General features: G+C 35.3%; 4 protein-coding genes across 4 annotated transcripts in view; 2 read left to right on the forward strand and 2 right to left on the reverse strand.

Annotated features, from left to right (window-relative positions):
* Positions 1–539: 539 nt before the first annotated feature.
* LOC143912557 (uncharacterized) lies at positions 540–4,716 on the forward strand. Its single transcript, XM_077431843.1, has 11 exons — positions 540–545; positions 644–761; positions 833–886; positions 1,526–1,669; positions 2,420–2,599; positions 2,683–2,793; positions 2,867–3,008; positions 3,817–3,935; positions 4,012–4,153; positions 4,242–4,438; positions 4,517–4,716. The coding sequence occupies exons 1-11, from the start codon at positions 540–542 to the stop codon at positions 4,633–4,635; spliced, it is 1,332 nt and encodes a 443-aa protein (XP_077287969.1). The 3' UTR covers positions 4,636–4,716.
* A 1,722-nt stretch (positions 4,717–6,438) lies between these two features.
* Bap55 (Brahma associated protein 55kD) lies at positions 6,439–10,217 on the forward strand. Its single transcript, XM_077433925.1, has 8 exons — positions 6,439–6,786; positions 8,401–8,540; positions 8,609–8,768; positions 8,833–9,017; positions 9,085–9,216; positions 9,282–9,435; positions 9,507–9,707; positions 9,780–10,217. Exons 1-8 carry the CDS (start codon positions 6,576–6,578, stop codon positions 9,881–9,883), a joined length of 1,287 nt encoding a protein of 428 aa, XP_077290051.1. The 5' UTR covers positions 6,439–6,575; the 3' UTR covers positions 9,884–10,217.
* A 628-nt stretch (positions 10,218–10,845) lies between these two features.
* LOC143913881 (uncharacterized) lies at positions 10,846–22,389 on the reverse strand. The gene is made up of 28 exons (XM_077433924.1): positions 22,148–22,389; positions 20,543–20,627; positions 19,024–19,971; positions 18,814–18,945; positions 18,067–18,199; positions 17,893–17,986; positions 17,738–17,811; positions 17,575–17,664; positions 17,346–17,496; positions 17,128–17,264; positions 16,950–17,055; positions 16,723–16,882; positions 16,029–16,148; positions 15,796–15,955; positions 15,485–15,616; positions 14,936–15,141; positions 14,751–14,860; positions 14,625–14,674; positions 13,987–14,549; positions 13,703–13,903; positions 13,508–13,629; positions 13,344–13,437; positions 13,150–13,252; positions 11,749–13,073; positions 11,590–11,675; positions 11,176–11,521; positions 11,011–11,089; positions 10,846–10,927 (listed from the first exon to the last, which is right to left on the reverse strand). Exons 1-28 carry the CDS (start codon positions 22,234–22,236, stop codon positions 10,860–10,862), a joined length of 5,964 nt encoding a protein of 1,987 aa, XP_077290050.1. The 5' UTR covers positions 22,237–22,389; the 3' UTR covers positions 10,846–10,859.
* Positions 22,390–64,789: 42,400 nt separating this feature from the next.
* LOC143912558 (uncharacterized) overlaps positions 64,790–72,089 on the reverse strand; it is a 17,262-nt gene continuing 9,962 nt past the window's right edge. The window contains exons 3-8 of the mRNA XM_077431844.1: positions 69,399–69,553; positions 67,555–67,705; positions 67,339–67,476; positions 66,564–66,624; positions 66,016–66,067; positions 64,790–64,819 (exon numbers count right to left, since the gene is read on the reverse strand). Of these exons, the coding sequence (XP_077287970.1) occupies positions 64,790–64,819; positions 66,016–66,067; positions 66,564–66,624; positions 67,339–67,476; positions 67,555–67,705; positions 69,399–69,553 (587 nt within the window). The remainder of the gene's footprint in view (positions 64,820–66,015; positions 66,068–66,563; positions 66,625–67,338; positions 67,477–67,554; positions 67,706–69,398; positions 69,554–72,089) is intronic.

Below are 72,089 nucleotides of genomic sequence, written 5' to 3' on the forward strand. Positions count from 1 at the left end.
TTCATTCCATGATAATTTCAAACCCCAATAAAGAAACATTATGAACTACTAGTTATAAATCTTTGCCCGTAGTGATATTTTGTAGTGCAAATTAGCTCAACGATTATTTGCATATTTCATACAAATATTGAACTCCAATAACTTAACATTTGACTGCTTTTAAGTGTACATCTATTTACATTCATGCCGTTGAAACCTTTCCTAAGTATATACATTCATAATTATTGCTATTATTAATTTGTTTTTACTCATTTATTGCATTTTTATATTCGGCCATTGTGATGCAATAGTAATGCATTAATGGTCCGAACGTATTACAATAAATAAACAAAAATGAGTGAAATATTTTGGTGTTCTTTATTTGAAAACGTTATTTTGATATGATTTTCTTTTGCCCAGTATAAAAAACCTGATTCTGTGGTTGGACTTATTGCACAATAGTTGCATTTACATTTCGGTCCATCGATGTTGTAATGCTTGATCTTGATCTTGATCAATAAATCTTACCTATGTATGTTGGATTTCGACATAATCCAGTCATGCTGGTGGGCGAGATTTGAGGTAGATGCCCTCTTTTAAATGCTTCGTATAAAAGGGCTTCCGGTCGTTAAAATGAAACCATTTCTTTATTGAATTTTGGAAGTGCAACTGCTATTTGCATCAATTGAATACAATGTTATTCAATATTTTTGTTTTTTCTATATTTATAATTGGAATTAATGGTTTTGATCCGATTTTTGGTGAAGAAAGACTCCTTAAAGGTAATTAAAACAAGTTTTGCATTAAAAATATGAATAATTTAAGTAAATTTTTTATATAATATATATTATAGAAGAAACAGCAAAAGATTTCAATCCTTTAGAATCAGAAAGAGATGGAAAACAAGGTATGTAAAGGAGTTTTTTTAATATTTGCATAAAATTACAGTCTTTCTCAAGCTTTTATTTAACCCTTTGCCCGCGGCAATAAATATAGCGAACAAGCCCTGTACGCGGCACCTTTTTCGCCAATTTGGCAATCGAGTTTTCGACCTTAAATATAGATTTGAATATTTACTCAAGTAACCAGATATGTTAATTAACACATAAAGTATTATTTTAAACAATAAAATACATAGTATATCTCGAAGTTTTGGATTAATTGTCAAATAATCATTCTTCATAATTGTATGAAGACATGACGTCACATAAAGGAGGTTTCAGTATGGTTCCACAAAAAAGTAATTTTTGACTGGTATATATTCATTTTAAGCAAATCGAATAGATGGCATTCAACTCTCGGTAATATATTCAACCAATTTTGAACCTTAAAACAGTTGAAATAGGCGCATATAAGCCTCAAAATCCCGTGCAAAGTTCAGAAATTCTATGGAAGACAGCCGCGCTACAGACTTGTCGCCCAAAGCTTCCATAGAAGACGGCCACGGGCAAACGGTTAAACATAAGAGCAATTGATATATATTTGATTGAAATCTATATGCGTTTTAATAAATTGTTAATAAATTTGCGTGTGTTATGTTATGAAGGTATTTTCAATCTGGGTTTATCCGGAGATGCTTGCATTAGTCCCGATGGAATAGAACAAGGTATCTGTCTCTCCCGTCAACAGTGTTCATCGCAAGGAGGCCGAGTCGTCGGAAGCTGTGGGGTTTTCAACTCGTGTTGTGCACGTAAGCTAAAAAACATCCCAATTTTAACCTGAATACAATCAGGACCGCGCTTACCATGTGTACAAATGTGTGTAACGCACACAGGCGGCCGAAAGAAATGAGAGTCGAACAAATTATAGGTTGTGGCTATTTGCAGGTACTATATCTGCGAATTATTAGCTATTTGCAGGTACTATATCTGCGACAGGCGCAATGCCTTCTGCGCATGCGCGTGAACTGTCACTGTCAACGTGTTAACTGTTAAAATTTTGTTTTAAACCTCTTAAAATTTAGTTCGAACTAGTCAAGTGACGTAGAGTAAAAAATATAATCCAAATTAGTTAATATTATTAATTGTTAGAAAATTATTATCATATACAACGTATAATACCTACATACAAGTACAAGCCGCGAACTAGCCAAATGATAAAAAATCTATTATAATAACGTGCGAAATTTATTTGCCTCATGTATAATGAACGATTGATTAAACGAGTGTAGCATAGATTAAATGTAAGAAATTATAATCGGATTATAAGTTCACGCACATGCGCAGAAGGCTTTGCGCCTGTCGCAGATATAGTACCTGCAAATAGCCAATAATTAGCAGATATAGTATGTGCAAATATCCAATAATTCGCAGATATAGTACCTGCAATTATCCACAACCAATATTATATTCCTTAAAAAATACGAAACAAGCATCGTACTTACTAAAATGTCCTGAATATAATAGATATTTTGCTAAATTCGCATTTATTTTGTTTAAAGTGACCGCTTGCGATATCAGGACCAGTGCCAAAAATTCTGTCTTCATCAATCCATCTTATCATACCTCACAACCATACAACGGATTGGAATGTGCATATACGGTTGATATTCACAACGACAACGTCTGCCAAATGAGGATCGATCTGGAAACCTTTTCTCTGGCACAACCTACATTAGTGGGTCAAAAATAAGTACGCTTCGTTAAGAACTACATTATTTATTCATATATATCGTGCATCTCATTTTTTAGAACCCATCTACAGGCTTGATGGATCCTGCCTACTCTTGCATAGATGATGTCTTTCAGGTGTCCAATCTTCAGGCTCACAGCGAAATTATTCCTCCGTTGTGTGGTGAAAATAGCGGACAGCATCGTTAGTTTCTTAATTTCTTCCATAATATATTTTATTAATATGTGTGTATTAACATGCTCAACTATTTTAATAGTTTATATAAGAGTGAATGCATCGCTGAACAGTAGATCGATTAGGTTAAGTTTCAAATTGGCAGACCGATCCTTGAATACAGATTTGACGCAGGCAGTTTGGAGAGTTAAAGTGACTCAATTAGAGTGCTATAATACAATGGGGTTAGAACTTACATATATCTAATTATCACTGAGCAACAAAAAATCACGTTTTAGAATTACCAGAGCGGAGACTAACCAATCTTTACTAACTTTGACCCACTGAATTCGAATATGATAATATGATATTCGAATATGGGTGCAAGCGAGACGGCATGTAATCCACCTCACAGAGTACAGCGGTCGGACTACATGCCATCTCGCTTGCACCCAACACATTTCGCGTTACAACCATTGAAGTATACTACTACTACTTCTACATACTACTTCAATGGTTACAACCGTATACACAACGAAAGCATTGAAATTTCAATTACCGCTTGAGTTAGTGCGTTTAGATAAAAACGAAAAATACTGAGATAGAAAACCAATCCTTATAAACGTGGTGAAATAAAAAAAAATTGACAAATAAATGAAAAATAGCACGGAAAAAAAATCAGTAAAAAAATATATTTTTGACTTTTAAAATTCGCTAAAAAAATTATTATAAGTATTTTAAAGCAATGAAATATCACAATCAATAGAAAAAACATCTGACTATTGATTCCAATACTCACTTTGAGCACAGCAATACTAGATTTTGAGTTAAAGACCGCAAAAGCCAAAAAACTGTAAAAATCGCGCATTTTTTTAAACGCTCATATCTGGTAAATGATCACCAACCAACAAAAATCAGTATCATATTCGTATTCAGTGGGTCAAAGTTAGTAAAGATTGGTTAGTCTCCACTCTGATATTTTTTTTTTTTTTGCTCAGTGTTATTACGCAAGCTATTGTGCGTATTATTCATAAATAAAAATAAAATTTACAGATTATACAAGGAGCCAAGTTTATTTTCTTTAAATGAGAGAACGGTAAACGGAACAAGTGATTTTGGTGCAAGGGAAGCTAGAAGTCCAGCTACAGCAGCGAGAGATCATTATCTTGTTGGTACGTTATATTTACATATGTAATTCATCAGATACGTTTGAATGTACATACATACATGTAATAATTTCGATTTCAGCACCTGATGGGTGTCTTCAGTATTATCCGGATAGGTTTGGAACTTTTGAATCTTTTAATTACAACCGAGGCTTCGGTCCCTATACGGGTAACCTTCATTATTCAACTTGTTTCAGACGACCGATAGACGTGTGTGGTGTCAAGTGAGTAAATATTTGTTCGAAAACAACACCGATTGACTGAGAGGAAATTCTTGTTAAATCATGTGATTTTATTTGTATTCGTTTGCAGGCTGCAGTCTATTAAATTTCAATTAGGTTTTGAAGAGTCAGACAATTATTATTTGGATACTGACTGTGAAGCAAATCCTTACGTTCCCGGGAATGTAACAAGTCAAGATTATCTATATATACAAGAAGGGGAGTCTGTTGATGGTCTACGTGGAAGTAAATGGTGTGGCATTAGCGCTGAATCTCAAATTATACACAGTGAGATTTTATTTCTTTTTGATTTAAAATTTAAAAACCATTTTGTTATATTGAATTCATTTTATTTATTTTTTACAGGTGCTCCTCCAGGACATCTCTATGTAGTTTTCAATACTGATAATATCTGTATGGATACAGATATAGAACAAGGATATAGATTTAATTACAATGTTCTTAATAATTGCCAACGAATTTAATCTTACACATTAATTAAGTACTATCATAACAATACATATTTTTATATTTGCACCATATTAATAAACGTATTTTTACATTTTTTTATTGTTTTATTTTATGAGCTTTATTACTAAGTATCGTTTTTGTCTTTGTTGATGTTCCTGTGCTCTACTAGCTGATAGCAACGGTTAATTGATGTTAATGTACTATTTTAATGCGACTGGTTAGTGATTACATGTCCAGCAATTGTAGTTTTCCCCTATTTTCCTTAGAAGTATAATTCAGTGGTTAATATACTGCTACCGACTGGGAGGTCCCAAGTTTGAACCCAGGTTAGATCTCGATTGGAAAAACATCATAAATTGTATGATTTTAAGTATTTTTTGGTGCTGCTGGCCAAATTTAAATAATTTTACTTCCAGAGTTTGTCAATTAAAAATGAAATTTAAAAATCTATGTCGTTCACAAACACAGTAATGACAAATTATTAAGCTGGCATTCCTACTTCTACCCCGGGGACTTCGCCTCCGGGTCCTTCGCCTCCCGGGCCTTCGAATCCTTTGAATCGAAAAAAAATCGAATTTGTTGTTTCCAACAAACCAACTAATGTTACATATATGCATATATACATATATACATACAAAGTCTCTTTCAAAATTATATATCAGATCGTATTTTCGTAGATCGTAAAATCGTATTTTAATTTATTTTTTTGTTTATGTCACAATGTTTTAATGCACAAGTATGTGCACACAGGCCACTAGTAGCATTATAAGGTTCGGTGATTATTTAGCAAAAAGCGACTTCGCGCAAGTCACTAAAATCTCAATCACGGAACATCTGGCACCCAAAAACTCCATCAATCACGAAATATTGTACTAACGAGAACTCGAGTGGCAGATTTTCCGTGATCGATATTTTATTGAACTGCACGAGATCGCTTTTTGCGGAATAAAGGTCTGTTCATACCTTGTCGGCACGTACCGACTTCAGCAGGTATCCGGCCGTACGAAAAGTATTCCTTGGTACATTTTGTATGGGTAAGTTCATTTCAACCGTCACGTTTACGCCACGGCAGGCTTACAGCAGTACCCGACATTTCCTGTTCATTTCCTGACAACCTTACAGCAACATCCGTCATCGTATCGTATCCGTTTTTTTGGCCTTCGTGGAAATATACACGTGAATTACGTGCCATGAGTCTGCCGCTTTGCTGTTTTGGACCAATTATCGATAGTGACAGTTGACAGCTATTCAATCTTTCGACATGGTTTTGGCGCAAATATTTAAAAAAAATTTAGTCCATCATCCACAAGCTCCTTATACAGTGTCCAAAACTCTCCTTCGGTTTTTCTATTTTTTAACATGGGATGCACATCAAAACGTCTCCGTGCTTTTTTATTGCCTTCTTGAGCTTCTTCTTCCAACAACAACGCGATTATACATAATTTTTCGTTCGATAAACGCCGAAACATTTTTGCTGACTTGTATTCTGACGCGTAGCTACGAATGCACGTGTATGCATTCATATTGTAAGTACTCGACAATTCGACGTAAGAAATATTGCGCCGCATCGTCATGGCCTGTAATGTATAAGTAAGCCGATTTTGCCTTGCACTCGGCCAAAGTGCTGTGACCGTGACGTGACCGCGACGTGTAGAGATATGAATAGAAATGTAATAGAATGACATATTTTAAACGGAGTCGTGCAGTGCTGTTAAGCATGAACAGACCTTTATTCGCTTACCGCATTATAAAAATGTATAGCGTGAAATAAAACGCAAAGGCTATGATAGGTAGCGCCAAGTTGCCGTCGTGTGTTTATTTGCAGTTGGTAGCGTAGTTGTCAGTGGGGTAGTGAGCGAACGCCGAACAGTAGTGAGAGAGAGAGAAAGAGGGACGGGTGTAGGCTTGTTGTTTGTGCGCTTGTGCGTGTGCGCGATCGGTGTCGGTGTCGGAGATGAGTGGGGTGGGCGGTGTGGGCGGCTCGCTGTCGGTGGGGGGCGGCGCGATGCTGTACGGCGGGGACGAGATCGGCGCCCTGGTGCTGGATCCCGGCCACCACTCGCTGCGCGTCGGCTACGCCCAGGAAGACTCGCCCAAAGCCGAGCTTCCCGCCGTCGTCGGGGTCGCTCCGGAAGCGCGTCCCGACAACAACATCACCCAGACAGGTTCGATCCTTTGCATTTGCATTTGCATTGCTGCCAATTGCCAATTGCCAATTGCCAATCGCCCCACGCTTCGTCAAACTCCCTCGTCGCGCTCAATCTCTTGTCATCTTGCGTTTGAGGTTATGTTTTTATGGCGGCAAGCGGCCACCGCGGCGCTAGTGTCGCCGCTCAAATGTCACTTGCAAATATTGAATTTGTGCAAACAATTAACTGATACATTTTATTGTTTATATTTTAAACGCTATCGACTTAATTATTACATATTAACTTGTAATAATTAAGTCGAGTAAGTTGAATAATAGCAATTTCGAACCAATTTTTATATAAAACATTTTTGACAGTTTTGGTCCTAATTTGAGCTTTAATGGATCGCTTTAATTTTTTTTTTTTGTAAATTACTATGCTTTTATCTGGCAGTTATAATTTTAATTTCAGTGATAATTCTGAAATATCTTACGTTTTTTCATATTCTTAAAAAATGCAATCATAAATACAGATCTTATTTGCTCAGTGCTAAGCGTCATTGTCGTTGATATCTGAAATTCGGTGGACTGATCTGTATCTGCCTCTATTTCTCCGGGTCCTGTTCCTAGTTGAAAGCATTGTTTTAGATGATCCAGTCAGTACTCTAATTTGGTCTGACCATCTTATTGGAGACTGGTCTCTTGCTCGCCTTACCTCTAGTATTCCAGCGACTACAGGCTTCTCTAAACTCTCCACATTCTTCCTGGCAATATGGTCAAAGTAGGAGAGAATCCTCTTCCTACATGTTGTGGAGTCTTTCTGAAACTACTGATTTGATCGTGCGTTTTACAATCCATGGAATGCTCAGCATTCGCCCCCAACACTATATTTCGAAAACATCTGACATCTCATTTTACATACCTCCTTTGCATTTCACATAGTTTTTAAGCGCCCAAATTAATATATTTATGGATCTACTATTTCATAGATAGATAATACAAATATATTAATGAGTTAATTGAATCTCATTCAACTGATTAATTTACAAGTCGTAAATAAGTTACAAAATGAAAACCATAAGAAAACTATCATATACCTTGGAAATAAAGGAAAAATATATTTACATCGACTGTTCTATATATATAAATACTATAGAAATATAACATCTATTTATCCATAAAACGATTGAAAGAGTCGCACGATTGTGTCATCGCGTTCTTGTACGCGTTGAACTTGCTTGAAATATTTTTTCACACAAGGGCTAAGACACAATTCGACTCACTCTACATAAACAACCTCGAGCCTGTAGGAATCTCCGAGGGTATGATCTCATCAGTCAAACTACGCATTGCACAACTCACTAACATATAAACCAATGCACCAGTCCCAGAAGCCAATGAGCCTCTGGAGTTCTGCCAGCCCACTCCTCCAAAGTCGAGCAACTACCTCCTTTGCAGTACATACAATAATACTTGTATGCTGAACATAAATAAAGATCCTCTTAAAAACTCAACTAAGCTTCCATAAGTTGGGAAACGGTCGAAACATAACCTCCCGTCCCATACATTGTATTATATTGAAATGATTTGAATCCATTATTTTTACTATGTAAATGAAAAAAAATTGTCAATATTCTTTATTATTTTATAGCTACACAATATCGCCACTATGTCGATACAACATTCCTCAACGTTCCGAGACCTGGTATGGAAGTCGTCTCATACATGAAAGACGGAAGTGTCGACAATTGGGATCTCTTTGAAAAAGTGTTGGACTATGCATACTCGAAGGTAAATATAATTTGAAATAATGATAAAATAATCATTTAAATTTTATTCAAAGCCTTATTGAATTTCAGGTAATAAAATCTTCGAGCGAATACCATCCGACGTTATTCTCAGAAGCACCATGGGCGCCTCGTTCAGCTAGGGAAAAATTAGCCGAGCTCATGTTCGAAAAGTACAACGTACCAGCCTTTTTCTTAGTGAAGAACGCCGTATTGTCTGCTTTTGCCAATGGTATTCATATTTAACAGCCGTCGAATTATCAACTGGAATATTTGCTAATTAGGTTGAATTTTAGGCAAATCCACTGCTTTGGTGGTCGATTCGGGAGCAACTCACACATCTGCAGTTCCTGTATTGGATGGTTACGCTCTCGGAGCAGCGGTAGTTCGTTCATCACTCGGTGGAGATCATTTAGCACAGCAAGCACGAATGTTACTAACCTCAATCGGAGCACCTCTAGTACCAGCAACTCACATACAGGTAAAATTCTTACGATGAATGCAATTGCTCAATTATTTCAGACTGTATTGATTTAATCATCTTTCAGACTAAAGACATAGTTCGAGAAAAGGAAAAACCAAGATTTACAATAAAACCAATGCCTGAAGGCTTGACGGCATCGTGGCAAGAATATATGACCAGACAAGTCCTTAACGATTTCACACAAACCGTAGTTCAGGTAAGTTCGTGTTGGTTGATTCAATTCGAATACGATTTTAAATAATTAACAATGATCAAATGCAGGTATCGGAATCACCGTATGATGAACGAGTAGCTGCTAGTATTCCCGCCGTACATTACGAACTACCTTGTGGATACCATCAAGACTTCGGCCCTGAAAGATTCCGACTGGCGGAAACTCTCTTTGAACATCAGCTAGTCGGTGCCTCACAACTTGGTTTGTTTGCTTTTTTATTGTGTTGCATACTGTCTCGAGTTTGGATTGTTACGTTGAATTTTATCTTGCAGTACAAACGGCGGTCGGAATGTGCGATATTGACATGAAACCTGCCATGTGGGGATCCGTAGTCGTAACTGGTGGCGGAACTTTAGCCAACGGTTGGGCTGAAAGATTAGCTCGTGATCTTGCCGCTAGAACTCCATCTTCGGTACGATTGAAGACTATAGCGGCGAACGGCTCTGCAGAACGACGCTTTGGAGCATGGATAGGTGTTTATTATTTTCAATTCAGTGTTGATTGTATTGTATTAGATTTATTTTAAATTGAATTTTTGTTTGTAGGCGGGTCTATATTGGCATCGATAGGCTCTTTTCAACAGATGTGGATATCCTCGCAGGAGTATGACGAAGCCGGCAAAGGTCAAGTTGAGAGGAAGTGTCCGTAGTGCGGTTCGATAGACAGTACGATTCGAGACTTTCTGTTCAGAAATAATTGTATTATTGTAAATCCAAATATGATAGACGTGTCGTTGCAAGTGTCAGAGACTATGTGAACTTAGTGTTAATTGTCTAGGTTAAGTTGAATGATGTCATATTTTGCTCGGTGAGAGTCGAGGCAGTGATCCTTTCTTTTATTTCTGAAGATTTGTAATCTGTAATTGATATTAAAAGTATATAATTTAAATATTTTTACTATTCGTATTTGGAGCCGGTTGGATAGGGAGTGAAAATTTGAAATAAAGAAATTAATCCAAATAAATTTTATTTCTATAAATCTTGAAATAAAAACTCTCCATTTTGATTTTTCAAGTGCGCTCGTACACGTCTAATCATCTCGGCGATGAAACGTCTCAGTATGAACTTTTAATCTATCGCAATGCGACTTGCGTGTGTGAATATAGACGTGTACGAGAGCGTACATACATGCATACCAAGTTGGCGATTATTTTTTTGTCTTCATATAAATATTTTTATTTTTATATATATATTACATATATATGCTCTCTATAGAATACTTTGCGTACAGTAAGTGTACAATATATTTTCGTAAAAACAAATGTGTATTTTTTTTTTATTCTTTTCAATAATCTGCTTCTGGAGATACACGTTTAAAATAATTCTATTAATTATAAATATACTTCTTTTACGATAATAACAGTCAATAAAATAAAATTTAACAAATGGAAGAGATAAACAAAATAATATCACAATTCGACTGCATACCGTGCCGACTTGCTTCTTCGGCACGACGCAACACAACGGAAGATAAACGAGCGTTGTCCAAATGTTTCAATACGACTCTCGGGGAAAGTGCAAATGTTACACGAAGCGTAAACAGAGACGACCTTTGTTGTAAACAATATTATACATACACATAATACATACGGCGAGATGATTTTACATTAAATAAAATAAAACCATTCAGTGGTAGAAATGGCGATTGTGCGATTGATGAGGGCGAGGCGGTCTCGCACGTATTTGTCCAGATACTAAAAAAAATCAAACAATTTCGGTAAATAATTAAAATAAATATATACAAACATAATCTACATATGATGATGAGGATACTTACGAGGTGGAGCTGGTCCGAATAAGGCTGGCGTAGCGGGCCGTCTGAACAGAGCACCAGGTACCTGGTAAATGTTACCGAACTATTGAGAAATTTTGACGAAATGATTAATTTCATACAATTAATAAGTCTAGACTACACCGACACAACGAAAGCAAATATAGAAACCTGTCTGAGTAAATATCCTGGATGCGGGGGTGTCGGCATCAGTCCGAGTCCTCCGCTGGCGGCAGCCAAGTTCTGCAAGGCCTGTGTCCTCTGATAGAAAGCGGCACCTTGAGTTAGCGGTATGCTGACGATGTTGGCGTCTAGGAATCTCGGTTGGGTTGCGACGCATATCTCATGCTGTTTGTTCTGGTTGGATTTCGGGTTGGCCGACGGTGTGTTCGGTGTCGACGAAGCCAGACTGTCTTGCGACAGTCTTCGGAGATGATGTTGCTGCATCAGTGACGGCGGCGGCTGGTTCAAGTTCGTCGATGGGAATACGTGGGCCGGACTTCCGCTGGTGCTCGTGCTATGAAAATATCGGTGTTTAGTTTCAGATTGTTATTTTGCCGTGTGGTATTTTGAAGGTGTGGTTACTTTTGAGCGTTGTATAAGTTGGACGGCGTCTGTGGTGCGTGTGGGTTCCAAGGGGTCGAAGGTGAATTTAGCAGTGTCGGAGTGAGCTGAAATATGAAGACGAAACTAAATTGCTTTAGTCATATATGATACTGAAAGTCTTGTATTTTATGTAATTACCTGAAGCGGAGATTGTGTCGCGTCGAAACTAGGTTGTGACTTGACTCTTTGATTGACGTTATTCTGAATAGAGAACCTTTCCCTAAATTGATGATTCCTCTGCGCGTTCTTGTCACGCTCAAACTGCCCACCGTTTTGCGCCGTGTTTCTGTGATTCTGTCGATTCAGATTTTTGGGGAAGTTGTGATAGTCCTTCTGCACGAAACTTTGATTCTTCCTCCACGATGATCTCGAGTCTGGCTGGGCATCGTTGCCGCTCAAATGCGCGGCCTCATCGCCGTGCTGTATGCTGATCTCTTTAGCATTCCACGCGTTTTGATTCTTCGGTATGAAAGTTTTGGCATCGTTGCTCAGATTACTCGCTAGTGTCTGATAGTGCGACTTTCTAGTATTGTCGTGTCTGTTGTTTCTATCGTATGCCTGTTTGTTCTGGTTCAATTGCATGTGGTAGTTTCTTGCGAGTATTATTTTTTCCTGTTCGAAGTTTACGTCCAAGTCGTTAGAGCCTAAGGAATTGGAAGGTTTTAGTGGTTTTCTTTTATCTTTGTTCCTATTAAAATTCTTCAGATCTAAAGCTGCAACATTTCCAACGTTCTTCAAATAAGTATTTTCATTTGTCTTTTCTGATTGGTTTACAATTTGCTTTTGAGGATAACCGTCCAAGCTGTGCGAGCTCTGATAATTTTTCACTAATGGTGAGTTATGTTTTGAAATATTCTTAGATGGAGTAAACTTTTCCGTCTCCTTAAAAACTTGTTTGTTATATTTTATAAAATTCTGATTATCGACGACATTTTGTCTGTTTTGATTTTCGCAATTGAACTCCGTCGGATTCGCATAAGGATACGAGATCGGAATATAATTAATAGCAGGATGTATGAAATGGATATTATTCATACTAATTTGATCAATATTAGGAAAATTGACTTCGCCCTGAACGGGAATATTGCTCGTCAACGGAGTCGTACGAGACGATCCCGAGTTAGAATCAGCTCTTGAATTCGTCTTTGGAGAATTCACGTGTGCTCTGCTCCTGTTTTCTTGGTAGACATTATCAGACGGCTTGGGAAAGTTGAAATGTTGTTCAAAGTTTTGGAAACTGGGCGTGGAGCATCCTTCTTGACTCAACACGGAACTTCTCCCTGGATTATATTGTTGGTAGACGGGGAATTGGTGTTGAATAATCGGTGCAGGATGAGAATACGGCGGAAAGTATTGGTTTGGTTGCGGCTGAATGAAATTTGGATGCGGATAGAACGCTTGAGGTAACGCCGGTACGCTGGGAGCATTCAGTGGGCTTTCAGGATGTTGCGGAATGAAAGCACCTGCAAAATTACAATATTTAACAAATATAAAATAAAAGATATCAAAACTATAATTGTATTAGGTATGCTTTCATGCCTGCATGCTGTTGAAATTTGTGCATAGCGTCTTCGGAGGGTGGCTGTGGTTGATGGTACAACGCCACTTGAGGCCAACATCCCCAACCTGATGCACCTTGTATCTGTAATTTAATGTCATAGTAAGTTACATATGCAATAGCAATTAGATACAAGAGATTCAATAAAAACACAGTATATGTATAATAAAATTACCTGATATCCCAAGGTAGGATGAGGAGCAGGCACACCTACCATCGGTGGAGCCGTTATCACTCGTTCAACTTGCGGATGATAACCCAAAGGAAAACTAAACGAACAAATGAAAATCAATCAATACATAAAGACACAATTAAACATACTAACAACCAAAAGCAGACCTTGCAAGCTGTTGAGGCGCCATTTCATGCTCGGCCAACTTGTTACTCAATGCGACCATAACAGACTGCTGATGCTGTTCACTGGCAGATAACATATGATACGGAGGTTGAGGTTCTTGCTCCTAAATTAAAAAAAATTCCACAATAAATAACATCAAAACCAATTAAACAAACAACATATTAATAAATACACACATGAAGTCTATAAGCTGGTGGCGGAATCATAACTTGAGCCGGCGATGTCGGATAACATAATTCACCGCTCGATGGAAACCCAATATTGCTATCGGCCTGCGGTGCGAAGATCAAATGTGGATGAGTCAACTGATGCTGAGGAACCGGAGTGTCGTTCTGTCTGACGGCGTAGTTCAACGGTTGCGCTTGAGCTGGGTATACCTAAAAATATAATAATAATAAGCATCGTTGACACATTTACTTGACGATAATGCGATATGTATATATGTGGAAGAAATGTGTACTTCTTGAGGACTTCCATCGTAGATGTGACCCTGAGCGAAGTATTGCTGTGGATGTCCTTGAATTAGCGCGCCGTAATAGTGAGGATCTTGCTCATCGGGGTACGGCGGGGCGAATTCTTCAAATTGCCGCTCGATGATGTTCGATTCGAACTCGGTGCAGGTCATAATCTTTCCAAAGTGTTCTTCGAGTCTTTCGAAGTGATCCAATTGTATGGGGCTCATGTTGGCCACCTTTGGATCCGTTTTTACGGTCGCATTGCAAGTGTCGATCACCGCTTTGATCTGTTGTGATGGAGTCGTTGCCGATGGGTTTTGTGCTGGTTCGTTCGAGCGGTTGTTGTTTATAGATGAGTGGCATTCGTTGTTGTCGTTGAAGTCTACATTGTTCGGTTTGCCTATTTGAGTATTTTTGACAGTGACGAGGAGAGGTTTTTGGTTAGACGTCGGAATCGGTGAGCGTGGCGCTTCCGACGTTGAAGATTTGCCTTCTTGTGCGTCTACATTTATAGTAGAATTATTCGGATTATCACTATTGTCTGAATTGTGCGTTTCAGATTTAGAACCTGAAAGTAAACATACCCAATAATTAATAAGATTCAATGATATCTATTTAACGATTTGAAAGTACATATACAAACTTTTATTTTCGTCAGTATGTGCAGTTTGATCATAAGTTTTAGTTTCAACCCTAAAAAAACATATATTGATTAATTTTTCATTTCATCAACAATACATATTTATGTACATAATGGTATGTAGCTCACATTGGATTTAGATGGGTTTCCGTTCCTGGGCTGAGAGTAGCTCGTTGTTTCTCTAAACGGCAACGTCGTCTTTCGAAATTATTTGCTTCTCGAACATTTTCAGGTGGTATCTGATAATATAAGACGATATAATTACAATACGATCCAAAAGAAGACTCCTTGGGTGGTGATTCTTTGATATTAACCTGTGATTGTAAGGCAGAGTGTGGTGGTTTTTCCGGGTCGTAGTGATAAAGAGTACCGTCATTGTTCGTTAAAGCTTGCCCCGTTTGAGGATGGATTATTACGGCGCCCGTCGGAACAGTAGACATGTCGGTGATAGCCCAAAGTACTCCTCCGACGACGTTCGGAGCATTGTTATCGGGAGGTTTTAAGTCTGGGTTGCGGTTACCTTTAAACATCAAAAGGGAGAAATTAATTTGAGTTTTCTATGTGGAATTTTCCACGAGGTTTTCCTATTAAGATTAAATTCGTTTCCTTAGAGTGCAGGGGTGATAACACCACAATTAGGCATTTTTGAGCAAACAATACAGCAAGTTATAATTTCAAGTATCAAAACCACTCGTTTAAATGTGCAAAATACTTATAGAAAACAAAGCTAAAGGAACTTACAATTGAATGACAATTAACAATTATGAAGAATTATAATTTTTACTCATTTCAATTGGTGCTATGGATGAACAATTAGGTGTTATGGAGTTGTCACCTTTGCGCTTTAAAACGCGATATTATACCTGTGGCAGATTCAACTGTTGTAGTATTTGGTGTGGAAGTCGGTGACGGTGTAACAGAATCGCTACGACCGCTAAGTGTTTTATATCCTGAGCTGCTTGGAGACAATCGCCAACAAGTACTGGCCAATTCACCTGAAAGTTAATCAAAACAAATATTATATTATATATCAATATTTGACATTACTGATATCCAATTTTGTATTTACTTTGAATGAAAACAATCAATTTTATATTCCTATAATATATATTCCCTAAAAATACGCATTTAGAGTCCAGATAGCCTCAAATTTAACTTGTTTATTTGACATTACCTTGACGACTGAGTATTCTGTGTGGTGGAGCACTGCTGGTAGACGTTATAGAATCACCACGTTGCACTCCTTGTCGTCCACCGTAGCCCCCGAAAGAATGGGCTTTGGATACGACTCCTCGAATGCTCGTAGGAACGGTTTCATGCTCCAATGATTGAACCTACAAAATTATAAAATTAATACAAAACAAGATCACACTTTACAATAAAATGCATGAAACAAAAATTTGATACCTTGAGCAAACGTCCCGATTTAGAACTAGAATCTGGAACTAATATTCTAGGCGTACACATTTCGGGCTCATCAATATGCTCCCTATTTTCTTCCCAATCCCAAGCTATTTCAGATTCCTCCTAAAACAAAAATAAGTTGCATATAAAAAAGTGTATTTTCGAGACACGCACACTAACACGTCATTACTACATACAAATGGGTCAAAATCTCATGATCGAATTTCCTCACGATTACAAAACTTCATCTATTGATATTTCATATTTTTATTACATACATACATCGTATGTGCCATGACAAGAATTATCCCAAAGCGATACACATGGTTAGAATACAATAGAGACATCTTTGGACAATCAATAAATTGATACACAGCAAATTTGCGAGAAATACCTTATGTAGGTAGCATTTTATAAGATTTAACAAATTCGAGCTGTTAATAGCTCAAATTGCGAAAAATTGAGGGAGAGGATACCGATTTATTGGATCCATCACAACAATTAAGCTACAAAAATCGGAAAATTTTAAGTCAGTCTGTGTTTTAATAACCACAAGATCTAGCAGCAGCAGCTTATTTGGCTAGGACTTGACCCACAACCTCTCTACTGGTATGCAAAAGCACTACAAATGCACTATGCTGTGGTATATGTAAGTAGACAAAGTGGTAAAGTATAACATAAAAATTGCTTTATTTACCTGTCCCGGGGAGCTGAATATTCTTCTTCTGGCTTTAACATATTCTTCTTCTCTCTGTTCAAAACTTTTGGATCTCGGCGTTTGAACCAGTTTAGGCGGAGCTGGAGCCGGCAAAACAGATTCTTCGTCTAATGATTGCGTGTCTCTTTTAAGGATAGATCTAAAATTGATAATAGTAATAAGTTTCTAACAGACATAAACATAATTTTATAACGAAGAGCACGCACTTGGCTTGAGGAATTGTTTCACAAAATGCGACTGGACTCGGTGCAAAATCTGTAGTACACCATTGTTGGAACGGACATATCAATGGTAGTCGATACGATACGCCAACTAAAAATAGCATCGATGAATAATATAAATTCAAAGAACAAAATCAGAAAGCATTATATAGTAAAAGCATACCGATAGGTAACTTCACAACGTGTACGATGTGACGTGTGGCCGGATCTACTCCATGCCGAAGACCGAATAGATCAGCGCAACGGTGGACGAGCAAACGTCCGTACGACGAAGTGGACGGAAATCGGTGCTCCCGTCGACTGTAATTCGACACAATCACATTAAAGAACTTACTTATATATTTGAATATATTTTTGTTCAATGAATATAATAATATGTACGTTGGATCTCTGATGAATGTGATCATATCGTGTTCTATTTTGAGTAAGGTGATCCGATCCTTTTGACTTTTGTTCAGAGTGTCTTTGATGAAGCTGGACAGATTGCGGGGGTCGCAGCAAGGATTCGAAACGAATATATCCATACTGTTATCTGAAAAACAATATGTATGTATATGCAAATTAGTGTTTTAGGTTAAATATGAAATGCGTATAATATTGTTATGCATACCTCTGCTTAGGAAAGGACTAGCGATGGAATGTTGGCCACTGTCTACGCTTCCTCCCGACGATTGCTTCCTTAGTAAACGAGGATTTCCACCTGTATATAAAAATAATTATTTAAGATATAGTACAAAAAATAGTAAATGATTAAATACTAGAATTGTATATACCGGAATTGGCTCGTTGCACTGTTAGCATGCCTCCGTTACGACGATTCACCCATTTTTCTCCTTTTTCGGAACATCTAAAAATTAAATAAAATATATAGACAACCTTTGTATGCACATACATATTGAAAATGATTGAATAATAAAAAAATAGCTACCTGCACCCTTCATTTGTGTAACAATGTTGATGTTCATTTTCGGAAATGGTTTTTTGGCGTCTGATTTTACCCGGTTCATCTTCATTATCAGATGCTGAAATGAAATGCATAAAAAAATTTTAAATAAAATAAACAAATGATCGAATTGAAATTTAAAAATAAACATTATATTACTGATAATTTCAGGAGATATGTCTCCACAGTAAGAATCCCAACAACACACTCCAGAGTCTTGTTTGGACGGAAAGACAGCTCGTCTTTCTTCATTGTCGTGATTTTGGACATCGGACAACTCTTCAGGATCAATCTGTGATATCAACAAGCATTTAAAATCATTCCAAGTATATATTTTTAATATACATATGTATATATTAGAGGGACCGAAAAGTAATCAAAAAATATTCCCAAATTCCTATGCGACAAAGATGATCCTGAACTATAGACCATGGACAGTCAATCTTCAATGATAATTCCTCGATGGTTTGACAAGGATCTGATTCCACCATTCATGTCAGGATATCACCGTCTAATTTTTGAGCTCTTCATTTCGTACGATCTCCCTATTCCCATTTTTAAATTGTTTATACCACCGATGACACTTGTTTAGTTTCAGAATATCCCCGTAAGTATTGGTGATTTTTTTTAATGCTTCGTTTGCCTTCATTACTTGGTCTAACATAAACAGCATAAAATGAAGCAAGTGCCCTTCCTCTATTATTGGTCTCGACATCCTTCCTCAGGTAGAAATTTTATTTTTTAACAGAAATAATAAATTTACAACAATAACTTCAACATAATAACAAAACTTAAGTGTTTATTGGACCGTGTCTTGACACAAACTGACTGCAAAATAACTCGTCGAAAAATTTTGATTACTTTTCGGTCCCCCTAATATATATCAATCTTTTCTATAATAAATACCTCATCCTCATCAAGACTAGGGCCGATACCGCAATCACAATGTATATTGAAATCTATATTATCAATCTGACATTCATGTTCGTTCTTATTAGTAGATAATACATTTGTGTATTTATTATCCCCAGATGTAACCTACAAATATAAAAAAAAAAATAAATAATACAAAATGAATCATAATAAATAAAATATAATTAATATAAAGCAGTTTACCTGTATTTCAACTTGATGGAATTCAACTTTGTTTTTATTTTTATATGTAACATTATCGTAAATGGTAACTGGACTGGTCAAATCGCGATTCTGGATGAAGTTGCTATTCTTCAGATTTTTCAAGCTCACCCGCTGATTTTTGGTCACTGTGTCGGAGTTCTTGGAATCGGATTCGTCCTGGTATTCTTTGGGAGAGTCTTCGGTATCGTACGTGGATTGGTTTTGCGCTGTAGTATATGTCGTGGGATGATGATGATGATGGTGATCGGTGACTTCAGTTCTAACATCTAAGCTAAGACACTCATTATCATTATTATTCTCACTATAATCTAAAACTTTGTTACTGTCTATGTCTACTGAACGAGAGTCATCGTCTCTGGCCGATGGACACTTATCGTTGTACGGCACGCTGTTCGAAGATGCTGCTTCACAATTTTCGTCGTCGGTTTCTACCGGTATTGGCGACGATGTCGTTTTATCATCCTGTTTGCTCTTTGCCTCGTTCGAATTTTCGTTTTTCGTGCCGTTGACGGTATCATTGTTGCTTTTACACTCTGATGGAGAACTAGGAGTACTTACTACATTAGCACCTAATAAATTTTTATCACCACTCGTAGAGACTAGAATATTTTTATTATTACAACTTAAATTTATGGTTTTAAAGCTATCCGAATCTGTCAAGCTGATAGCGTCGTTCGGCATGTTCTCTGGGTTGTTCTGCGGAGCAGTTTCGTCCGAGTCTGAAGACGCATCTTGTTGCTGCTGCTTTGGAGAGTTGTGGACGTTGTTTTCGAATGATAGTCTGTCGTCTAAGTCGACGCTGGCTGACTTCATTTTCACAGTGGACATTTTGATTTCTTTTGAGTCGGGCCGCGGAGACGGCCCTCTCGGGGGTGATTGGGATTCTCTGATTGCTTGACTGCGAACTAGCTGTTTGCTTTTGAAGCTCTATAAAAATAAAACGAATTCAAATTAAATTGTTTTAACAAATTTCGACATTTAAATTGCATCGTTGAAGTCTAACTAGTACTCATTGAACACTTTTTTTTGTCAATTTAATGCAACATTTACTTTAAATTACACGAAAGATTTACGTTTGGTTTTTCCGTATACCTCTTAGTAGGTATAAATCTATATGATAATAAGTTATATTTCATGCTGAATTAGAAATAAATTCACACATAAAAACAAACGAGGCGCGTTGCGTTTCGAATATACAACAATCGCGTAACTAAAATTCAGATAAAATAAACACAGGATAAATTTACCGTTTTATGCCAATATTAATTAAAATACTGACAAAATTCATAACCCATTTTTAAGAGTAAAATAAATCATAATTAAACCAGACAATTATCATATTATATTATATATGATTAATTTCGAGATTGTTTGCAGTAGAGAAAAATACGCGACTCTGATTGGTCAGCTGAGATTAGGCAAAATAATTTTTTCAATTAATTTTTATTTTACTGATCAACAAGCAGAAATTAGTTTTGAATGGAAAATTTTTATTTACCCTGGTTCTATTAAAAGGCGGTGGTCCCCCATCGCTAGATCGTCTTCCGTTGCCTGTTCGGTCATTGTTATTATTGGTATTAATACTGAAAATAAATACAAAAATATATTATCACATTGCTTGATAATGATTGGATAGTTCAAAAAGAAATTACGTTGTGAAATTACATTGCTTCAAAAATAAATTGCAATCACATTACATACATATATAATATTACATCGCGCCAGAGACTTGGTTGAGGGCGACCAGACCAATGTATGCAGTTAGATGGGGCATGCCACACCCATCAACTTCTTTGTCGTTCACATTTCCATACATTTTTTCTGGTCGCGCAACTATTCGGCCGATAAAGTATCACAGTGTGGCCCAGGTCTTAGAGCTCGGCTACACCGGGTGACTTGCGTAAAACTTTGTTACGCGACCAGATCAAATGTATGCAGTTGTATGGAGCATGCTATACCAGGTAATTCACCGGTTGCCCAAGCTATAAAGTCGCCCAATCAGCGAGATCAGGTGCCGGCGTTCGGTCTGGTCACAGTGATTTTATTGTTCGATTGTTTCTCAAAATGTATAGTGTTGTATTGAAGGGTGCCACACTCGGTGATTAGTTGTTTACGATTCCATAGTGAAAAACTATAAAATCGTGTGACTATATCGTATTGAAAACTCTGCTAGAGCTGGGCCAAACTGGGTGATTTTGATGTCTAAGCGTAATTGCTAGTGGTCACTCTTGGTCACCCAACTCGGGCAACCAGAAGCGATCAAGATCCACTCACTTTTAATACAGTCACACCTGTTCAAAGTATTTTCACTATGGAGTTGCTGGCAACTAATCAATGAGTGTGGTACTCTTCAATATAACGCGTTACACTTTGAGGTTAGCTTAAGTCAGATCATCGCAACGTGGTGACCGCGGAACTTGTAGTAGCGTATAGATCACCATATAGCCATATAGCCAGCAGCATAGCTCGGTCGTTGAGCTTCTGCTTAGCGTCGAGAGGCGCCGGGTTCGATCCCATGAGCTGACCTCGATTAAAAATAATTTTTTTGAGTATATCTGTAGTGCTACTGGTCAGACCTGGATATTTGTGACTCCAGGTCACAAATAGTCGGTCGAATTTAGTCGGTCGAACTTAAGTCGGTGGAAATTTAGTCGGTCGAACCGGCCGGTGAGCTGTCTAGTGTGGCATGCTCCATATAACTACATATATTTGATTTGGTCGCGCAACAAAGTCACCTGCTCGCAAGTCACATGGTGCGTTGCGTTTCGAATATATGTACAACAGGCCGGGCTCTTATAGGTATTGATTATAAGGCAGATTTTTGGTCGCTTCTGGTTGTTCGAGTTGGGAGACCAAGAGTGACTACGCTTGGACAAGAAAGTTAACCGGTGAGGCCCGGCTCTAAAGCAAAACGGCTTACACCCAACATTTAGAGAAAAATCTTATTGTATATTTCTTTTATGTACCTCTTTTTTCAGCTTTTGTTATTATTTCGTAACAATGTTTACTGATTACAGAATCTAATGTTTCAATTTTCAAAGGAGATGATGTGAGTTAATAAATAAAAATCTATATATAAATATATATTATTAAATAATCGTACCTATCTTTTAGCACTTGCATCGGTGGTGATCCGGAAACTGTGGCAGCGTTGGAATTTGGTTCCCGCCAAAATTCCGCTGGTGAGTCCATGTTTCTTCGCTCTTTGAGTAATGTATTCGTAAACACAAATAGAGATCGTGAGATTCCAGTCTTGGTTTATTTTTTTTTATTATTTTAATAATTTTTATATATATATTACATATAAACTTAAAAACGATGTACTAAATGCATATACATACAATATATTATATATATATTTTTTTCATTTAATATTTTCGTCAATAAAAATGACTAGATAATATGAGATTTATATTATTTAGGATTTCGTTATCACACGGCCGGCGATATCCAATGCGGTGTTCACGTTTTCGCTTTATTGTCGAGTCGGTATATATCAGAGCGACGTAGAATTGTATAGATAAAATAATTATGTATATTTTACTTTTTTTTTATGATATTTAAAGCGAAAAACTTTGGATCAATTCCAAGGGATAAATGAAGGCAACATTTAGAAGGATAAATCTTTTAAAGCTTATATCGTTTTTACCACTATATAGTATATATGTATAATATGAACTAGTCTGAAGATGATGACTATGTGAAACTACGCAACAGTCCAGCCGTTGCCTTCAGGGAAATATGTAATGTTCGTTGATTGATACACGTAGATCTTCTTCTATATATATATATATATATATATATATATATATATATATATATATAATCTCCGACTCCTGTATACTTTGAATCAGTATTAATGTTCCGGTTATCTATGTATATATATACACAAACACACACGTCTGATTTAAACGACACTTTGGTATTTAATTATGGCACGTCAAAATCTAAAATTTGCACTGTTTTTAAATTTTTCGTTTTTATTTTTTTTCTCTACTTAGAATTGACACTTTATAATTTAATTTTTCAACAGTGAAAAAAAAATTGATTAAAATATATTGAAAAAAAAAATATGTACGCAACTTGAATATTAATTGTGGGAAAAATATTTATGTAAATTATAATGTGAGTTGAATTTTTAAGTACAAATTTTACTGCTTTCTTCTTCGAACTTCTCCGTCGATGTTTTAATTTTCATTATAAATATTTATTTTATTTTGTATTGTGTTTTATGTGGATTGTTTCGCAGTCATCCCTCGTCGTCGTCCACATGGTGGTTGGATAAAATTCAAAAAAATTGTATTCAAAACGTAGCACGGGGAGACTTTTTGTGCATCGGACGTTGGACGGCTACGGACGAACTGGTTGTCTATCTGTCATGCTTGCATCGTCACGATGATCCGACGAGCTCTTTAATGCTGGATCCTCAAACCCGGAGTCAAATTTGAGTGCGTGGACATCTGAAACGATACAAAATTAAAATTAATCAGTGCCAAAGGCTATCTGTCTAGCCCTCCCCATTCGATTTGGCATTGTTTACCAACACAAATATCGACCTGGATGAGTTAGGGTTGAGGGTAGGGGGTGGGTTTCGAGCTGGTGGGGCGTCGGCGACCTTGAGGAGCCACAGCCCGACCTATCTCGACCGATAATCTCTACCGGAAGTGTGGGGGGGGGGGGAGGGGGAAGGACGAACTTTTTTGTGTTCCACGAAATTTGGACGAAAAGTTATCGATCCACACAGTCTTGACACTCAAAACAGAGTATCGGAATTTGAGATAATTCTGAACTGTCCTCTCGATTTCGCATTCCTTATGCGAATGTGATGCGTGTGCAAATACGATAAGAGACAGACGAATCGAAAGCGTTCGAATTCTTATTTGACTTTGGGCGATTAATCTAAAGCTAAATAACTAAGTGTTTGCAGATTTGAATCGTGTAAAAGTGAATCATAATTATAAATTGCGCCGTTGAAATATCATAAGCAACGTTTAGAATTTCGTTTATTAATCTAAAGAAAATATGATTGTTTTATCAGATTAATCCGAAACCCGACTGAGGCCATTCGGAATAATCGAGAGCATAATGTAATTTAATGAGATTCCAATGAACGATAAAGCCCTTCAAGCCCTGTTTAAATATGATTTTATACATCAAGATTAAGTGATTAGAAACCGAAATGCTTTGAAAGCATTTTATTTATGTACATAAATGTGAGATTCAATTCGTGAAGGGGCCCGTGGTAAGGGTAGCTATAGCTATGTCTCCACTTATTCGTTTTCGTCTTCAACGTTCGCTTTCAATTTTCATTTCAACATTCAACTGATGCACGCCTTACAATCAACCGTCCATACTTGTTCAATACCATTTACTGAAAATTAACTATTTTTAATCAGTGCCAGCGACACTTAGCGCGAAAACACACAGCGATGAATGTCGCACATGGTTTTTTTTAGAATATGGAACATATTCATGGAACGCCCAGCACACACCATCCCAAAATCGCCCCCATGGAGTGATTTCGGTAAAATTGTATCGTTGTATTTATTCTTGCTTGACAGTGATCGATAACGGTGTATCGCATATTCGTATAAATGTAGGAGACCCCCCACAGCGGGGAGCCAAGCACACGATGTGCCGTTCTTCCCTGTGTGATTTCGCCCTTAATGTTTTCTCTTTACAATAATATGACCGAAGACACTTAATTTTTTTCTTCACTTCTTCAGGGGTAATATTTATATTTTGTTCCCAAAACTTTTAAAGCGTCATTTATTTTTCATAGTGGCGGATACTTTCGATTAATGTTCTATAAAATTTATTATTTCCTCCGATAAGTGTGTGACGTGATATGACGCACGAAAAGTTGCAAGGATACCCGACCAGCTCGGGATTGCGTGCGCTGCCCGCGCAATTTGTCAAAACGCGTCTGTTCAACTTTAAAGCGCATGCACTACGTGCGACAAACGCATCCGCTTCAAGATGCACGAAAAGTGAAAAAGTGGAGACATAGCTAATGAATAGTCTAATCTTTTAACTCCAAAATGCAAACTGAAAGAGAATTTCATCAATTCATTATGGAAGCACTAAAATTAATTTGATTCCATTTGATTTAGACCAGGCGAATCAGCGTACATAAAATTCTACATAGGAAATTATGTACAAACATAAAAGAATTCGCCATTGTAATGCTTCCCCAGCTCGCTATACCATCGATGATGATGGTGGTCGCTCACGCACCCCAACTATATACATATGTACATATACATACATACCCACCCACACATAATTTCAAATCGCTATGATTTTTCAAGGTTCAAGAAAAATTCGTTAAAAATTCAAGGCATTATATATATAAAATATAAAGCGCTAAAAATATCGTAATTACGATACGATCTGCGTCGGTTTATATTGTACGTGTGTGTTTTGAAACACGATGGATCGAATTGATAAAGTCTCGGGGTGTGAGCTGGATGGGATGGCGTGGGCGGAATAAGAAGGGGTCGAAGCAGAAGCAGAAGAAGAAGAAGAAGTGAGCTCGCGAAAGTGGGTGAATTTTGTACATAATTGAAGGTTAATGGCTCAAAAGACCTTTCGCGCCGGAGGCCAGGCGAGTTCGGATCGAGAAGTAAGTATGTAGTATGTATAACATAATATAAGCAAAGGTTGATTAAAAATGCAGCGTTCAAAGATGATACAAGTAGGTACGGAATATTCAGTGTTTGAATATGTATGTAATGGGTGTTATCAAAAAACATGGCGAATAAGCGCACTGCGCACGATGCAGTCGACGAGTGATGTTCGAATGATCGTATTATTCCTACTGCTTTTTATAATCGTTTAATATCAGATTTTGTATTAAGCTTTAGGCTCAAAAGAATGACACACGAGATTACTAAAAAATGATGTAGCATGAAGTGCTCGTCGACCAATGGGTGACCGACATTCATCGTCCAATCAGTGATCGCGGCTTCACAATCAATAAGCGAGCAGCTTTCAACGGCAAATTATTGCTCACTATGCCGAGAATATAATATAGATATATTAGGGATTGCCCCCTTTATTTATTCCATACTGCCATAAAAATCCTACCATAAAAATCTGATCTACAATTTTCGGTATTTTAGTTGAAATTAAAATTAACATTTAACAAAAATTCACTAAATTTAGCCATCAGCATAGCTTGGTTGTTGCGTTAATGCTAACCACCGAGAGAGGTTGCAGCGTTGGGTCACGTGGATTGATCTTGATTGAAAAAAAAAATATTCCGAGTATTGTCTGTAGTGCTGCTGGTCAAATATTTGTGACTTAAAGTCTATCCGTTTCCTATCAAAGTTTTGCATTGTTGAAACGGTTTTTTTCTTCGTCAAATTGGCAAAAACCATCTTGCACACTATGCCAATACTATTTTAATATGATTTCAGGATTTATAATCTATAAATTTATATACATACATATGTGTAAGTTTAATACCATAGATGTCACTCAACAACCCGATAAGGCATTTGGGAAAATATAAAATTGGCCCCATCGCATATGTCGCCTTTGCCGATTAAAATAAATAAATAAAAGATCGTTCGTATTGCAGGCAGAAAGTGTCATAGGTTTTAGACCTAACAGAAGTCAAAAATTTTATTCGATTTAAAGCTTCTACTTATTAAAAGATCCATATTGGTCATCTCATGTAAAATTTTCCAATCATATCTGAATCATTACCAGAGAAGATTTAAGGGGTATGGACAGATACATATGTATATCAGTATATGTATGTATACATACATACATCGGTATAGATGTCAAAAATGACTCTAATGTTAATTTTTTGGATAAATAGCTGTACAGGTAAATGTTAAATTCAGGATTAATCTTGATAATTGGATCTTCAGGACAGCGTATCAACGAAACAACACCGTAAATAATGGTGCGTATCATTTTGCAACTGATTTCATTGGCAAAAATACATATATACATCCGCCGTGCTTTTGGACCACACCCTGTATCAAGGCATGTGGAAATTCTCGGAATCCCCCCTGATAAGCTGTAGCCGAATTAAAATATCTACATAAAAGTAGTAAAAAGTGGTTGAACTTTATCGCAGCAAGACGATACATTTACCCTTTGTCGGCCGGTCCGTGAAATCATCGGCTAAAATAAGCGGAGAAAATCGCGTGAGGCGCTTTTCCGAGGCGAGGAAAATTTTCCCGAGCTGAGGAAAAACATCGGATAAAGTCAAAAATGGGTACGAGTAAAATGCCCGGCGAGATAAAAATATAAATGTATGTACAATAAAAGTTTACGCGAGAGATGCAACTTGACAAATACCAGATGATGTTGAGGATTGTTTGGAATGAAAATTTTCAGCAATTTTCAGTATAAATATGTTGATCTAAAGCTCAACTTTTGAATAATATATTAAAGATTTAGTGTTTTAAATTTAAAACAAACAACCAGGAAGAAGTGAATTTCTCAGTGGGTCATCATCCAAAATTCCTAATTAATAATAATGAGGGTAAATTGCGAAGGAAAATTCGAAAATACTCAGGACTTTCCAAGAACTGAAGAACTCGATAAGAGCCTTATGAACCAATACATACAAAAGATCTAACCACAATACGATAAGATTCATCAAACCAAAAACCGCCACCACTTGAAATCCAACATTCGCAGAATGCGTCCTTCCTCCGACACACACGTGGTTCGAAGATATCAACCGAAGCTTTCATCGAACTTCACCTTAATTTCCTTTTCAACCATCGCGGACGGGGAAGGGCGAAACATATTGATGGGCTTTTAACGATTTCTGAGAAACCACCATGATAATGGATGGGGTGAGCACGCATGGAGAGAACCGACCCCGGTACCACCTCGTATCGGCGACCTTGAACGCTTCCGAATCAAGGTCAAAGGCCAAGCACCATGGCCACCATGTCCGAATCCACCATGGTCATGGGGTATCTAAATAATTAACGTGTGACGCGACCTCTCAGAACGGACAAAGGGATGGGGGGGGGGGGTTGGATTTATGGTTCGACGGTCTTGCGATAGCGCCGAGATTAATCATCACGCGAAAGTGCCGTTAATAAAATAAAATCAGAAAAAAATATATACATATATGTATGTATGTACACAACGTGAGATAATGGCGTCGAGTGATGATCGATATTTGTGTGATGTATCGATTTGCGTAATGCGGGAGAAGCGTCTGTTTTTTTTCCGTTTTCCCCGGCGGGATAAACGGCGGTCGTGTTTATTTACTTAGGGGCCGGTTTTTGGCAAGTTCGACGCTCATCTGGCGATTTTCTGTATTTTAAAACGACGTGCCACTGCGTTAGTAATGGAGCGTCGCGAGGTCATGAACGGATCGAAAGTTTAAGTTTAAGGTGCCAGACGGGGCTGTGTTGACGTGGAGTTTGAGTTGAGTGGCAAGTGGTTCTGGGATATTAGGTAGAAGTTATTGAAAGGAGTAGATACTAAAAGAGAACATCAGATGAAGAGCGTGGGGCTTGGGGATGAATCACACTGAGCAACAAGAAAAATGACCGAATCCGAGACTAAATCAATCTTTGCTAAAGTTGTTTCAAATGTTTTCTCCATTGATTTAAAGAAGATTTAGCGAGTTTTAAAAGTAAAAAATATACTTATTTTTACACATAATGACCAAAAAAGCGTTCAATGTAGTACCAGAGAATAAGTTACAAGGAGGACGACCCAGAAGAAACCATAAGTTTTAATTACGGCAAAGATTCCGGAAAAGGCACAGAAGATTATCTGGAAGAGGTTGGTTGATAGAACTACATATGTATGTATGTACATACCACCATATGTATTCTGATGATTCCCAATCGTAGTTTTTAGTGCCATTTTAGATGTTATACGTTATTTGAAAGACTTTTAAGTCATATTCGTTCTTAGAAGGACCTATGAATAATATATAATTTTCTGGAGAATGCTAGAAGTATGCAAAAACAAATACTAGGCAGTATTTGTTTTTGACTGTGAAAGTATGAAAGTTTACACGACGAAGGCGTATCTATTGCGGATAAAATATTTAAGAAACAGCAAAAAAAAAAAATGAAAAAGACCAGGCGTATTTTTCTTTCTCATATGAAAATCTTCTATGGAATTGTTGGAATATAAATTATGCTCGAAAAAACATTACATTTATTCGACCGTTTATTTTTTATCCGAAAACACAAACAAGAATATTTACACTAATTTCTGGATTTTTTAATATTACAAAAAGAAAATATCATCCCAATTTTCAAACTCATCACACATGACAAGATATCTATATATATGTATAAAAATGAATGTCTGCATGTGTGTGTCTCGAATAGGCTCCTAAGCCACTGAAGCGATTACGATGGAACTTTCAGGATTTGTTGTATGCATGTCCGGGAAGATTACTGTGAAAAAAAAAACGGGAAAAAACTGGAACGGAAACGGGAAAAACGGGAATGAGTGTCATTCGCTATAATTTCAAATGTTTTCGCGTCCCGATCAGGGTGTTCGCTGCCTGCGTTGTTCCGAAAAATGGGAACGGGAACGGGAAAGGGAATTGCATGCGTTATTGTGGCATTGCAACGCATGCAGGGTTCAGCTAGTAATGAAATAAAATATGAAGTCATAAAACTAAGACAAATCGACAATACATTTTTTGATACATATGACAGTTTATAAGAATTGTTAAGTGGATACTACAACACACGGTAGATGAGTATGCGACATCTTCATCAACACGAACCGATGGCGTGGACCCCCGTTTCTATGTACAATGCTTGTTCCGAGCTGGGGTTGATGAGATGTCTAATTTTCTATTGTATAAATAAACCGGTTTGAAATCCATGGGAGGCTCGCGGTGGGCTCGCCGCCTCAATAAACACTCACGATCCAACTACGAGCCTTCTTTGATTCGTCGCAAAAACCGACACATCGATAGATCGCTGCGAGCTCATCTTAGCATTTCACGAACTAATAAACGAGGCATCCGCACTTATTACTGTATCGACTACTAAGTGAGTACCTTGCGTGTCCGTGTTCGTTCGTGGGCGTTAAACCGGGTACTCACTTGCGAGCTGTAGCTGTAACCGAGTGGATACAGTATCACACGGTAGATGAGTACGCGACATCTTTATCAACACGAGCCGATGGCGCGATCCCCGTTTCCAGTGTTCGTTCCGAGCTCGAAATGATGAGATACTCAATCCACCATTATGCAAATAAACCGGTTTAAAATGCTTTGGAGGCTCGTCACTTTAAATAGCGTCCACGAGCCAACTGCAAGTCTTCTTTGATTCCTTTGACGGATTGCTGCAAGCTAACCTGGGCGGCTCGCGGTGCACTCGCGAGCCAATGAATGAGGCGTCCACACCGGTTACTGTATCGACTCGGCTTCAGTTACAGATCGCAAGTGAGTACCCGACAAAACATCTTAATTTGTACGGACCACTATAAATGAAACGTGCACGAGTAGTTCCCCATTGACTGCGATCTCTAATCACACACTCGATTTCGCACCGATAAAGGTGCCGAATTTTTGCCTAAGCAAACAGCCATACATTTCAGACGCACATATCGTGCTAAAAGGCGAAACCGCAATTTAAACCTAACCGCAAAAGTGCCGCCACACGTATAATTAAAAATGATTTGTAAAAATTTGTTTGCGCATTCGCCGAGAGGCCCAATTCCTCACACCGAACTGCCCGTTCCTCCTTTTTTGCTTGCTCTCTACCGTCAGCTACCCCGTGCCATTTCACAATGTGGTTTTGTTAACGGTTTCTAAACACGATTCAATCAAAGTCGCTAATATGGTAATTCAACCGCATTTTTAACGGCCGGGTGAAGGTCGTCTGATTGACTCACCATTATATTGAACGTACTATTACTATACACATAGTAATTTGTCGGGCGAAAATCTTTGACAGGACTCCCCCTCCCCCCCCCCTTCCGAGATTCCTTTTATAAGGGTAGATCGAAAGTAATCGGATTTCATATAAATAAAATGTCAAGATAATGTGATACTGTTTTTTTTTATTTTTAGTATGTAATGGATTTCTAGTCTCTATCAATGAGATTAGAGTCAGTCAAGGTTTTTATATGGTAAGTTCATATTCTGGGTGAAGATCCTTTGAAGTTATTCTAGTACATTATCAATTTGGATACTGCTGTTATTTCAGCATAATTCGATCAATAAGCGCGCACGAATTGAATAGTTCAGTTCAATGCCAGAAAAAGGGAGAGTACATGCATATGTCTACAACCAGACTGTACAGTTGTTATAAAGGGTGTATAGAACTTTAAAATGAAATATAGCACATGGTAATGGCCATGGCATTGGATTTATTGGAAGATAATAATTTAAAAAACCAGCTTCCTCCCTCTTATGTGTACACACATATTCGATTTTTCTCAAGGAAGCTTAGAGTAAAAAAAACGGGTTTAATACGTTCCGCCGACATAAATTTCTCGAGACTCGTTTTCCCGATTTTTTCGGTGTATTTCGTCGTCGAGTTTGTATATGTATATACAAAACATACACGAAAATGTTTTAGATAATGAATACTTATTTTAGGAGATAAACATTGACTATTAAAAAAATAATAGTAAGAATTGATTTTTAAACGTTTTTAAAATATTTTAAAGGTGTGTTTAAAATCTACGAATGATCACAATATATCTTGTATATTAAAGATATTACATACATGTATACAAAAAAAAATTGTATAAAATATACAAACTCCTGTACAAGCAGACGAAATGTCAAGAAAACGAGTCCAGAGAAATTGCAATTCGGTAGAACGGAGCGCACCTTAAAAACACACAGTCAGTTGAAATTTTGAAGCAGCGACGAATCGGATCCAGACATACAGAGTGGTATGCGGCACGCGTTTTTTTAATATGGTTTTGCATATGTAAAAAAACAATAGCACGCCTGATCTATGCTATGGCCATCCATGCCAAAACTCACCCCCTGGAGTGTTTTCGGTGATATTTTATCCTTGTATTGACATATGTTTGACAGTGGTCGATAACGGTGATTCCCATATTTGAATACATGAAGGAGAAAATAAATAATAAGATTATAAGAATTAACATTAACATGAAGACACGCGTATCACAGCTGGAGCCAACCTAGGCGTGCCATGTCGTACTTTTAAGTGTGATCTGTAAGTGAATATCTTTCAACTGAATAGTATGCGCATTAAAGTTTGCACTTTCGTACTCAAATAAGGATGAATCAAATATTTATAAATGTATTTTTACTTTTTATTTTTACAAAGTATGTACACGTTTATGATAAAAATATAACATTACTCATATGGACTCAATCTGTTTTAAAAATCTACATATAATATAACACTGAGCGTGAAAAAATATGACTAATCATACGTGCATAGTGGAGCGACGCGACAAGTTAGTCCAATAATCTCAAGCGATAAGCCATCAAGGTGAAATCGTCAACCCACGTGGGGTCACATACCATTTGAAGATTAAAAAATATTTAGAATCTTACAACTATCGAAGATTTTTCACTTTTCCAAATCTAGCATTTAAAAATCAACGAGTGCGCGCTTTCGCTGAAGAGTTTTAACGACGGTCATAAAAGATAAATTAGATCAGAGCGATATCAATCCGTCACAGACGACGAGAATTAACGAGCGTTAACTCGTCCAAATGGGGATGGGGGTGAAGGAGAAGGGGTTCGAAACGGACGAAAGGAAAAAAGGCGTTTGAAAGGTTTTGGGTTGGGTTAGGTCGGGGGTGGTTCGCCCTTCGTCACACAACCTGTGACATTAACCGCGAAACAATACGGCGAATTCTTTCAGGATTACGAATACAACCCCACCACCACCACCACCCCATTCTTCAACCCCTAGTTTAACATCATAGTTCAAAGGTGAGACACGTCATAAGCGAGCGGCCACGCGATTTTCAGCGGCGAGGGATGGGGGCCGGCTTTTTTTCACTGTGGGGAAAGCAAGGGCGCACACACAAAAAGTGGAAAAATAAAGAACGATTAAATCGCACTAAAAAATGAATGTTTTTACGTAGGTGGTAGTGCGTGTCGGTAAGTGACACGTGTCGAATGCTCGTACACGAATTAGTATGACACATTGTTACGATAATTCGAATGCCGATGATGGTCTGTGTTTTTTTAATATACATATGTATATATATTTTATATGTAGACTTGCACTATAAAGTTTTGGTGTGAGATTGTAACAGGTTGATAGGTTATCGTGGTATAATCACAACGAATAATAAATTAGCGCAAATTGTAATGTAGGTGAGAAAGGTTCGAGGTTGGAATAAAAAAAAAATCGGATGTGACCTACCCATGACTTTATCTACGTATTTGAGGAATATAATAAGTATAAAAAACAAAATTCGATAGTGAAACATAAGTACACGTTCAGACATACCGGCTATGAGAGCATTTTCGATACAAATTAAGCTCTAATGTAGGGAAACTTACACAAGATAAAAGTTCTACTTTTGGTTGTTGGATTTTATTAAAAAAAAATTTTATAAGTTGACATCACTATAAATATTATAAACATAAAATATCAAGAAGATAGAAATACTTTAAAAGGTCAAAATAAAAAAATGAAATATTTAAATATTTTAAAAATTACTACTTCCGGTTTAAAACTTCCAGCCAAAACCTTATCAACAATAAGTTAGTACATAAATAAATCAAATATACATTTTTAGCTTGAAATGTTCAGTGGTGTGGAAAAATTCTTGTTGTCACAACATTTTTGACTTTTCCAAGAGGAAAAAATCACACTTCCGGCTTATTCAATTTAATGATTATCATCTCAATGATACAAGTATTATACCAGATTTTTTTTATGAAGAGCACACATGTTTAAAGGATCGAATAAAATAGCGGAAGAAAAATCGAACAAGAGTTAGTTCCGGTTGACGGGGTTTCACTAAATTTTATATATAACTTGGTATTAAGCTTAGACTTCCATATATGAAATTTCAGTTCAATACAGGCTTCCGAGAAAAACAAAAAAACTCGATTCTCAAGTAAAAGTAATACTTCCGGTAGAGGTAAAAAGATAAAAAAAAAAATATAAGTGCATACATTTTATAATTTCTATTACACTTAAAAAAGGTTTAATCTAATTCGTCCAACTGATTAGGAGATAATTGAATCCAAAAATTTAAAAAAAAGAGGACACCTACATATGTATATGCACTATGTACATGACGAGTTTACTGCGTAATATAACAATCATATATGTACATATGTATATTTATTAAGTGAAATATTTTCCATGTCGTCGATTACATACTTATGTATGTAATAATCTGACAGATAATGCTCGGTATATGTTTCGACCATTTCTGCAATGATTTAACATATCGAATTCGTAACATAATAAGTTATCACACCGTAAACAGCACGCAATGAAAGGCAGCATTGTTTTATTGAAGCTTGCAGCTATGTAGATATGTATGTACATATAATCAAATATCCATACAATTTGATAAAACCTTCACGAAAATATGCTTCATACAGTTTTCCGTCAATTGGAAGTTGCACTACTCGCGAGTTTTTACCCCCTTTAAAGAAAATTGGCGAGCTTATAACGAGTAAACAACAGGATACCACTTTGGTGATATTAGCAAGATGAATCTTTGATCTCAACAAATTTCAAAATTCTGACAGCAGATAAAAACTTTTGGTCTTCGTACTTCGGACTTTGAATTCGTAATCTATTATATAAATTTATATATGTACAAGTTTAATATCATAGATGTCGCTCAGGGGCAACCCGAAAATGTCATCATGGGAAAATATAAAATTGGGTCCATCGGATTTTCCGCCTTTCCCAAATATTAAAATAAAAAATATGTATTCAGCTAAAATCATAAGCATGTCACAAGAAGAAAAAAGATTTTCGGTCAATGTTGGAGAGAGTAAAAAGATTGAAATAGAATGCTGGAGGGGCCTTAATCCAGCTGTGGATGGGGAATAGCTGTAAATGATTATGACGATCCCCAGATATAGATTTTGTTTAAAATAGGTCAAACAAGTCGATACAAAAATAATTGATGCATACTTTGAAAATTATATTTATTCATTAAGTATGAAAGTTCCGACTTACCTATATATCGTACCCAACCAAAATTAAACACACACACAAGTATTTTTAAGCAAAATAACTCAACTTGGGTACATTTCTCACAAACACGTGCGGTTAATGAAAGTTTGCTTTTCGGACAGGAGTGGCGGGCAAATTGAAATTGGGCTCTTTGTGTGTCGAATTAGTTTCGGGTCAAGAAATTTCGCAGCGAAGTAAAGAAGAGACCTCAACGATACTTAACCAAAACTCATACAAACAATACACACACACACTCGACCATACTCTCACGTGACCCTGTCGACCACCCTGTACAGGGAGGCGGCAATGGGGTTAACGAAAATGACCTGGGAGGGGGTGAAGTAGCGTGTCTTATCGGCCAGGGTGTTAAAATCGCAACGTACCCATTCTAAATGTCAAAACCGTGAATCACACGCTTCCGCAGAATTAAAGATATGTGAAATACCAGTACAGATAAAATTATACTACAGGTGGTGCATTGCGAGACACTGGCATGATTTGCATGAACGAAACGCTAGTGCACTTCTTTCAGTGCATTGTGGAATCGATTGTTTGCAGCAGTGCGGTGCTGAAAATAAATACGAGGTCGAAATCCAGAAGTTTTGCGAGGAAAGAATAAATGTGTCCAACAATAAATGTTGGGTATTGCGAATTTTACTGGCTATTTAGCTGTCCGGTAGTAAAAACAATATTTATCCAGTCTGTCGAAATTGTATTATGTGTGCGACTGAAATAGTGATTAGCGTGGTTGGTTGGTCTTTAGATAAACACGCAAATAATCAGAGCAGATGTGCAGAAGCAGAAATGGTCGGCTTTGAAGCGAAAGCAACGATCAAAGAAGAGATGGTTGTTGCTCGACAGCTTTTGTTATTATATTAAATAAAAATAAACGAAAAAAATGTAACGTGATGCGTGTAAAAGTGACTGCGTGTGAAAGAAAGCAAAGTTAACCTTTTTAAATGCAATGAAAATTTAATTTATATTCGTTTTTGTATTAAATACAAAAATACAATGCTTTTTGATAAGCCGATATGAGGGGGTGTGATTTTCAAAGTGATTATATTATATAATACAGTCCTAGCTGCGCATTTATGTATATTTAACTAAAATCGCTGGAGTTTTGGTAAAGTTCAAAATGTTCTTGATCATTCTATAGCATGTACATAGCTCCTGGCAATATTTGGTTTTAAATATAATTAAATCTGAATGTTTCTTTGGTGAGATGGTTTCATGCAAAAAATTGGCATCTGACACTTGATCATTGTTTATTAAATACTATACTTTCCAGAAGGCAAGAAATCACTGGAAAACCAAAGTACTTCACAACAAAAACAAAAATGTTTGTTGTAAAAGAGCTAAGCTCATAATCGTTTTCACTTTAAGAAGGTTGACTATGTTCTAATATGAATTGATTTCAAAAGAAATAAAAAACATGCATGCAGTTTCGCCTAGTGGAACTAACCCCCACTAGCAATTTTCTTTTATCTTTCTTGTATTATATTACTATTTTGTTTAATATGTATTTGGGATTTAGTTTCATAGCCTAGAAGAATGCATGCATGAATGTTTAAGTTGGCATGCATGAGTAGAATTAATGATGAAGTTGGTAACTTGTAATGTGAGAGACTATTGCGGCGCTCCCCCAAGTCAAAAATGTTTTAAACCGCTCGACAAGTCTCATTTTACAGTACCGCCTATTTCTCCTGACAACGAGATCCTACATGTATAAAAAATCAAAGCAATACATATGCGGTATCATCGGAAAAACCGCGTTTCCTTTCAATTTCGTTACAAACCATCATTTTCTATTATCTCATCTACAATTTGAAGAATTGATCATCAGCTGACATTTATTCATCATACGCACTACAGATATAATATTCGGAATCAATTTAAATAAATTGTATAGAGTACATTTCTAGTTCGTACGTACATACATACATATGTACATGTGTGCAGTAAATTACTTTCGTCAAATCAAATTCTATTAGAAAATGATGACTAGTTTGAATTTGCAGACTCGTTTGCAAATTCAAACTAGCACCGGAAACCACCAAAACCAATATTAAAAAGTATATAAAGAAAATATATGCAACACTTGAGACTCGAGCCTTGATTAAAACCGCATACAAACCAGCATAGCTTGTATTATATCAATGTATACATATATACATATGTACATGTTCTTGTACAATATAGGCAAATGCAATTAGTCATTAATTAGCATATAACATACGAGTCATACTGCAGACTATAATTAATCTCGTCTATACGTACGTGACATAAGATGGTCATTCACGTATAGATTTGTCTGAAGTCAAGTCTCGGGCTACTAAATATGTACATATGTATGCATGTACATATGTATTGATCTGTATATTATAATTATTTTTTTTATATTTCATTTTTACCATATGTGCTATAAAGGCTAGAATTTGCGAGAAACGGCGGGGGATCCGTTAAAATCATTACATAAGTTAGATCCGTCAAACAATTAACTTTAACGGGAGCGGATCGATCTGGATTTTTACTAATCATACAGATCTCACCAGCAGCAAATATATGAGCCGTTATATTTGAAAGTGGCGTAAATCCACTTTTTACTCTCCCACAAATCCAAAACATTGAATATAACGTTTTACAATATCAAAAAATGCTGGTGGCCCTGTAATGCGTTTATTTAGATTTTGCTAGATTCTGGACATCCGATTAACAAGTCAAACAGGTATAGTGTTTTTGGAACAGAAAATTTTATTTCCGCCACCTTTAAATATAACGGCTCATACATATTATATATCTCGATTCCGGCTGGGATATGAACCCTCGATCTCTCTACTGGTAAACCGTGTCTTAACCAGTGGGCTACGCTGTGGCTATATGTATATAAATTTAATAATATTTTGAGTAAAAAGCGGTAAAGAAAGCAGCGAGGAATAATTTAAGTTATAAAACCGCTACGACAGAAAATTTGCTAAAGATTACAGACAAATAAATATATGAATATTTATTTATTCAAAATGTTATATTCACTTTGGTGCCATTAAAGGCTTTGACTGGCGACGCCAATGACCAAATTTTATATATGTTCTTTATATAAATTAACTAGCTGAACCCGGCATGCGTTGCAATGCCACAATAACGCATGCAATTCTCGTTCCCGTTCCCACTTGTCGGAAAAACGCAGGGAGCGAACACGTTGGTCGCGACGCGAAAACATTTGGAATTATAGCGTTGCAATGACCATTCATTCCCGTTTTTCCCGTTTTTTTCACAGTAATCTTCCCGGATACAACAGATCCTGAAAGTTCCATCATAATCGGTTCAGTGGTTTAGGAGCCTATTCGAGACACACACACACAGACATTCTTATATATATATATATATATATATATATATATATATATATATATATATATATATACACACATATATATATATATATATATATATATATATATATATATATATATATATATATATATATATATATATATATATATATATATATATATATATAATATAGATAACATTATTTGAAATTATATTTAAATAATGGTGAGAAATGAGGATGGTTTGTCAATCTTTTTGGGACTGTTTCAACAATGAAATAAATTGGCAAACTCTGCTATGAAACGATCGACCTGGAATTATATATAACCACGTCTGGCCAGCAACACTGGACCAGGAATTGAACTCATGACCTCTCAGTTGATAGCATTATACGCCAACTATTGAGCTATACATATGCTATACGAATGCCAACTTTAAATACAACCCGGAACATCATCCCAGACACCTATGTATGTATAATATATACATATGTAATATACCTACACACACGACTATTAAAATATTAAAGTGCAATTTGCGAAATGTGACAACACGGCACTTTTCATCGACATGCAACATTCAAAAGATGAAAATTACGGGCGACGAAGGAAAGGGGGGGGGGGGGGCGGTTGAGAGATTTTGAAACGTTTTTCGACATTCAGTAAATAAATAGGTCAACCCTCATCGTCGACACAACAGGTAGTGTGGGGCGAAAGTATTATAAATACATACATACATCCCGAAAATTCTCCCCTATTTTCCGATAAAGATGGCGACACGCATAATCAATTTGCCGCGAAAAAAGTACGGCCAATTAATTACACACAATGCTTTCGTCGGAGCGTAATTATAGTCATTTTTCATCGCGGTAATGATAAATTAAGTGGGTGGGGGGGGGTGGGAGGGTGGGACCATGGGTGATAATAATAATCGTTTTTAAGTGCGGTTATATTATAATTAGAGTGTAGCTAACCGAGCGATTTAACGGGTTGAACAGATTTTAGCGTTATCGCTTAATTTTAACGCGAGAGCACTCGTATACGCGTACGTATGTACGTATGTACGTACGAGCTCACACACAAGTACGGGGACTGCGTAACTGGGTCACAATATATTGAATGGTGTTTGTGAAAAATTCGCATAAAGTAGCCGCTACGAGTGCAACAAAGCGCTTGGGTACATTTCCGTTTCGCGGCGTACAATGACACTCGAGTGAATATCGAAAGGGTGGAAAATTTGAACGAGGGTCGCGACGTGTATCGCATATTGTGACGGAAGGCTTAGGTATGTTTCGGTAAGTGTGGTATCTAAATATCTTAGTGTATCGATTTTGATACATTGCGGTCGGGAAAAGCTTTTGAATGCTTGAACTCGGGTATGTTTCTGTTATTCTTTTTAATATTGAGAGGGTATGTTCGTCGGAAAACTTTGTATGCATGTTAAAAATGTAGTAGAAGCTTTTAGAGTTAGGCGTGAGTAGTATGTTAATTTGTTTTAAATCTTTTCCACAGACAAATATGAACTTCATACAAGTTCGTTAGCTGACTAAATATTGCATATATTTCAGTAAGAGCTTTTGCGTTTCATTTTTGGAAATATCTCAATATTGAGTGTAATATTATGAGTGTTTGGAATTAAATACCTACATACATATGTATTTATGTATATATGTACATATTTAATAAGAAAACTTTTAAGTGGATAAATATTTTATAGGAAGATCGGATGAATTCCTAAAGCGTGCAATATAACCAATTGTGTTGCTATACAATGCTTTGAACTTTCATATGATTTCGAACAAGGAATGTTCTTCATAACACGCATCAACCATATATAAAAGGCTCTAAAAAATAAACCTTTTAGCCGATTGAAATTGAGGAAATGTTTTGTAGGCAATAAACGACTATTATTTATTTCACATCTGTTACCAGTGGGGATGAAAATAAGCAATTCCTATTGATCAGCTAAGACAATACTTCCCAAACGGGTGGTAGAAGAAAGGATGTAGGGGCTAAGATCATCAAATATGAGATACGATTGTTGGAAATGAGCAGCCCCTTAAGGGGTTAAAAAAGTATAGACATGTAAGGATCGCATATTTTTCGTTCACGTTTAAGGTTCACAACAAAGCTTTTTAGTATGCGGTACGTGTTTTTTTTTTTGATTTTTTTACATGCAAAAAAACTATCTAAGCATGACTAATATATACATAATCATTACGATCCTTTGCAAAACGTATTGCGATCCTGGTCAAATATATTGACATATATGTATTTGACGTATATAGCGGTGATTTCCATATCTGAATAAATGTAGGAGAAACTTGTACGAATTAACAATGACATGACGACATACCAATCACAGCTAGAGTCTATCTAGGCGCGCAGTGCCGTGCTTTTAAGTGTGTTCTTACTATAAGATCTTACCTATGTACTCCCAATATAGCAAATAAGATTAAAGTAGATGAGATTCGATTGCAACATCATACCTATCTATTACATGTTTGGCGCCAGAGTTACAACGATGATAAAAAAGAGAATTTCACATCGTAAAGAGACGAGCAACACTTATTAGTAACATTATATCGATCATATATATACCTACATATGTATATGTAGAAAAAAATATTATTTCACCGTAAAGAAAACACGAGCCGTTATATTTTAAAGTGGCATAAGTCCACTTTTCTTCAGCCAGTAATACGTCTGTTCTGCTTTTCCGAGATTCTGAACATATCGAATTAAAATAAGTGATAGAAACTTGTGTATGAAGTCAAACAGAAATAGTGTTTTTGGAACTGAAAATTAGACTACCGCCACTTTCAAATATAACAGCGCATACGTACAAATGTAGATGTATAAAAAAAACGCCTAAATTTTTAAACACCACAAAAGAAAGCCTCACCGACAAATTATACGTCTCATAATCATCGATGTAATGAGAGTTGGAGACTAAGTTGAGTCGAAAATAATCGTTTAAAATTGAGCACGATAATAAAAAATTCCATTTCCTGTCGGCGGAAATTCGGAAAATTTTCACCAAACAAAAGCTTTCACATAGCTTACAGAGCGACCATCAGCGAAAAGCCATATCTACAAAGTACACACATACATACATATAAAAGCTAATAAAAAAAAATCACACAAATAAAATAAAAAAAGATAATAATAAAGAACAATACCTCATACTCCAAACGGAGAGATACAGATCGAAAAAAAAAAACAGCACACTTTTACACGAAAAACTTCAACATTTGAACAATATAAATAAATTTATAAATATGTATATTGGAATAGTCGCACGTTAACTTGACGATATCGAAATGAAAACAATTTTTCGCTTATTTCAATGTACGGGGATGAGGGAGAGTGTAGACGAGTTGTCCCCTCGCTACCCAACAAAGGACTGGCTGAGTGCGAAGGGGGCTCAGGCGCAACGGGGGCCGCAGGCGAGGGGGCGGAGCGCCGGGTGCAGCGACGCAACTGGAACACGGACGGGGGGCGCCGACCTGGACCGTTGGGACGCATCCCCCAATCTCTCCTCCCCATCTCGAAATATACACAGGCCGAGAGTGTCAGTGTGTGTGTGTGTGTGTTCCCCCGAACAACAGGTAATCGGCAAAAATTAACAGCCGCATAATCCGATCGCTGTTAATCGAACCGGATAATTGCGATTAACCGTGTGCGTATTTTTTTAATTGGCTAGATCGAATTGTGCATAACTAATTTCAGGTCCTGTTCAGCGAAAGATGCGTTTCCGTAGTCTGCGACCCCACGTCGCGACGTGACACCGTAAATCTTTCAGAGTTCCCGGAGCGTTTATTTTGCACTTATTTTTTCAACACCCCGGGAATGGTAGAAGATTTATATTGTATTGTGGGTCGCAGACTACGGAAACGCATCTTTAGACACAAACATTTGTCTGTGATGCTCTACCATTTAGTACCAGTTGACTCTATGCCGGATTATACATTTACAAAGGTTCTATAGGTATAATACTACCTATATGTATATACATTATTATTTAATATGTATAAAACATTAGTGTGAAAAAAGTAATTCTTACTATTGCTTAATTGAGTTGTGAAGGGGCGGTAGAAATTTGCGTTTGGATGGCTAGCTGTCATCGCTTCGACTAAAGATTCCGATGTAATTTTTAAATCAGTTCGTTAATGATTAAACTCATGTCGGAGAAATTAGCTTACTGCAATGTTGACTAACCCCCGTATGTCGGCAAACTATCAAAGCGATCTAATGAGCGGAAGTGATTTAAAATCAGATTACAAATTTTAGACGGGCAGGAATGTCACTGAGCTAATAAAAAAATTGTAAAAGCGACGGGATGTCTGCATGTTTTTTTTTGCATGGATAAATATGGAGAATAAAAAAAATATTATTTTTTTAAAACACAACTACAGCTTTAATAACTCGGTCGCATTATTAAGGCTGTGCGACAAAAACGGGGAGATTTTCACGGCACGCCACTGATACACACGCTCATTTATACGTGAACGGCTGAGGAATGAAAACTGAAAAATATTAATTTATACACGGGAAGACACTAATTTGTTCGCGGTGGCCGGGCGGGCGCGCGGGGATGGAATGAGGGGGCACCGCGGGGGGTTGAGTGAAAGCGAGATGCGCAAGTTTAGCAAAAAATAATAAGTAATAATAATAAAAAATAATTCAGCCAGTAGCGAGGACTAGTGGTTAGCATATTATGTTTCGAGCAGAGTGGTCACGGGTTCGAGTCCCGCTGCTGGCCAGATCTTGGTTTGTGACTCCAGATCGGTCGTTTCCTTTTAAAGTTTGCCAATTTTTCTGATTTTCATTCGAAACGGTTCGTGTAGATTGGCATTTTTTTCCAATCTTTCTTGCAAATCTCAAGTTACTCAGCGTCTTAAGGTCCGCCAATTTCTATAAAAAAATGCTGCAAAAATATTTTTCCATAGATGTCACTGTGGATGATATCTGTATGAATTCTCATTGTATAAAAATGCTTGTATAATTGTATTGTATTTGTATTAGCACGCTTGTCGCTTTGAAGCGATCTGTAAAGACGAGCGCACATGTTCGATAGAAATAAAATAAAATAAAAATAAGCAGAGCATTATAGAGTGTAGATATATCCATAAATGCGAATTGACTGCAGGCTGTGTAGGCTAAAACCGCTAGCGACAATAGTCTCGGGTGTGTTTTATGTATCAATTCCTTTCAGAAACTACCCGTTGAAATATCAACGGGCACAACATTAGTACATATGTTCCATGTAATATAAAGTTAAGGCGACTGTCTTGAGTGTAAGCAAGCTTTTGTAGTATATTGACACGGATATATGCATATGATAGTACTTACATGCCATACGTAACTTAATGATCCCCAACTCGAGAGTAACATATGAAGTTGAGTAAAAGGTTTTTGTGATTCAGTCCTACTCGACTACACCAAATTACATTAAAACAAGAATTTAGTTGAGTACATAAAAAAGATGTGAGTAATAAAGATTGGTTATAATCTAAATCGTTTTGTGGCACATTCAAGTTAATGGAAAATTATTGTATTAATAAACTGAAAGGATTGTGAAAAGTTTAATCATTTATTTAAACAGAAGCTTAGCATTCATCATTCAATATGTATTATACCAATGTAATTAATTTATCATATATGTTATTTAAGGCATAACACAACGGAAAATCATGTAGTAAATTAAAACATTCAAATAGAAATGAATACGCCATTCTAATCAACGACAGAACTATCACAATATTTGATATGAATCATTTTAGTTTCGCAGAAATAAGGGTGAGCTGATGTGAATCGATTTATGTTGAATTTGAATTTACCTTCGAAACAAACATTTCTAGCAATTTTACATAAATATATAACTACAAGTTTACATATGTACATATTTCATGTATGTAATTGTAGTTGCATATACCGTTCCAGAACAGTCTAGTACAGCAAGTTGAAAACTTTTCATAACTTAATTATTATTCACGGTGCAACTTTTTTATGAATAATTCTACAGTAGATTAATATTTCAAAGCAATGCTCAAAGCCGCATGGAGTGTAATTAGTATGTTATCGACTTACAAGATAAAATATGTACGTATTAGTTGCTTGCCGTGAAAATTTCCCTGTTTTTATCGCACAGCCTTACTTGCGTGTGCGAGAGTAGGATACAAGGGGACTAGTTGACGTTTTACAACGAAATTTAGCACTATAATCCATCTTTATATGCAATGTTATTTCAAAAAGATGATACGCCTTCCTGACCAGAAGCATCGTACATTTGATACAAGTATTAATAGTATTAATACTTGTATCAAATGTAAACAAAGTAAATACATACCAACAAACATCCATAGAGACATTTGTAAATTTGTAAATTCGTAGAATTTTATGCAATGCAGCGAAATTCGAGATTGCTGAAAACTCGATATTTGCGAGAAAATGGGTAAGGTTCCCACTTTATTGGAACCGTTTCAATGAAAAATTGGCAAACTCTGATAGGAAACTATCGACCTGTAGTCACAAATCCATGATCTGGCCAGCAGAAACTAGTGAGATTTGAACCCGTAATCACTTTGTTCAAAGCATTATGATAGGAAACTATCGACCTGGAGTTATATGCTCACCACTAGTCTATTCTGCTGGTTATGTTCGATATGTCCGGAATCTTGGAAAAGCAGAATAAACGTATTACAAGCCGCCAGTATTTTTAAATATTGGTAAACGCAAAATATAATATTCAATGTTTTGCAAAATATCTATCAAAATGAAGAAAATTTTTTAATGTCTGGTATCGACAACTATTAACCATGTGCAGTGGCGTCCTGAAGGCATAGGCGGGTAAAGCAAATCCTACGGGCGGCAAATTTTAGAAGGCGGTAAATTATAGGAGAATAAAATTTATTTTTAATAAAGTTAGTAAGTAATATATTTCTCGGAAACAATCTTGTTCTCCATTTATCTACTCGACGAAAAAACGTCAAAGAGTAAGTTTTCAATGGCGGTAACATTATTGACTGTAGAGTCAAATATGACCACACATTTTTGAGGCTCGATGTGCAATCTACAAACTCCATTTAAAGGATAATTTCCGACATGTGTTAAAATAATACAGTTGCGAGTGTTTCAGTTTATCGGAAAAATTTTTAACGACAAAGACAGGATGCTAACAAATCCTAAATTCATGTTTAGTTCTAATCCAACAACCCCGATGTTCGGGGCTTTTAAACGTATAAATTTGTGTCCTTTGAATGGACAGTGTCTTGTGACACAATAATACCTGTATTAAATTCAAATATAAATATTGAAAAAGTTCAATTTATTTTAATAAATTCATAAATAAAATTCTACAAAATCATTACAATTTTAAGTACCTGTGTAATTAATAAGTTGAACTTTGTAGTTTTCAAAATGAGTTCCCTTAAGTAGTTTTAACCGTAGTTTTCAAAATGAGTACACGTTAAAATCTCCCTTTGCGACAAAAACAGGGAAATTTTCACGGCACGCCACTGACATGTACATATATTTCAAATGTAATACATTTCAAGGTATTTGTGTTTCTGAATAAAATTATGATTTAAAAACGTTAATCAAAATATAATACATCTATAATATAATAATCATGAAAAAAATATTCGTTTCAACCATATTTCTTAAGAGGGCGAATGAGCGAATAGTTTTTTGGACGTCACTGACCACGTGTATTAGCTTTATGTAAAGAATACTTCAACAAGTTTGGTGTTGGCAAACATTACATGACTACGTGTAAGTCAACAGTTTTCAACTTAAGACCCCCAAATTGAAGTGTTTCACAATTCATGGCATCCCAAATTGGACTATAATCGGGTTTTTGAAAGAAACAGAACCATCTAATGCTCTTGTTTCTAAAATATTATCCATCCGAGCAACGCCGGCTACTACTATTACATCATCCAGTTATAAATATGATTTTATCAATGAATTGACAATAAAAACGGACATACATATGTATATTAAACTAAAACTCGAATTTGCTTATTCCACTTGGAAAACTTTTAAAAGTACGTGTTTAGAAAGGGTCCAACGAAGAATTACAAAAAAGCCGAACTTAAACTTCTTTCATATGATACGAAATTGAAAACAATGAATCTTTACACTTTGAGGACGATAAGAATATACATATGTATAAGTCTATAAAATTATAAATAACCATTACAATTGTCCTATGATAAACCTCCTTATGTTAAACAATAACACTTATCTGAGAGGTCATACTCCAAAAAAATATTTATTGCAAAATAATTAGAGAATTCTTCTTTTCAAATAGAGGGGTTAAAGTTTGAATCAGTCTATCCAATGAATGAATAAATTCTAGTAACTTAAATCTTTTTAATGAACTAAGAAGAGGCTAGTACAAATAAACTTGACGATTTCCTTAAAATAAATAGGTTTTTGTAGCTCTTTCTTTTTTATGTTTTCTCTTGTTTGTTTTATTTTTATCTTTTGTGAGTGGTTTAATATTTTCTTTTCGGTTTTCTTTGTTGATTTTTTTTTCAGTATCTAATTATTATTATTTATTTAGATACTGAAACTAGACACTTATCACACAGATACTACTGTGTGATTATCAAACCCCTCGGGCCCATTGGCTTTGCCGCTTTTCCCAATTAATCTTAAATAAATAATTGATAAGAATTCAATTTATTTTGAAAATTAAGTAATAACTAAATATGAAGTAGGAAAGTTATTTTCATCAAATTTGAAACCATAGTTATCCAAGCCGAACAAGACCAATTAGCATTAGTGCAAATACATATACAGTACAAACCTTTTGTTTCTAGCTGCATATGTATGTATATACATACATACATACCTAACAATGACAAAAGACCCAATCGCCTAGAAAAAAGAGATCCACACTTACATATAGACTACACCCAACAGTTTTAATTAAATCTCCTTTTAGAGAGAAAAGTGAAAGCGCTCGTTAAAAAAACCCATAGACCCAATCCACCTACATACAATACACGTACCTAGGTAAAAGAGACGAAGTGGACAGATCGGACAATGGTCCATTTTAACAACGTCCGTAATTTCAAAAGTTCGCGCGCCGTTCTAGGTCGATCCCGAATCGGGACTTTGCGAGTGTGTGCAAGATGGGTGGGCGGTGGGTGGGTGTGGGGTGAGTTTACGTGGGGTGTCAGCGGGTTAGTGACCCAGTTCCCGGTGTTGTCATGGCGACGGCTGCACCGCTCGGAGGATGCGCACTGCACTGACCCTACCCCAGACAGACCCGGACCGCCCTGCCGCTGCACACGGACAAAACTCTACCACAACTATGAAAATCAATTATTATTGATGTATGTATACTAGTCGATGAAACTATAATGGGGACCTGAGATTCAATTCGATAAAGAAAGTGCATGCTATGAGAGTGCATTGTTGAAAATGTATATACAATGTAGTTCGACAAGGATCAGAATTATACGAAAATGCAATTTAATAAATGCAGTTTCTAACACAAAGAAAATGTATCAAAACTTAAAAATAGGATGCAAAGTTAGTAACCATATTTCATTTCAAACATGTTGACAGTATGCAAAACAAAACATATCGATTCCATTTGGTCGAAAAGCATTGTTATGAGCCTGTAATATACGCGAACCAAAACATATTCAATTCCTATTGGTTAGAACGACAGCTGACCAATAAGAATCATGTATTTTTCTCCTTACATCAACAGCTGAGTAGTATTGAATTCCAAAGTTTTCTTTTATAACTTGCTTATATGGGTTGGATCCGTTTTGCATAGCTATCATTAGAAGTAATTAATGTTCCATGCTTAATAAATTAGTCCTGTTATACTCTATATAATTTCGAAAGAGACTTTGTATGTATGTAAATATGTATATATGTATCTTTGGTTGGGAATTTCATAAACAAGTCAAAATTTCTATGACGACGAGTCGATTTTTTTTCGATTCAAATAAATTTATATTTACTTGAATCTTTACAAAATGAATATTTACTATTCAGATTCGCCATGTTTACGCTGTTTATATTACAAATACTGGGCGAAGCCGGGTTAAACAACTAGTACTCTATGAAAGTACATATGTAAACAGGTGGTTAATAAGTACGGACAATGATATACAGACGATTTACAATTAAAAGCGATGATATATGTACATACAGGGAGGGGGTTTATAAATGCGGATAGATGAAAAATAGGTGAATAAATCTTAGCATGACGCCGCCTATTTATAAACTTCTTGCTTACAATTTTTTTCTAGTTATGACTATTATATTGAATTATATAGTGAAAACTTATCGTTAAACCCTGACCCGAATATTTATAAATTCATTACGGATAATATCACACTAAAATAAGCATAGACGTCGTATTAAATTATAACTGCAGTATTTTACGTTAAAAAAGGGTACACAAATTGGACCCGGACAAGTATAAATCGTCCTCTACACTGAGATATGTACTTAGCGTGTTCACTATTTTACCATATTTAACATTGAGTTTGACGACATTTTTGGTCATTAGATATATAATTACATACATATGTAGCATACATATATGTATACATATAGTATTTCCAACAGGTCACTTTTCAAGAGAACGTGTCCTTTTTTGACAAATATACTCAAAATGCTATTTTTTTGATTAAGTTGACTTTTAAATAAGCGTTTACGATTTTTTTATAATAAAATAAACATTTATGATAGTGTTTAATGAGCGTTCGAATTGAGTAGTTCTAGGATTATTGAAAATCAACGAGCGCGTTCAATAAATACATATATGTACATATGTACATATGTATGTACTATCTGATCTAACCAATATTTCTTTTAATTTATAACTATATAATTCACGTTTCACTATTTTGTAAAACAAAACGCTTTTCAGTAGATAGCATTTTTTTAATGGTAAATTAAAATTAAATCATAGAAGTGTTCCGCGGGATTTTAGGCCACCGCTGTTCTAAATGATATTATGTTAGCTTTTGAGTTAGTTCTTAATTTCGAGGCTTTATTGTGATAAAATAAAAATAAAATATTTTTAAAAAATGTCCTCTTTTTTCACACACCAGTTGGCAACTCTAATGTTACATACAAATATGATTCAAAACTTTAGTAAATAGTTACGATTATTTAATGATGCAATAGAAAATGTTTGAAAACAAAGATAATTTTAAAAAATTAACAGAAAATTCAACATAACCTTATCAAAATTATTTACAATCAACAAACAAGTTGAAAAGTTTATCAATGTGCACATACTTAAAATATGATATTACAATCATCTTCCGATTACAATCTTTCAACTCGCAGCTCAACCAAGGTCAATCTTTAATATCTGAAGCGACACTAAAATACACCAATGATCCGATTAAAAATAACAACTTCAGTATTATTAAATCCTCTTTGATTTATTTACACTCGTCGATTCGGTTTTAAAGTCTAAAAGAGAAAAGATCTCTTTGAAGCGACGGAAAGTGAAATTCGACAGTTCCACATTCTACTACATACATATAACATAATATTATAATATAGTAACAATATTTCCGAAATTATTTATAGAAAGGTTACGACCGAGAGAGAGAGGTAGAGATCAAAGAAATTAAACCTCGACGACCTTTATCCTTTTTTAACAAAGAATATGTAGTACAAGGGAAAAGTCCTTTTTGTTTTTCGTGGGCTATTTTCAAAAGGCCGAGCGAGAGAGGAAGGGGGAGGGGAGGGGTGCGAAAAAAAATGGGAAACATTGAGGTCGACGTTATAAAATATCGACTCGCTTTCGCGGATAATTTTCACAGAGAGCGGTCGGTCCACCATCTCTTGCGAATTAAATCCGATATCGCAATTCCACAGCGGGGATTAATTTAAAAAGGACTCTCAGGAGCTCAGGTGCTCGCCATTCAAACTTTTCAGGAGCTCGTCGGAGTGCTCCCATTTTTCCGGGGGAAATTGTGTCGGTACCTTTCGAAAGTGATCCGAGTCAATACATATTACTCGGGCTTCATAATAAGTATATTACCCATGTATGTACATATGTATGTATTATACGAAAATGAATGTTTATATGTTTGTATGTCCGCTATACAAATTCATAGTTTTCAATTTAATACACCACATTGTGACACGAATATGTTATATTCTCAGAGCGACGTGTCACCACTTGTATCGTTACAGATCTCAACTGATACCCTCAACTCACATTACAGATGCATTTTGGAAGAGCTCGGAGCCCAGGGTTTGAGCACACCCATACAAAACACCCGGGATATGTAGTTCCACAGTTTACGAAATTTCGTTCGCGCCAAAAAGGTCTCGGCGTATAAACGAGCCGTATACAACAACCAATAAGGTCTCGCGAATCATCGACCAATGATCTCTCTGTGCGGATAGTACCCGATGGGGATAAATATTGGGCAGTTTCGGTCCGTGCTTCATTTGGATCTAGCAGGCCGATGGATCAAGAGCAATAAACTACCTCTACCCCTACAGCTGCGTCTTTTACTCCGATCTCGGAAACTCTTCTACACGTCCACGCTACACTATTATATCATACGGTATCCTAGCAGACGTGTTTTTGCCCAAAAATGCCCTTTGAAGGGCTTTTTTCCAACTTTTATCCGCTCGAGCAATGTCGGCTAGTATTACATATGTACATAAATAAGTGTGACATTGAAAAATAGCCCGGAAAAAGTAATAATAGTATGGAAATTGATTATAAACTAACATTAGTGGAATTATATTTTTCTCTATCGATGACTGTTATAGTTAGTCACCGTTTCGTTTCAAAGAATTTGTATAATTTTACGACATATGATATATAAATTCCTATTTTTAGAATATAAAGCTTTTAAATTGTAGACACGTGACTGTTAAGATACAATATGGTACGAATCGGTAGGTTTTTTAATATATGTACATCTATTTTCTCATATTTATTGACGATTTTCATGAAAACGAATCTTCAGTTAAATTTTCCGAATTTGACCGGTGAAAATGTTGATAAAATGATTGACGTGCAAGCAACGAAGGCAACTGATGAATAAAAAGGCATCTTTTCAATTATGCTAGAATTAAAAACATGTCTTTTTAATGAAGAGGGATTGGATTCATCACGTCATTGTTCTTAATCGATACAAAAGAGTCCTACAATTTTCACATAAAATCCCTAAATCAATTCGATCATAAACCATAAACAGGACATTTTTATCGGCCAACTTATTGAAGCACATAAATAAAAGTTTCAACGAAAAACTTTTCAAACATCGTACGTATAAATCAAAGGTAAATATGGAATAGCATGTTAATGCTCACCCAAACATGAATAATGGAGCTGGCAAACAATCAAGTTATTGCCACTTTTGAGCGAGCAGCGAAATTATTGTTACTTGCGAATATGTCTACATATAAAACATGATTTCGAAAATTTGACATTCTCATCAGAGAGCGATGAAGCGGAGCGAGGAACTGGAGCGGAGCAGAACCCGGAGCACTGATTGCATCTCTAATTTTAGTTATTAATAAAAAATACATTTTAAATTAAATGTATTTAGAGAATACATACATACATATATACAGACATATATATGTACGTATGTATAGTTGACCGAAAACTGGAAAGCGCGGATAAACTACGGATTGGATTATTCACATCGCACACGGATTATCGAGAACACATTCACGCTGGACGTGTTCGAAATATTCAACAGCTTATTTTCTAGCATAAATTTACTAAAAATATACAAAAATATACGTAACTGACGAGATGTACAGTTCGGAACTGAATTTGAAACGTGATATTACTGTCGATGAAAATTACAGCGAAAAGCTTTCCTTGAATAATTAATCTGTAATTGGTTCACAGCTAAGCTGAATAGCATTGGCTTCGAAACCATCTAGAAATTCGAAAAGTTGAAAGTCAAAAAGCAATATTTTGGTACTAATTAGGTAATCCAAATCGAGAATTACCTGAAAAAATCCAATACCGATATTGGAATAATACCTTTCGCATACCATTTAATTACATAGTTAACTGTAAACAAGGGGAGATTTTCATTAAACGAGGATTATCCATCCTTCACATGATTATACACAAAATTGACGAAATAATAATAATTTATTTGTAAAAGACAATCGAAACCAGGGGCGACTCATCCTGAAGAAAGCTGGTGCGGTAATCCCCCCCCCCCAGTCAAAATAAACGAAGTCATGTCCAAATAATATAAAAATAAAATAAAAAGCAATAAAATAAGATTTCCGATCCCCCAGTTGAATTGTCCTTCAGGTAGTAAGTTATCGACAGAGATCGGCTTTGCGCGAATGCTTTTCTTTAAATAACAATAGACAGCTCCATCGATGTTCAAAGCAAGAGAACATGTTTTTTCCAAGAAATTGTCAATAGTGAACCATTTTTTGTGCGAACAACATCCATCCAACACAGATCTTTGGTTATCGCCTTTGCTTGTGAAATAGTCTACGAAGACTATTTTTGAAAAGGAAAATTTAAGATATTTACGAGATTCACGCATAATATAAAGTTTATAAGAGCGCGAAAAAAGTAAATGTTATAACTTTTCAATTATGTAACCTGTGAAGTTAAGTAGGGGCGGTAGAAAGGCGCGTTTGGATAGCTAGCTAGTCATCGCGTCGATCTGACAGATGATTGTGATATAATTTTTAATGATATTGTAGCGTATGCTAAAAGGAGCCGCCATTATAATTGGTTTTCGAGGCTTATCTCCAGGCTAAGTTCAAGTAGGCTAAACAATGACCACCGAATTGACTTAGTAACGGCACCCGGTCCCTTCTTTGGATCCTTCACCCACCCCTACGCAACAATATCGTTAATGTTTAAATTTTTCTAGCTTAACGTGGAATATGAGAGCTAACACCCGTATGTATGTAGGTGAAATATCAAAGCGATCAAAAGAGTGGAAGTGGTTCAAAATCAGCTCGCAAATTTCGTACGGCCAGGAATTTCATCTAGCTAAGCAAATAAAACCAATAATAAGAAAAAATGTTTACATTACTTATTTTATGTAATTTCACTCGTTCGTAAGCTGGATATCTTCCGAATCAAAAATCAATTATAATATCTTACGAGCGCGCAAGACGACGTGCAATAACACGCTGTAATACACATTCGGGTAAGTATACAATATGTAATCACATCCAATGAGCTGATCTTCCCGCGTCTATCCTCTATAAATATGCTTCGGTTTACCAACAGAACGGAGAGCGAGAGAGAGAGAGCGAGAGAGAGAGAACGAGAGAGATAGAGACGTGGTTCATTCACCATATAAATTTGGGCGGTTTCGCTTTACGTAACTGGAATAACGCACGATGACGTAACACGGCCAGGGGCGGCCAACTGACGACGCGGCGCCAAAGGGGAACAGTGCCAACAATACCGGGAAACGACACCTGTTGCCTCACTGACTCTTGTCACCACAGGAATCCCAACTCAACCGAAATAGTGTTGAGGAAAAGACAAAAAAAAAAAAAAACACACACACACACGAAAAAGAAAATCCAACATATTTTATAATACATTTAGAGCGATGTCGTGAACGAGGAAAAATTTCCGGTGTGTTTACAAAATACAAAAACAGATAATGATCTTCGGCACTTTGCTAATGAGAAAATCTTAAAAAATAAAGGAAACATCTTGACTTTCCGCGTGGATAGACTCTTTGTGAAGATTATCTTATTATGTATGTAAATAAAAAGTTTAGCCTCTAGTTAGCGACACATTATTAAAATCAAGTTGACGAGACAGTTTTATGTTTAAATATATGTATGTATGTACATACATTCAGAGTAAACAAAAACATTTTCTTCATGACAATCTACAGTTTTTGATTGATAAAAGATCTAATGGAACCTTAACTTGGAATGTAGACAGTTTTTTGAACGTGTAGCATTCCGAGGTCAAAGAGCCCAGCATATACATATAATTTTTTTTTCTAAAAATTTCCAATCTTACTATATTAAGTAATTTCTTAACTTCCGGCTGAACAACGCCGGGCAATTCAACTAGTGTATATAATTGATATGCAAGTATATTGATATCCTCTGAAAATTACACACGAAACATGAATAATTCAAAAATGTCATTTTTGACAGGCAATTAATTCAAAAACGAAATGTCATAAAAATGTGACAGGGCTCAAATTTATTATATTTTCATACACTACATACCGTACGATTTTTCGAAGCTCTGAATTTTTCATCATTTCGAAATAGAAAGCCAAATCCAAAGGATCTTTACTAACTTTATCTAAATTAATACAGTAGCGGTCATCTCATTGTGACAAAATCGTTATGACATATCCATTGACACAATCCTATGTATGTATGTATGTACGTATACATGTGCAGATCAGACGCGCAACAAAGGGGTCGGTCCAGTAGGTTCGATCAATATAATTTTAATTTGTATATAAAGAATATAAACATTCAAAGAAAAATAAAAGTTATCATCTGCATTTTCAGAACGTGCACCTATGTACAAAGTGGTACAAACGGATCCCCGTTTCTTTGCCCATAACTTTTTAGTTTATAAAACTTTTTACAATTCTACATAGGCCAAAGTGAAAAAGCTAAAAGCTAGCCACAAAAATGTGTCATCCTAGGTTGGACCGCCCTTAGAAAAATACCCCGACGAAGTTGCAACTGAAAATTGAACAATTCATCCATATACATACACATGAATAAACAAAACAAAAAAGGGCTGTCGACAGGAAACCTCAAACCAACCGACCGAAACAATAATAAAAGCAATAAAACACGACTCCTTGACCCTTATATGTGTGTACCATAAATTCAGCGACAACGAACATCCAAACGTATACATTAAACATGCACATAAAACGCGAAGAATGTCGACCTTCATTCGAAAATTCAGGACAAACGTTCGAAGATCAAACGAAGTATACACAAATACATATATACTAAAGCTTCAGATCGCAGCGTGCGATTCCGGTGATGACGTATGAGTGAGAGAATCGCGGATGGCAGTGCCAAGAGTGCCAAGTTGACGCAAAACTCAACACCCAGCAACCTATGTATGTATGTATGTATGTGTAGGTAGTATGCGATAGTAAGCACGGTAGTAGAATGTATGCAGGCAAAATTAGAAACGTCGCGAGTGCAGGAAAATTTCGATCGAGCCATCCCCATGTGCGCGGATAATTGAGCTCGGACGTTATTGGATGACGATGATGCAACCAGGAAAATCGATGACAGGCCAGAAGTGTTGACATGGGGTGTGCACGTGCGATTCGCCGGAGCGAGACGGCGATAGTAGGCGCCAGTGACGTCACGGGCGCAAATAGAAAAGCGCTTTTCACGAGACGCCAATGCGCACGCGCAAACTGAAACTGAACCAGCGTCTGGTGCACGTGCTCAGGAATCCACCTGGATCGCGTGGAATACTTCAAGAATACATACAATACGTCATAGCTCGCTTATGTGACGGGAAGATTTCGTGGATTATTATTATATTATGTATGTACATATGTATGTATGTGCATACATACATATGTATACATATACACACATATATGTATATGTGTGTATTTTTAATACATTTTACGTTAGCTTCTTATACGAGTGTGTTTACAAAATGGTTACGGAAAATTTTGTTTATTCGTCCGGAAAAATCCATATTTTCCACGAAATTTTCTTATCGAATGAAACAACATATTAAATTTGGAAGTATTAACAATTCCATAGCTATATAATGAAAGTAGTAAAATTTCAAATATTGATACATACATATTTGTATATGTCGGTGACCGTCACCGCAGCGAAAGTCGAAAAATCGAAAATGTTCGTTTACCATGCAGACATATGAAGAGCAGGTAGTATGTTTATACATATATCAGTGGCGTGCGGTAAAACTCTCTCTCCCCCCGTCGTACAGCCTCACTTAATTTGCGCGAGCAGGATACAAGAGGAACAGGCTTTTCCTCCCGTATCCTGCCCGCGCACGTTAAGCAAAGCTGTACGACAAAAAGAGAGAGAATTTCACCGCACGCCACTGATATATATTATATAAACATAGTACCGTTTACCATGCATACATTCTTTTCGATCTTTCGACTTAAGATCTTACGATTTTCGATCTTTGCTTTCTGATATTTACTTTTAGATCTTTCGACTTTCAAAGTGTTAACAGTTCCATATAATGAAAGTAGTCAATTTTTTATTTCAAAATAAAATTTCAAATACATACATATATGTATGTACATATGTATGTATAAAAAAAATATTTTTTTATTGTTTTTGATAAAATTAATCGAATTGATTTTTATACATACATATATGCACATATGTAAGTACTAGCTATAATAAAATATCAGAATTATTATCGAAAACAAAAACAATACGAAAGTTTAACAACAAGAAAACTCGAGCGTGTGGTGTGTATTTTGATACGGTTTCAAACTGTAATGAACAGTTAATATTTAATTTTTATTCTGAATGCGAACAATGAAGTTATTCATTAGAATAATACAAATGTTTTATTAAAATTTATACAAACAGTCTTGAGTGAATGAAGTTATATTATGATTGGCTTTTATTCGTGAAAGTTTGTAAAACCAGTGCATTAGTTTCGTATGTATGCATGCATATGTACATACATATGTAATAAAAAAAACCGAATTTGTTTATTTCATGTTGCATATTATGATAACAATGAAAAAAAATGTCACCGTGATAATTTTGACGAGTTTGGTGACGGGCATGGTATAAAAGTCAATTAGAAGAATATTAAATAATTGATGGAATTTCATTGAACTGTATGCATAATTAATATGATAATATATGTTAATTTATTCCACAAGTTTTTCAAACAAAGGACTAGAGGGGCTTAAATCATTACCTTTAAGGCTAACATTGGAGAATATATTCAAACGTAAATATGTACATTAAATCCTAAAACAAATGATGAAATCAGATCAAGACTGAAAATGGCGGAAATTTATTTATATCACTTTTCACGATTTTCCAAGTTAAATATAAAATACTTGAATCGTAATTTTATTTAGTAACTACATAATTGTTATTTTGTAAAACGAGGCTGTGGAATCGGAGTTGCGGAGCCTTTCAAACGAAGGAGTCGTAAAAATCAACCGACTCCGAATCCTTTTTACTATTTTCTTTATTATGGTAGTTGTCAATGCATACTCACTTAATTTGCGCGAGCAGGATACAACGGGAACAGGCTTTTCTTCCCGTATTCTGCGCGCGCACATTAATACGGGAGGAAAAGCCTGTTCCTCTTGTTCCTGTTGTATCCTGCTCGCGCAAATTAAGTGAGTATGTACAGTTTACCATGCACCCTTTTTGATCTTTCGACTTAAGATCTTTCGATTTTCGATCTTTGCCTTCCGATATTTGCGTTTTCGGGCGTTTCACATTCGGGCCCGTCACGGAGACCGATATATATATATACATATATGTATGTTCACGGAAAAATCTAATACACAATTTCGAAAGAGACTTTGTATGTAACTATGTATGTAAGGTTTGATTGGGAGCATCGAAAACAAATCAAAGTTTATAAATAAAAAAAAAAAAAAAGTTTAGAAATCAAAGTTATAATATCGATATTGTTGAATATTATTTTATTTCGATTCGAATAATTTTAATAAAAAAACAAATGAATGCTTACTATTAGATTAGCCATGTTTAAGCTGTTTATATTACACATACCGAGCGAAGCCGGGTAAAACCACTAGTAATAAATAATAATATCAACAATGAAAAGTTACAAACGTCATTATAAATCGATTCGTGAAAATGTTGTCGGAACGAATTTTCACATCAACGTGCGGACAAAAGAAAACTACGCGAGAGAAAAGCTTCACTTCCCGTTTATTAACATATATTCAGTGTTGATTTGATAACATTCGAGGATGAAAAGTGTGTATTTGTCTGAAGAAAGCATTCAAATTAATAATAAAAATAAATAAAAACATTTGTCTCATTTTGTATGAAAACAAAAGTAATTCTCGTTTTGTATGAAAAATATTGCAATACAATATTTAAAAACACAATCTGAAAAAGTCTATGATGAAAAATAAATAAATGAATAAACACGTGAATAAAATTTTTCAAAAAAATAAAAAATAAAAAGAAAACAAAAGAAAGACTCCAGCGACAATAGCGAAACGAAATAGTGACGTTTCAAGGTCATCAATATTTACACGAGTGACGTCAAATCGTTCAGTTTCATTTATAAAATCGACGTTTGACAGGGAGTTCGTTCATCTTATTTATTTATTTGTTTGTCGGACGTTTCAGGGAGAGGGGCAGTGTCAGCGATGGCCGTCTTTCGAGCACTTTTGTGCTCCGATAAAAACAGACGGAGAAAAAACAGGCACACACACACTCAACGACGCCGATTTGAAACGGGAGGGTAGCGGTAGGGTATGGCCGCGCTCGGGACGCAGGCCTTTCAGCCGTGAAAACCCGAGGGGGCGGGGGTGACCTCAGCTCGGGTCAGCCCAACGAGGGGGAGGGGGAGGGTATGGGTCGGGGGGGGGGGGTGTACTCACGGGGGGCTGCTGGGGGCCTCAGGGGGCGGCGGCGCCTCTGGCCGTGGCTGAGGAGCGCGGATGACACCTCGCGACGATCGTCCAGCCGCGACCGCTCCGCACCTCACCACACCGCACCGCACCACTCCACCACTACCACTACCACTACCACTACCACTACCACTTCCACTCAACTCGCATCGCCACCAGACTGTCGTTCGCGCACTTGCGAACGCCACGCCACTCTCGACGAACAAACGTCAACGAGCGCGAGTTCGTGAACGCTGCATTTGAGGAAATATGTTTTGCTGTTTATTCGGGGGAAAGTTCACGCTGCTTCTTTCTATTTAACGTAATCAAAACATGATATCCGTCAAAATAAATACATGACAATACTTTTGGTAAATGGATTATTCCGCAAAAAACGATCTCACGCATGTCACTAAAATATCGTCCACGAACACATATCTGGCACTCGAAATCTCGTTAGTGCAATATTTCGATTGATGGAGTTTTTGGGTGCCAGATTTTCCGTGATCGAGGTTTTAGTGACATGTGCGAGATCGCTTTTGCGGAATAATCACCGAACCGTACTTTTAACCCTTTTAGTCTGCATCCAGCGGCGGTTTAGCACCCCAATTTTGGAACAGTGGGTTTCCAAATTTTTTTCAATAAAATTATTTTGATACTATGTATTATTTTATATTATTTTGATACTATATATTATTTTGAATATATACGCACATTTTTTTTTCGTCCAAGGCACTATTATATGAAACGTCATTAAATTTTCAAGATTTGTACAATTTTTGATAAAAATTATTAGATTAAATAAAGGGTTTCTGGAAACTTTTGATTTTTAACAATGGGTTTTCGGAAACCCATGGATACCATTAGGGTTTCCATATAAGCCCATGGAAACCAATAAGTGCGTGTTAGGGGCACTCGAATCTTGAGGGCCCCGTAATTGGGCCTTTTATATCAAAATTTACTACTCACAAATTATTATCATTGTCCAGAATACGTTCGTAAGCCAAGAATATATTCAATTTATACCTATTTTACGTAGTATTTTAAAATAGTACCTATTTAACTCCAAAAACTGTCAGTGTTTCAAGTACATATAGTAAATAAATAAAAAAATATGGTTTTGTAAAATCCTAATGAAAAACCATATAGTGAAAAGCATGGTAAAAAATCATGCCAAACCATTTTTTTGACTGAAGTGGGGGCCTCAAATTTCAAATGCGCCTGGGGCCCTCCATTTACTTGAAGCCACTGTCTGCACTTGTAGTTTTCTTGCTATAAAAACAATATTGAAGTTTTATTTCTACCTTTTTATTACATACACCCTCATTTCTATAGTTACTTCATGAATTTTATTAATGTATTTCAAAAATTAAAATTCGACTTTACAAGTTGCTTCAAAGCGGTATTATGGTTAGAAATAATAAAATAATACGATACTTTTTTTTTCTTTTTACAATTCAAGCGGCTTATAATTGTACTTTGGGCGCAAATGTAAAATTTCCCGTAATTTTCGTATGTTTTCAGATCTTATGTGATGATTGGGTTTCACGAACACGCTATAATAATATGTGTTAGTATTTGTATGCTGGAAAATATTGCTGTAACTCAATTAACTTAAATAAATCATCTATATTAAATTGTGAAATATGTATTAGACTCTTTATAAATAATTTTAGGTATTGTTAAACACGTTGTTTTATTTTTTATAATATAATTTAATATCATAATTAAACTGATAATTCGAAAAGTGAGTTAAGTAATAATAAAAATAAATAAGAGAATCAAACTTGATTCTTATCAGATTTTTTCAAATAAAATATTTATGTACATATGTACATATTTGCGTGAATGGTCAAACGCCATCTATATAGTAATCATAAAACAATTTTGAAATATACTTTCTTATTAGAATAAAAAGTTTGAAATTCAAATATGTGATTCATTTTCTTTCTGCGTGCAAATTGCGTTGAATCAACAGGCAGTTCCAATTTAAGGAAAAAATATCGTAAAACATAAAATATGCAAAGATGTATACGTGCGCGTGGAATATTTTCGAATACTATAAATTCCACGATACTACTTTTACATGTAATATGTATGCAATTACAAGTGTGGAAAATACATTATGCAAATTAAATCATTTAAATTTTAAAGTCTTAACGGTTTAACTTCGATCGGCAGCTACATAGTTTTAAAATTTCCACCGAAATATGCCTATTTCACAACTAATGTAAAACTGTGGCGCCCGAGAAAATTGAGTAGACGCATTTGATAATAAAATTTGAAATTTATTATATTGTGATTATAAAACTAAGACCTAAAGAAAAGATTTTTCTTCTTATACTATTATCATAATACTAGTTGTCTGTGTGCACATAATTGTGCACTCCATTTGATCGGCCGAAAAAAAAAAGAATAAATAAAAAACAAGGATTTTTCTTCAAAAAAATTAATTAAATCTTAAATATTATTATTATATGCCACGTCTCTTTCCACGATTCCAAGGGGAGAAAGAGAGACGGAGCATGGTGAGTGAGTACTTCATAACGTGCATACCAAAGCCCACACTATGCCGCGTCTCTTTCCATGACATACGATTCTAAGGGGAGAAAGAGAGACGGAACATGTAAACTAACATTCACACGCACGCATTAGACGATTATTATATACGATTATAAAAAAAGTAAGGCTTTTTTTTGTCATGTAACAGTGGAACGGCGTTCCGGCACCTTTTTCATAGTATTTTCAAAAGTAATTAGACGAAACAATGTTCGCGCGTACAAAATGACATCATCATCATCATTTACAGTCATTCGCCATCCACTGCTGGATGAAGGCCTCTCCAACACTCTTCCACTCATCTCTGTTTTGCGCAGCTCTCATCCATCTCACCCCGCACATTTTTCTAATTTGATGCACCCATCTTCCTTGCGGTCTTCCTTTTACCCTTTTGCATTCTCTGGGGTACCATTCAAGTACTTCTTTTGTCCACCTGTCATCCATCCTTCTAGACATAATTCGTCAAAATAGCAAAATTCGGTATGGGAAAAGCTGTTTTAATTTTATTTAAATGATATATAAATATAACTTTCATTGGTAAAAAGCTTTTTTTTTATATACCCCAGCCATTACACATACATATATAGGTATAGTTGAAAATTTTACTTGGCGCCTGGTAACACAGTTTGGGTGTCGCTGATAGTTTAATATTTCACGCGATTAACACGCAAACATATACACTCCCATACGACGAAACTTGTGCTGCCAGTTTGCTAATTCGTATTCGAGCAGAAACGGCCAGATGACGGAAACAGGTTTGCCATTCGAAAGGTTACGTCCGAAAAATAGTGTGTGTTCTTCTCTATTACATAAAAACGAGAAAAATAACGAAGACGAGACCCCGACCCGTCCAGACTCCACTTGAGCCCAGCCCGTGGACGATGGCCGTCGCCTCGGAGGAATCCGACAACAGGTAAACCTTTGATATAACTAACTTTTCCTCGTATAATTTTAAGTTTTCGCTAAGGCTATGATAAATAAGCCTTTTTGACATAAAGATTTTATTATTTTTTTCATTGCATTTATCGGAATTTTTGCTCATCACGTGATTTCAGTAATGGGTGTGTTTCATTGTGTTTGTTGCTTCTTTAGCGTTAGCATATGAAATGGCGCCATTCGACTGACACAGATTTCGAGCCGCGCGTCTTAACACATTGTTACACGACCATATATGACTAGACTCGAAATAAAATTGTTATATTTGGTAGCTAGAATTATAAATAATAAATGGGTTATATTTGTATCAATCAAATAGCTTATTAAAAAACAAGGATATTCAAATAGGTTATTAATTATAATAAACACGAGTAAAAAAGTATAAACAAAGCATTTTTTGTGATTTAAAATTAATAATAACACCTCAAATGATTTGGCTTTTCTATGTTTCACTTCTTAATCGATTAGAGCTAATATTCCTAAATTCCGATCGTTGTGAAACTTTGCCATTTTTAACTAACAAATACTAGAAACGAATAATAATAACTAAGGGAAATGCTACCTATAGGTCAAATAGGCAATAATGTGGAAAAAAAGAGAATTTGACAATGTTAAAAGATTAATATTTTTTAATTTTTAATAACCATACAGTGGTCAATAACTTGGTCGTTTCATTTTTTTTATATAAATTTTAGATTATAATATTATACAAAAGAAAAACACGTAATTTTAAAACTATGATTCTAGTTATACTTTCCTTACAAATTTATTAATTTAGCATATGTAAATAATTTTTTTCCTGTGAAAAATTTCCTTAAAAATAAATATTGATACAGACTCATAGGCGTACTTTGTAGATTCTACATATTATATGTATTATCTATGTTTATTTTCAATTTTGACTTATTTTTTTGTTTTAAATTACTGGTTTTAGTGTTAATCGACCGCCGCCAATAATTTCAAAAACAGTTTGGCCACCCATGATGTAGAAGAACATGGGTATTTCTGATCGTAATAATGAGAATATAGTAACATACCCAATCACTGTATGTACATACATATTTATCAGTGCGTCGAGTAATTTCATATCAAACAATACCCAAACATATTCAAACCGGCAATTACATGATTTAACATATGCATATAGATATTAATATAAACCGTAGGAAATATGGCTAAAGCTCAGGTTTGAATAGTAAAGTCAAGTTCTAAATCATTGTGTAAAAGATCTTCCGTTTGAAATCTATCCGTTTTCTGTTTACAATATTTTTTGTGTCAAATATGTCAGTATAGTGCGATCGCATCATCAGTTGCACAATTGTCGTCGGCGTACGCGGCCAGCATATAAAGCACGTTAATTAACATCGAAACCATTGTGAGCATCATCTTAGTCAAATTTACAAGGTCGTTGGCGGTCAACTTCCAGTCGAACATCGGCGACGGAACAGATTCCGATGACTTCTTTTATTTTCTAAAAAAAAAAACTTAAAGAAGAAAAAGAAAATACCGAATTGGGACGATGAAACCCACCTACCTCTCTACACCCATACCGACCGGGTTATGTTTATAGTCTCAGGCAAAAACAAGTTGGCATTGACATTGCGATAACATCATCATCCGCTATTGTGTTAAAACTTTCAAAATGTCGTATGAACGTCTGAAGATGTTTCTGTAAAAAAAATCTTATATAATAATTAATTTCACATTGTCATAAATCCAAATGCAAAAGTTTTTTATTTATTTGAATTTATCATTAATATTATAATATATATCCATTTGTAGGGATATATATTATACCTCTACGGGACCGAAAGTGAAACGCCAATATCGGAAGGCAAAGATCGAAAATCGAAAGATCTTAAGTCGAAAGATAAAAAACGGGTCTCTCTCCTAGTCGTACATCCTCACTTAATTTGCTCGAGGAGGATACAACAGGAACAAGAGGAACAGGCATTTCCTCCCGTATTCTGCGCGCGCACATTAAACAAGGCTGTATGACAAAAAGAGAGATAACTTCACCGCATGCCACTCATATATATTATATATACATAGTACCGTTTACCATGCACCCTTTTTTTTTGATCTTTCGATTTTCGATCTTTGCCTTCCGATATTTGCGTTTTCGGGCGTTTCAATTTCAGTCCCGTGAGGGAGACCGCCATTTGTATTAAATATATTATATTAATATGGATTTAGCATAGGAAAGGGATTACGCATCAACGGTCACTTCTTTAGTCACCTTTGGTTCGCAGACGATATAGTTTACGATACAGACTAACACAGCTGGACAGGGAAAGTAGGAAAGTAGGATTAAAAATTAACGTAGATAAGACCAAACTAACCGTCAATAGTTATTGTATGCCTGATAGCATCTCATTAGATAATAAAATAGTTCAAGTAGTAAATGGTTATTTGTATATGTAGGTCAAATAATTGACATGTCTAGTAGTAAAGAAAAATAAATAAAGAGACGTATAAAACTAGGAGGAAGTGTATTTGGACGAATGAATGTTGTTTTTAAATCACTCTGCCTGAAGAAAAAAAATTTCGATCAATGCGTTTTGCCAGTGATGACGTATGAATATGAAACTTGGACATTGAATGCCAAGATGATACATAAATTCCAATGCACTCAAAGAAGTGTGGAACGCTGTATGCTTGGCATAACGAGGAAAGATAGGAAACGGAATACGTGGGTGAGAAGTATGACAAGAGTAGTGGATAGAGTGAAGAGATTGAAATGGCAATGGGTGGGCCATTTGGCTAGAATAATGGACGAAAGGTGGACAAAAGAAGTACTTGAATGGTACCCGAGAGAATGCAAAAGGAAGACCAGGGAATATGGTTAGGGAATAAGGGAATAACGGTAAGATGGATGACAGTTGCGCAAAACAGAGACGAGTGGAAGCGTGTTGGAGAGGCCTTCATCCAGCAGTGGATGCTGAGCGGTTGTAGATGATGATAATGATGATGATGTTATATTAAAATAAATAACTATTTATTAGATTCCTTACAAAGATAAACTGCAGTTTGGACACCGAATTCTAAGAATAGCAAATTTTTAGACCGCAAAACAAAAAAATAGACTTTGGCGCTAGCTAGCGATTTAATAAATTATGTGAAGGTGAGCGTAGGTCATTCGAAAGGTTGAGAAACACTATAGTATACGTTAATCTTCAGGTCTAGACTGAGAAGGGATAGTGTGCATATTGGTAGATATTTTGAAGTTGAATTCAATTTTTTGTAGGTTCGTAGGCGTTGGAAAAGTTTTAGAAGCTGTGAGAAGTATGTGGATATATTTGTATTTAGATTCAATTTTATTTCATTTCTAGTATTGCGTCAACTCAATTAAAATTCATATAGAAAATTTAAGATTCGGCAAGTCAACATTATTTTTATGAGTATATGTATTGCCTTAATTTGCACTTAAATCACTTGATACGCGACATTATAGAATTCTAAGTATAATTGCTTTGAATTAGCCGTTCTGTGAATTACATATTTGCATTAACATTTTTTAGATATTACATTTAAAAACCATTAAAAATACTTGTGTTAAAACTGGAAATTATTGTCGATGTTACATAGGATTTTTTTAGTATATAATAAAAGCGATAGATGTCACTACAATTTATTGAAAATATTTTCCTATTCATATTTAATTTAAATTTGTTGATTAGAATTATTATTTTAGGAACTGCTGAATTTTCAAGGAATCTTAGCTTAGCCTCTCCTAGGCTTTGTCTGTCGTTTTATTTGATTTTTCAAATGTAACGCAAGTTGTGTTTCAGACATAGCCTGTTAGAGGTTAGGTTTTTCATTCCGCATCTCAACAATGAATAAGAAGAGGTATGTAAAAATTAAAGGTATATTTATAAATAGACAATTTAATGTCAAAATAAATAAATAAATAACATAAAATTACAGGAATTAAATAATAAGTACAAAAAAACACTACTGAATAAATAATTCATGTTATTTACATTATATTTGGTAACGCTAATTCCGTTCTATGGTATCGAGTACACTTAAAGTTTCTATTAACTTAAAAATGAATAATCAAATTCATGCATAAAAAACAGAGATGATAAATCTCCCAAAGAAGTACATTAAACTACAATACTTTTTTTCAGTTATTATATATTAAAAATTAATATATTTGGTACGAATACCATTTTGACAAAAATGTCATCAATGTGCCATCTCTGATACAAATTAAAATCGAATACACGTAACAGTACAAACTAAAACATTAAAATATTAATTTATATTAACAGTTAGGAATGTTTGCTTTGATGTACAGCGTCGTCACCGATGATGATTTTCATTAATCAATCATCAATTTTGGAGATTTATATTGAAATTCTAAGCTCACACATCTTTCATTTTCACATACAATTATTTAGAATTTCAATATAAAAGGTATTTTTTATTATATAAGTAAAATGATATGCATATAATCTACCAGTCGATATTGTTAATATTGTATTTGTATATTAAATTAATTAAAATAGTAAAATTCACACATTTTCAATATTATATAAGCTATTTTTACTGTAAACTATTCAAGTTTAAGGTTCATAAAATGCTCTCTTCAATATCCACTACTATTAGATAGGCTCCAATGAAATGAAACTTAAGCCATCGAATCGGTGGGCAGTTCGTAGAGCTGCTATTCTTTATAATACTTTATTTGAATACGATCTAAAATTCACATCCGAACTGATTTCAGCTAAACAGCAGGTGCAGTCGGCTCACCGGTCCTTATGTAGTGTCCGTACGGAGTGTTGATAGATGAGGGACCCGGCTGAACAGCGGTGTAGCTCAACTGAGGTTTGCCGGAGAGAGATGTGATACTGGGATCCAGTCGACTCCATGGTTCGTGACCACCACCGCCTAGTAAAATATATGAATTATAATTAAATTTAATTCAATTCAAAGATTTAAAGGTATAGTTGATGCATGATGAATCACCTTGGAAGAGTGAACCTAATCCGGAAGCATATCCAGTAGGTACTTGCCCGTGGACATGTACGTGGACTTCTTTGTGCGGAGACCAACCATGATGGTCGAGGTGATGTGGTTCATGGAATGCTGATTTGAGCTTTGCAAGTCCGGCAGCCATCTGAATTAAAAGATTTAAATTTTTAAAACAATTTTGTTTGAGATATCTTTATAATTGATATTATTTAATTGAACATATTTCAGTTTAGGGATTTTGTGTAATCATTTTTATTATAATGCTTTATCTACAGTATATATGTATGTATATGTCACAGTGAAATTATATTTCAAGTGAAAATATATTTTCAATGACGTTTCAGTGAAATCATAACCAGTTACATTTTCAGGTTTGTTTTATTCATTTAAAATTAGATTGTTAGGGTTGGTATTATTTAAGGATTAGGATAGGTTAGGTTAAGTAAGGGTTGGCCCTATTCATTTAAGATTGGGTTGTTAGGGTTAAATTTATAGAGTTAAACGTTGTATATTCATTGTTTGATACATTTTCACTGCCTGAATTGGTGAAAATATATTTTCATTAGTGAAAATATATTTTCACTTGAAGTATGCTTTCACTGTAACATATACATAAAGTATCTATAGATAATATTGTGATCCTGAGAAATTTTGACTGATATTAAGTATGTGTCATCTGAATGATATACATACATATATACTGGGCCGGTGCAATATGGCTAAATTTTCAATATGGCACTAAATGTCCAGAGACTTAGCGCCGTCTATTAGCCTAGAGGAAACATTGGTAGCAAACAGTATATATATAGAAGTTTTTTTATTTTGTTATTATGTTCTTACGTTTTGTTAGCAGTGTTTTAGCTGTGACGTACATATGTATGTCGTATCGAAATTATTATACTATTTCGATACTACGGCGAGCGTTGTCGCAAACAGACACACAGAATAGCAATATTATAGGTATATATGATAGATGATAAATTACTCTAACATTATTAGAATTTAGGTGTAATAAATATAATAATACATATATTGAAATATTATGTATATACATATGTGTATAATAATGGAAGTACGAAGGTAAAATTTTTAAGGAAATCAATTTGGTGGATTTTTCGCCTATATTGAATTTTTAAACATGTAAATAAATTAACTGACAAACTTTTCTATACAATATCCAATGTTTCTACAAATCGTAATTGGCTGGTTTAAAATATGTATTTTAAGCTATGTACTTTTTATGAGAGGAGAAAACATTTAACATTTTGAAGGGTGAGATAAAATAAGCCATGATGAGATAAATAACGTATACATGGTAAACTTATACATGTACCATATTCATTTCAAAGTTCTTTGGATTCTTAAATTATAAAAATAGTGTATAAATACTATTATAAAATAAGATATCAAAACATAATATGCGCATGATATTTAAAGCATGTTTTCATATTGTCAACTACTATTCTATTGAGTACAAATAAACTAGTGTATGTATCTCAAACTGGGTTATATTATAAAAAAACTATTTTTTTTGAATACTTATGTACAAGTATACAATTGACCCACAAAAGTAAACTGCGGTTTTATTTCTCACGTTTACCGAAATTTAGCAAATGACCACTGTGGTAATTTTTGCCCAAACATGTAATAACAGACAAACATAATGTGTGTCACACGTTACATTCGATAGTGGTTAATATCATAATATGCATATAACATAACTTGTTTGTTTGAATGACACACTTTTTTATAAATGTTTTTAGCATTTCAGCTATGAAAACTATAATGATATAAATAGTAATACATATAGTTTGCATTCAAAAGAAGTAAGATAGAACCTTAAACATGAGCAACATTAGACCAATGCCGACAGCTTTCACGACGAGTATAAATGTCAGTACTACAAGTGTCGAAATTACACCGAGTTTGAACATCACTGGAAGCAAAGCAGCTTGTAGTTGTTTGATAGGTCTTCCGAATGTACGTCCCAGACCTGAAAAATGATAATGATTATTTTTGATATGTATTAATGAAATGTTTGTATTAACTTAACAGTATGGGCGAAAAATCAAACAGGGAAGAACGGCACGTCGTGTGCTTGGCTCCCTACTGTGGGGGTTCCCCTAAATTTCTTCAAATATGGGATGCACCGTTATCGATCACTGTCAGCAAGGATAAAATTTTACCGAAAACACTCCAGGGGGTGATTTTGGGATGCCACATTTTTTTTGCATGTTTAAATGTCTATAAAAATACCGTTTGCCACGTTCTTTCCTGTGTGATTTCGCCATATATGTCATCGGTATACTGGCAGAAGACGTTAAGTCAAAAATTGGATGTTTTGAATTTGTTATTTTGTAGATTTGATTTTTTTCGAATTTGTTAAGTCAAAACATTAATTAGAGACCTACGTCAAAAAATAGAGAGCTTCAAGCTTCTTGATTTTCGAACAAATTGATTTTCTCAAAATAAGGGTATTTGACTTAAAGCTTTCTGCTTTTCTTCCGATGATGTATTTGATTTTGAAATATCAACTATATTTAAAAAAAATTTCAGTCAATCTACAAGTAATTTTGGTAGATGTAAATAATTCTATTCTATTTTCGGATTTACATAGTTTTGCATAATGGATCCAACAAACATAAATAATATTTTGATAACTCTAAATTTAATTTGTGGAATTTTATTTGTACAGAATTACAGTCAAGACAATTTTGTTATTAAAACTTAGATGTGTTTGTAAGTATTTTAAGCAAGCTAAAAAAATGTAACGAATGTTTTTATTGATTGATATTGATAATTTTGTTAAAAAATATTATTTTTTAAATGATGGAGCTTAATTTTATGAACTATTTTTTTTATAGAAATTTAAAGCTATTAAATATATATTTTTTTGTACATGAAAATATTGAAAAGTAAGCTACAGAAACGAATTAAACTCTACATATTTCTCTACCATTATTAAGGAGTATTAAATTTTACTGTCAAAAATATGAAAATAAAACAATGCAACACTTCAGAAAACTTCATGGAAAATGCTGATTTTTCCGCACTTAAAAATTATGAGCTAGAAGATCATAAATTTTATTATAAATCCCAAAAACTCTCAATTATTGTTTTTACATATAATTTATTTATTCACAAGTATTATTATGTAGAAATAAAATGCAATTATTAACTTAAAACATTACCAAGGAAACACGGGCAATTATTTAATAATAGCTAATATTTTAATAATTTATTTTTAAATATATCTTTATATTATAATTCAATTGTCTATTAGTGTTGTTACGGTAACATAATTAAAAATATATGTATGTATTTTATATATCAGTGCATTGTTTCGTTCGGGATTTGCTCGCGAGTGTTTGTCTTTCATTATCGTATCATTACACTTCCGAATTGTGAATATATACTTTATATCGATTGAATTAAATATCCTTCTGATATTATGTGCTGCACATCTTCAATTCAACAGCCATGGTTCAACTTTCTGTTCAAGTAAGTACTACAAATTTTGGGCTTTTTCAATCTAATTATATTTTTATATACTTTAATTTGTACATTTTGTATAAAAGACAGTTTAATTAATGAAATATTAAAACATCCATAGGCACATATGTATATGTGTGATTTTCACCGTTAAAAAAAACGAATGAAAAGCGTTGTAATTAAAATTTGAAATTTGTATAGAAATACTCGCATACATATCGTAATTCTTTTAGTGTAATTGAATTAATTAAATAGTGAAGGTGCCCTTATTTTGAAGTAAGCGAATTTCGAAATTTAGGGACTGTGGTAATGTCGTTATTATTATTTGAATTTTGCATTCGTACGTGTTGTTGTACATATAGTAATACATAAAAGATTAAATTAATGATACAATAATATATGAAAATTTTCAAGAAAAAAAACAAGTGAAAATTTTTTAATTAAAATTTAAACAAGGATTATTATTCAAAGTCGTATTTTAAGACTAATAAAATATTACATTTTATATAAAATATTTTAGATAATTTATTATATCCATACATATAAACATTCTTCTCACATCGTTAGTGTTTAATTTGATTTATTTATTTAAATGTATGTAATGGGCATTTTTAAGTGTTATTTAGTGTTGCATTATAATGCCGTAAAACGAATCGACTATTCAATTAACCTCATATTTTTCTTCATATAACATAACTTGCCACCTGTACTGCTGAGATTATTTTTTATGACTCTTTATATACATATTTTCAATATAACATTCAACAGATTTGACTAAAATTTTAATTAATTACATATAGATTAGTGGTTAGCATATAATGCTTTGAACAGAGTTTGAACAGAGATTTCTGCTGGCTAGAACTTGGATTTGTGACTCCAGGTCGATCGTTTCCTATCAGAGTTTGCCAATTTATCTGATTTTCATTGAAACGGTTCCAAAAAATTGGCTACCTAACCCATTTTCTCGCAAAATCTAGAGTTTTTAGAAATCTCGAATTGTATAAAATGCTGCAAATTTACAAATTTGACCATAAATG

Source organism: Arctopsyche grandis, chromosome 6 (genome assembly GCF_051622035.1).
Source record: "Arctopsyche grandis isolate Sample6627 chromosome 6, ASM5162203v2, whole genome shotgun sequence".
In the NCBI taxonomy this organism is placed as follows: Eukaryota; Metazoa; Arthropoda; class Insecta; order Trichoptera; family Hydropsychidae; genus Arctopsyche; species Arctopsyche grandis.

Excerpts from the sequence above, each read along its gene's own strand:
- Bap55 (XM_077433925.1), top strand. The coding sequence starts at position 6,576 with ATGAGTGGGGTGGGCGGTGTGGGCGGCTCGCTGTCGGTGGGGGGCGGC. Across the intron at positions 8,769-8,832 it reads ATTGTCTGCTTTTGCCAATG|GCAAATCCACTGCTTTGGTG; the intron begins GTATTCATATTT and ends GTTGAATTTTAG. Across the intron at positions 9,018-9,084 it reads TACCAGCAACTCACATACAG|ACTAAAGACATAGTTCGAGA; the intron begins GTAAAATTCTTA and ends ATCATCTTTCAG.
- LOC143912557 (XM_077431843.1), top strand. Across the intron at positions 887-1,525 it reads AGAAAGAGATGGAAAACAAG|GTATTTTCAATCTGGGTTTA; the intron begins GTATGTAAAGGA and ends TATGTTATGAAG. Across the intron at positions 3,009-3,816 it reads GAGTGCTATAATACAATGGG|ATTATACAAGGAGCCAAGTT; the intron begins GTTAGAACTTAC and ends TAAAATTTACAG.
- LOC143913881 (XM_077433924.1), bottom strand. The coding sequence starts at position 22,236 with ATGGACTCACCAGCGGAATTTTGGCGGGAACCAAATTCCAACGCTGCC. Across the intron at positions 15,956-16,028 it reads AATCGGGACGTTTGCTCAAG|GTTCAATCATTGGAGCATGA; the intron begins GTATCAAATTTT and ends ATAATTTTGTAG. Across the intron at positions 14,550-14,624 it reads ACATACTGACGAAAATAAAA|GTTCTAAATCTGAAACGCAC; the intron begins GTTTGTATATGT and ends GTTTACTTTCAG.